This window comes from Capra hircus, chromosome 21 (assembly GCF_001704415.2).
Source record: "Capra hircus breed San Clemente chromosome 21, ASM170441v1, whole genome shotgun sequence".
NCBI lineage: Eukaryota > Metazoa > Chordata > Mammalia > Artiodactyla > Bovidae > Capra > Capra hircus.
Window position 1 is genome coordinate 25,556,233 of NC_030828.1, and position 71,898 is coordinate 25,628,130.

The 71,898-nt window shown below is 44.3% G+C and overlaps 2 protein-coding genes across 2 annotated transcripts; both read right to left on the reverse strand.

Moving 5' to 3' along the window:
• Positions 11,910 to 37,435, reverse strand: LOC102172393 (5-formyltetrahydrofolate cyclo-ligase). Its single transcript, XM_005695057.3, has 3 exons — positions 37,196 to 37,435; positions 21,011 to 21,272; positions 11,910 to 12,927 (listed from the first exon to the last, which is right to left on the reverse strand). Exons 1-3 carry the CDS (start codon positions 37,313 to 37,315, stop codon positions 12,704 to 12,706), a joined length of 606 nt encoding a protein of 201 aa, XP_005695114.3. The 5' UTR covers positions 37,316 to 37,435; the 3' UTR covers positions 11,910 to 12,703.
• BCL2A1 (BCL2 related protein A1) lies at positions 49,295 to 58,651 on the reverse strand. The gene is made up of 3 exons (XM_005695059.3): positions 58,068 to 58,651; positions 54,936 to 55,534; positions 49,295 to 49,618 (listed from the first exon to the last, which is right to left on the reverse strand). Exons 2-3 carry the CDS (start codon positions 55,446 to 55,448, stop codon positions 49,511 to 49,513), a joined length of 621 nt encoding a protein of 206 aa, XP_005695116.2. The 5' UTR covers positions 55,449 to 55,534; positions 58,068 to 58,651; the 3' UTR covers positions 49,295 to 49,510.

Here is a 71,898-nt window from a genome sequence, read left to right on the forward strand (position 1 = left end):
AATTATTTATTTGTTTAATTTTGACTGCACTGGGTCTTCACTGCCGAGCAAGTTTGTCTTTAGTTGCAGTGAGCAGGGTCTCTCTAGCTGCGGCGCGTGAGCTTCTCACCGTGGTGGCTTCTCTAGTGGCGCACAGGCTCTACGGCGCAATGCGCCTCAGTGCTTGTAGCTCCCAGGCCTCTAGATAGAGCACAGGCTCAGTAGTTGTAGTGGGAGCTTCGTTGCTCCTCAGCACATGGGACCTGCCCGAATCAGGGATCGAACCTGTGTCCCCGGTACTAGCAGGCTGATTCTTAACCACTGGCCCACCAGTGAAGCCCTGCGGTCCCTCCCTCCTGTGCTCATCAATTTTCTTCATCTAGCAAACAGGGGTAATGATACGTATCTCAGGATTCTGATGGGGATTAAATGCCTCTAAAGACCTATCACTGCTCAAAAAGGGAGCTCCGGGGTGAGGCAAATCTGAACATCTCATTCTCTGAAATCTCCCTTCTGGTGCCAGATGTTGAGGGGATTTTTTAAAAACTTTATCTAAATTTTAATAATAATTTTTTAAAAAAAAGGATGGATTTGACAGTAGAAATAAATCGCATTTACAGGCAAAAATAACACTGGCAGGACTAGTTCTGGGCTAAACTGTCAAGAGGATAAAATGAGGTGGGGGACCCCCTCCCCTCTCCTTCTGTCATGTTCTTGCTCACTCAGGGGGTGGGAGGGGCAGATACCCACCTTCATTCCCACAGCAGCTGCCCCAAGCCCAGCACCTTTCAGAGAGTTTCCATCATATTCAGGACTCCTTCATGAACCCTCAGGCCCCAGCAGAACATTCCTAGGGTACTGCTTTCTATTAGATAAAGGGAGAAGGGGTCTTGAACTGACTTTTGGACACAGAGGGAGAAGGGGAGGGACAAATTGAGAGAGTAGCATTGACATATATACACTCTGTGTGTGTGTGTGTGTGTGTGTGTGTGTGTGTGTTTGTGTGTGTGTATGAGATCAGTCATGCCCAACTCGTTGTGACCCCATGGACTGTAGCCTGCCAGGCTCCTCTATCCATGAGATTCTCCAAGCAAGAATACTGGAGCAGGTTGCCATTTCCTTCTCTAGGGATCTTCCCGACCCAGAGATTGAACCCGAGTCTCTGGCATCTCCTGCACTGACAGGCAGGTTCTTTACCAGTAGCAGCACCTAGAAAGCCCCGCAACCACCATGTGTGAAATAGACGGCTGGCAGGAAGCTGCTGGATAGCACAGGGAGCTCCGCTTGGTGCTCTGTGATGACCTAGAGGGTGGGATGGGGGTGGGAGGGCGGCTCCAGAAGGAGGGAATATATGTGTACATATAGTTGATTCATGTTGCTGTACAGCAGAAATTAACACAGCAGTGTAAAGCAATGACACTCTGTTTAAAATTTTTTTAATTAAAAAATAACATAGGGAGGTGCCTCATACTCATGTGACTGAGACCCCCTCCTTTGCAAATAGCCCTGTCCCTGTAGGATTCAAAGTGAGCTGCTTGGGGATGAAGAGAGAGGAAGAGAGAGACAGAGATGGGAGACAGATTTGGAGGGAGACAAAGGAAGAAGGAGAGAAAGAACGAAAGAGAGGGGGCAAAGAGGTGCAGGAGTCGGGGGAAGAAGAAAGAAGGAGAAGAAAGAGAAGGGGAAGGGATGCAGGTGTGTGATGGTTGGACCATATGTGGAAATTGAAAAGCAAAAAACATCATCACTCGGTGGTGACCGAAAGGCTGATAAGGAAATCAAGAGAAAACCCAGATTTGAGGAAAGTAGCCTGCGGAAGGGGCTTCCATGGTGGCGCTAGTGGTAAAGAATCTGCCTGTCAATGCCTGAGACACACGTTTGATCCCTGATCTGGGAAGATCCCACATGCTGCAGAGCAACTAAGCCCTGGGAGCTGCAACTACTGAGCCACGTGTCACAACTACTGGAGCCCGTGAGTCCTAGATCCTGTGCCCTGCAACAAGAGAAGCCACCACAATGAGAAGCCGGCACACTGCAACTGGAGTAGCCCCCACTGTCAGCAACTAGAGAAAGCCAGAGTGCAGAATCTCCAAAACAGCCAAAAAAATTTTTTTAAAGTTAATATAATTTTAAAAAAGGACCGGGCAAGGGGAGAAGTAGAACTGCAGTGCAGGCATGCACGGGCACACGGCCTCAGGCAGGCCCATGGCGGCTGCCCTGGGATGGTCCCTCACCAGTGGCCTGCCCTGAAGCAAACGGGCCAGACCTTCCCACCTCTTCAGTGACCAGATGCTAGTGTGGGCTGTCACCAAGAAGGGGCTCTAACCTTGGGAGAGATGCCTTTGTTTTTTGTTGTTGTTCAATCACTAAGTCGTGCCTGACTCTTTGCGACCCCATGGACTGCAGCACACCAGGCTTCCCTGTCTTCACCATCCCCCGGAGTTTGCTCAAACTCATGTCCATTGAGTCAGTGATGCCATTCAACCATCTCATCCTCTGTTGCCCCGTTCTCCTTCTGCCCTCAGTCTTTCCCAGCATCAGGCTCTTTGCATCAGGTGGCCAAAGTACTGGAGCTGCAGCATCAGGATCAATTGTTTAACCAGGAGCAATTCCAGGGGAGGGGCTCCGCTCTGGGCCACCAGCACCTGGAGGAAAGCATAGTTGAGACCTCAAGGAGGGGTCGGGCAGCTCGTCACAGCACCCACTGCTCCTTCCATCATCTTCTTCTCAGACTTAAGTTCAGTCTCTGCTTGAAGTAAAGGACTACAGCTGATTTATTCAGACAGAGAGATGTCAGACAGTAGACTTAAATTTACCTCCTGCCTTTGGAGAGCTCTCTTCAACAACTAACTCCGGCTTTGTCTGTCCACTGTGCATGGCCCCAGTTAAAAATGAGCACAAGAACATGAACTTCTATCAGCAGGAAAACTCTGCAGACTGCTAACCATCGTAGAGTTTTGCCTTGGCATAAGTCCTTGCCTGTCAACCTTCCAGGTCCAATTACCCTGTGAAAAGGGTTGTTACACGGGGTTTTTCCTTCTGCATGGAATTTCTGGAATCTCCAAGGCAGGGACAATGGGAGACAGGTATCTACATTTCGTTATTGTTGTTCTTGCTGCACTGGATCTTGTGTATGTGTCTGACTCTCTGTGACCCCCACCCTGGACTGTAGCCCTCCAGGCTCCTCTGCCATGGGGTGTCCCAGGCAAGAATACTGGAGTGGGATGCCATGTCCTTCTCCAAGGGATCTTCCTGACCCAGGGATTGAACCTGGGTCTCCTGCATTGCAGGCGGTATCCTTACCGTCTGAGCCATAGGGAAGTCCATATGCCGGGTCTTAGTTGCCACATATGGGTTCTAGTTTCCTGACCAGGAATCGAACCCAGACCCCCTGCTTTGCAAGTGCAGATTGCACATGGGACCACAAAACACAACTGGGGTTGGCCGCACACCTGCAGAACACTGCTGCCTTGAGGGGCTCACACCTCTTCCACCCTACACGACTGTGGTGTCAGAGGTGAGCCCCACCAGGTGAAACCTACTATACCTACAGACAACTGCATATACTATTCATGGCTGGCAAAAAGGGCATTCCAGTTTAAGCTGAGCTGCTCCATTACCTATCCCCGCATTTGGAGAAGAAAATGACATGGGATTTCTTGCCTGGGAAATGCCATGAACAGAGGAGCCTGGTGGGCTACAATCCATGGGATCGAAAAAGAGCCAGACATGACTGAGCAAGCTAACATTACATTTACCTCTAAACATCAGGCTCTAGTTCTCTATAAAAGCTTTCCCATGGCTTTAACATGCATAAGAACCCATAGGGGTGCTTGTTTATGATGCACATTTCTAGGCCGCTACCCCTAGAGATTCTGATTCAGTAGATGGCCTGTAGAAAACCATTGAAAAACAGCGCTCTAGGAAACAGTGCTGTCTAATAGAACTTCCTGCAGTGATGGCCATGTTTTCTCTCAACACTATTCAGTATAGTAGGCACCTAATAGGTGGCTAGTGTGATCAAGGGAGTGAATTTTAAGTTTTGTTCAGTTCTGAAAAGTGAAAGTGTAATCTCTCAGTCGTGTTTGACTCTTCCCAACCCCATGGACACGAAGGAGCCCAGCAGGCTCCTCTGTCCATGAAATTCTCCAGGCAAGAATACTGGAGTGAGTAGCCATTCAGTTTTAATCTATTTCAATTTAAATAGCTACATGTGACAAGGGTCACCGTCTTAAACAGCACAGCTTAGGACCTTGATGCCCAGAGTGCCCAGTAAACCAATAGCAGCTCCTGGGGGTTTGTTAGAAATGCAGAATTTCAGGTCCCACTCTAGACCTACTGAATCAGGATCTGCAGTCTAACAAGATGCCCAGGCAGGAGCTCCCTGGAGATTCAGTGGCTAAGACTCCAAGCTTCCACTGCAGCAAGGAGTGGGTTTGAGCCCTAGTCAGAGAACTATGATCTCACATGCCAAAAAATAATAATAATAAATAAAAATTTTAAAACGAACAAGATCCCCAGGAAAACCATAAGTCAATGAAGGTTGACACTCACTTTCAAGAACATTTTGGTGCCTGACTGAGATGCCCCATTTCTGAGCCACTTACCATCCGTTGACACCACTCTCTTGTTATAGACAAATTCTAATATCCAACTGTATTAACAGTCTAACCCAATTTTTACCCAGAATGCTGGATTCTGATGTAACTAGCATTATTGGTTTAGAAGAAATAAGAGGATGTGTGTGCGTGTTAATATAAAGAGGGAAAGAGAAAGATGAAGTGATGGTGTAGTCAAGTTAGAATGGGTCCTATATGCTAGCCAAGGGTTTCAGCAATAGAGAACATCAAAGATGTTAAGCAGGCAGATAAAATAAGTACGGTTGTTTTCTGACAATAAGGCTCCCAACTGTGGAGGATGGGGTAGAGGAGATGGCTGGTCACACAGGAATCTCCATTGTCCATTGGGTCTTATATGAAGTATACAGGGAAAAGCATTTGCTATCTAATCTTATTGCTAGATTTGAGGAACGGCAAATATTTAGGACTTACAAAACCTATCTATCCTCCAGCATCCATGTCCACAAGTATCTCAACCCAGATCTTCAGAATAATGTAGTACTCTCTTTTCTTGAGAGATAATAACAGACAATTTTTGTGTTTTTATCCCTAAGAGATAATTTCTCAGCAATAAACCAGACGTCCACCATTTCTAGTAGTGAACTATTTGGGATCTGATTCACCCCTGCAACAACTGTTTGCTTCAAAAGTATACTTTTTTAAAATTTTATTTATTTTGAATTGAAGGATAATTACTATACAATATTGGTTTCATTTCTGGCATACATCAACGTGAATTAGCCATAGGTATAAAGTACACTTTTTTACACTCCGTTGTACAGCAGAAACTAACACAACATTACAAACCAATTATACTCAAGCAAAAATAATGTAAATACACATTTAAAAAATAAAGTGTACTTTCTCCACATTTTAAGGCTAAAATACAAGGAGGATATTCATGGAACACACATAATCAAAACAATGGACTTTCTTTTAGATATCTTTCCCATTAGTATTCATGTGGTCTGTTGTCACAAACATGAAAATGAAAAATAGCTGCAACTGGGGGTGGACTGAGGGCTGACATGCAAGGAAGTGAAGGACTTAAAAAGTGTTCCTCATCTTTTATCTGGGCTCAGAAGTCCTTTGATGCACCCAAAGGGTGGAGATTGGTCAGCCAGGGTCTCTGAGAGGGAAAGAACCAAGAGATAGGAATCTGCTGATTTCTAGGCAATAGGGTTCTTTAGGCCATGCTGTTTTTCAAAGAATAACTTGGAGAAATGATTTCTCCCAGTACTCGAACACGATGGGCAAGAGAATAGCCCAGCAGAGCACTCAGAAGACATGTATTGACCCGATACATGCGGTCAATAAGAGGCAAGGGGTGGGACTTTCCTGTTAGTCCAGTGGTTAAGAATCCACCTGCTGTGGAAGGGGACACAGGTTCAATGCCTGGACTGGGAAGATCCTACGTGCTGTAGAGCAACTAAGCCCGTTCACCACAACTACTGAGCCTGTGCTCGAGAGCCCGTGCTCCAGAGCGCGTGCTCCACAAGAGAAGCCACTGCAATGAGAAGCCTGTGCACTGCAACTCGAGAGCAGCCCCCACTCACTGCAACGAGAGAAAGCCTGCAAGCAGCAATGAAGACCCAGCACAGCCAAAAATAATAAATCAATAAAAAAATTTTTTTAAAGAGGCAAGGAGAGAAGAGGTGGACGAAGTCAGTGCCCCAAAGCTCAGGCAAGTCTGTTAGTGGAAGGACCAGTGAACTGAAACCTCTATCAACCCCACTAGGAGGACAAGTCCTTGGAGCAGTGGTCTCCAAACAAAGTGACACGTCCCAGGGAGTGGGCAAGGTGAACCACTGGGGCTTCAGAAGAAGAAATTAGAATCTCTATTTGTACTTAAACTTTTTAACTTCAAAAGACAATGAATTGAGTTTTGCTAAAACTTAAACCACAGATTGGCATCTGCCCTGAACTCCACTGGCACATCAGAGGGCCTCATGTCCAGTTAGGATGCAAGCCAGAAAATAGTTGTTGGAAGTGTGAACAGAGGTGTTAGGTTCCTTTCAGCATATTGTGATGTATTGTGTTTTTTCAATATTCCCATACATGTGGATTTATGTATTATATTATGTAGTTTTTACTAAATCCATCCTCTTAAAATGGGTCTGTGTGTTTGTGTGCTCACTCAGTCATGTCAAACTCTTTGTGACCCCATGAACTGTATCTCACCAGGCCCCTCTATCCATGGGATTTTCCCAGGAAGAATACTGGAGTGGGCAGCCATTCCTGTCTCCAAGGGATCTTGACACTACAGTCATCGAAATAATATCACTTTCTGAACAAACTTATGGTTGCTGGGGGCACGGGATAGTTAGGTAGTTTGGGATGGACATGTCAGTTGAGTCACTCCGTCGTATCTGACTCATTGTGACCCTATGGACTGCAGCAAGCCAGGCCTCCCTATCCATCACCACTCCTGGAGCTTACTCAAACTAATGTCCATTGAGATGGTGATGCCATCCAACCATCTCATCCTCTGTTATCCTCTTCTCCTCCTACCTTCAATCTTCCCCAGCATCAGGGTCTTTTCAAATGAGTCAGTTCTTCACATCAGGTGGCCAAAGTATTGGAGTTTCAGCTTCAGCATCAGTCCTTACAATGAATATTCAGGGTTGATTTCCTTTAGAATTGACTGGTTTGACCTCTTTGCAGTCCAAGGGACTTCAAGAGTCTTCAACATTGATGTTGGAGCTGATGTTCAAAAGCATCAATTCATCAGCTCTCAGCTTTCTTTGTAGTCCAGCTCTCACATCCATACATGACTACTGGAAAACTCATAGCTTTGACTAGACGGACCTTCTTGACAATGCAATGTCGCTGTCTAGGTTGGTAATAACTTTTCTTCCAAGGAGCAAGCATCTTTTAATTTCATGGCTGAAATCACCATCTGCAGTCATTTTGGAGCCCCCCATAATGAAGTCTGTCACTGTCTCCATTGTTTCCCCATCTATTTGCAATGAAGTGAATGGGACCGGATGCCATGATCTTAAGTTCTCTGAATGTTGAGTCTTAAGCCAACTTTTTCACTCTACATATAAGTTAAATAAGTAGGGTGACAATATACAGCCTTGATGTACTCTTTTCCTGATTTGGAACCAGTCTGATTTTCTATGTCCGGTTCTAATTGTTGCTTCTTGACCAGCATACAAGTTTCCCAGGAGGCAGGTCAGGGGCTCTGGTATTCCCATCTCTTTCAGAATTTTCCACAGTTGGTTGTGATCCACACAGTCAATGGCTTTGGCGTAGTCAATAAAGCAGAAATAGATGTTTTTCTGGAACTCTCTTGCTTTTTCAATGATCCAACAGATGTTGGCAATTTGATCTCTGGTTCCTCTGCCTTTTCTAGATCCAGCTTGAACATCAGGAAGTTCACGACTCATGTACTGTTGAAGCCTGGCGTGGAGAATTTTGAGCATTACTTTGATAGCCTGTGAGATGAGTGCAATCGTGTGGTAGTTTGAACATTCTTTGGCATTGCTTTTCTTTGGGATTGGAATGAAAACTAACCTTTTCCAGTCCTGTGGCCACTGCTGAGTTTTCCAAATTTGCTGGCATATTGAGTGCAGCACTTTCACAGCATTGTCTTTCAGGATTTGAAATAGCTCAACTGGAATTCCATCACCTCCACTAGCTTTGTTCATAGTGATGCTTCCTAAGGCCCACTTCACTTCACATTCCAGGATGTCTGGCTCTAGGTCAGTGATCACATCGTCGTGATTATCTGGGTCGTGAAGATCTTTTTCGTGTGGTTCTTCTGTGTATTCTTGCCACCTCTTCTTAATATCTTCTGCTTTTGTTAGGTCCATACCATTTCTGTCCTTTATCGAGCCCATCTTTACATGAAATTTTCCCTTTGTATCTCTAATTTTCTTGAAGACGTCTCTAGTCTTTCCCATTCTATTGTTTTCCTCTATTTCTTTGCATTGATCACTGAGGAAGGCTTTCTTATCTCTCCTTGCTATTTTTTGGAACTCTGCATTCAAATGGGTATATCTTTCCTTTTCTCCTTTGCCTTTACCTTCTCTTCTTTTCTCAGCTATTTGTAAGGCCTCCCCAGACAGCCATTTTGCCTTTTTGCATTTCTTTTCCTTGGGTATGGTCTTGATCCCTGTCTCCTGTACAATGTCATGAACCTCTATCCATACTTCTTCAGGCACTCTGTCTATCAGATCTAATCCCTTGAATGTATTTGTAGCTTCCACTGTATAATCATAAGGGATTTGATTTAGGTCATACCTCAATGGTCTTGTGGTCTTCCCTACTTTCTTCAATTTAAGTCTGAATTTGGTAATAAGGAGTTCATGATCTGAGCCACAGTCAGCTCCTGATCTTATTTTTGTTGACTGTATAGAGCTTCTCCATCTTTGGCTGCAAAGAATATAAGCAATCTGATTTCAGTATTGACCACCTGGTGATGTCCATGTGTAGAGTCTTCTCTTGTGTTGTCGGAAGAGAATGTTTGTTATGACCAGTGCATTCTCTTGGCAAAACTTTGTTAGCCTTTGCCCTGCTTCATTCTGTACTCCAAGGCCAAATTTGTCTGTTACTCCAGGTATCTCTTGACTTCCTACTTTTGCATTCCAGTCCCCTATAATGAAAAGGACATCTTTTTTGGGTGTTAGTTCTAGGAGGTCTCGTAGATCTTCATAGAACCATTCAACTTCAGCTTCTTCAGCATTACTGGTCGGGGCATAGTTTTGGATTACTGTGATATTGAATGGTTTGCTTGGAAATGAACAGAGATCATTCTGTCATTTTTTGAGTTTGCACCCAAGTACTGCATTTCAGACTCTTTTGTTAACTACGAGGGCTACTCCATTTCTTCTAAGGGATTCCTGCCAGCAGTAGTAGATTTAATGGTCATCTGAGTTAAATTCACCCATTCCAGTCCATTTTAGTTCGCTGATTCCTAAAATGTTGATGTTCACATTTGCCATCTCCTGTTTGACCACTTCCAATTTACCTTGATTCATGGACCTAACATTCCAGGTTCCTATGCAATAGTGTTCTTTACAGCATCAGACTTTACTTCTATCACCAGTCACATCCACAACTGGGTGTTTTTGCTTGGGCTCTGTGTCTTCATTCTTTCTGGAGTTATTTCTCCACTGTTCTCCAGTAGCATATTGGGCACCTATCAACCTGAGGAGTTGATCTTTCAGTGTCCTGTCTTTCTGCCTGTTCATACTGTTCATGGGGTTCTCAGGGCAAGAATACTGAAGTGGTTTGCCATTCCCTTCTCCAGTGGACCGCATTTTGTCAGAACTCTCCACTATGACCCATCTGTCTTGGGTGGTCCTACACGGCACGACTCATGATTTCATTGAATTAGACAAGGCTATGTGTGGTCCATGTGATCAGTTTGATTAGTTTTCTGTGATTGTGGTTTTCATTCTGTCCAACCCTTTGATGGACAAGGATAAGAGGCAAATGGAAGTTTCCTGATGGGAGAGACTGACTGAGGGGGAAACTGGGTCTTTTTCTGATGGGCGGGGCCATGCTCAGTAAACTTTAATCCAATTTTCTATTGATGGGTGGGGCTGTGTTTCCTATTGTTTGACCTGAGGCCAAACTATGGTGGAGGTAATGAAGATAATGGCAACTTCCTTCAAAAGGTCCCATGCAGACACTGCCACACTCAGTGCCCCCGACCCTGCACCAGTCCACGGCCGACCATGCCTCTGCCAGGCTCCTGGTCACTCACAGACAAGTCTGGGTCAGTCTCTTGTGGGGTCACTGCTCCTTTCTCCTGGGTCCTGGTACACACAAGGTTTTGTTTATGCCCTCCAGGAGTCTGTTTCCCCCATCCTGTGTAAGTTCTGGCAGCTTTATGGTGGGGTTAATGGCAATGTACTATGATATGAGGAGAACAATGCCCAGGGCCACTTATGCAAGTGAAGGGACAGGGGAAGACTTCACAGAAGAGCAGGCAATGGAGCTAAGTCTTGAAGGATAAACAGGAGTCTCCCAGATGAACAGAAAAGGAAGAAGCACTGCAGCCAGAGAAAAAGCAGCCCAAGAGGCAGGAAGGGTGGAAGAAACTCGTGGTGTTTGAGGAGCTGTGTGGTTGTCCACACAACTGGGACGGGGAAGAGTGCAGGGAGAGCTGAGCCTGGAAGGAGACGAGTAGGGGTACTTCATGGTCAGGTTCATGTCTGATAAGATCACCTTGACTGCGATCTGAGAAATAAAGTGAAAAGAAGTAGACTGATGGCAGGAGCCAAGGATGGGGCTCTTGCTCAGTTTAGCTTAGACACTCAGAGTCTGGACAAAAGGGACAATAGGATGAGGAGAGGAAGGAACAGGTTAAGAGAGACTTCCCAGGTAGCTCAGTGGTTAAGGAATCTGCCTGAAATCCAGGAGACACAGGAGACATGGGTTTGATCCTGAGTTAGGAAGATCCCCTGGAGAAAGGCATGGCAACCCACTCTAGTATTCTTGCCTGGAGAATCCCATAAACAGAGGAGCCTGGTGGGCTACAGTCCATAGTGTCTCAAAGAGACTGAAGAGACTGAGCTCGTATGCATGCTCAGAGGCAGAATCAATGGGACCTGGGGACAGGTACAGTGTGGGATGTGAGTGAAAGAGCAGCACCCTGGAAGCCTCCTGGGTCTCTGGCTATAACCAGACTTCCCCCATGAGACTCCTGTTCCCTGGCTGTGATGCCATCTACCAACCATCAGCTCAAATCTCATCTCCTGAGCAGACACTACCAATCAACAGAAATAATGTCTAGCTTGCAGGACACCAGATCTTTTTTTTTTAATCTACTTATTTAATTGGAGGCTAATTACTTTATAATATTGTGGTGGTTTCTGCCATACATTGACATGAATCACCCATGGGTGTACATATGTCCCCCATCCTGAATCCCCCTCCCGCCTCCCTCCCATCCCATCCCTCAGTGCTGTTCCAGTGCACCGACTTCAAGTGCCCTGTTTCATGCATCGAACTTGGACTGGTCGTCTGTTTCACAGATTGTGATATACATGTTTCAATGCTATTCTCTCAAATCATTCCACCTCACCTTCTCTCAGAGTCCAGAAGTCTGTTCTTTATATCTGTGTCTCTTTTGCGGTCTCGCATATAGCGTCATCGTTACTATCTTTCTAAATTCCATCTATATGCGTTAATATACTCTATTGGTGTTTTTCTTTCTGACTTACTTCACTCTGTATAATAGGCTCTAGTTTCATCCATCTCATTAGAACTGATTCAAATGCGTCCTTTTAAGGCACCAGATCTTAAATTCATCAGTGACTGACACCCAGAACAGCAGAGATGGGAACACATTAGCCAGATTTAAATATTTAAATCATAAAAGGTTTTAGTCTGTTGTCCATCAAATGTTAGAAAGCGTCAGACATAATTTCCGGTTGAGTAAGTGAAGCCATGATAAAAGTGGAGAATATTCTTGGGGAACTTTGAATGCAAAGCAAACTCCAAATCATTTAGTAATTGCTGGGTCTCTGTGTGCCTGCCAGACTGACTCAGACCCCTGACAGGACTTCATGACAGTGTCCATTCCCCATAAGTTTCCTTTCCCCTCACACTCTGAGTTAGAGCACAGCGCCTCATGAATGTTCAACTTACACTTCAAAGCAGAACCAGGGATTCCCTAATGGCTCAAATGGTAAAAAAATCTGCCTGCAACGTGAGAGACCTGGGTTCAATCCCTGGGTCGAGAGGAGGTAATGGCAATCCACCCCAGTATTCTTGCCTGGAGAATCCCATAGACAGGGCAGCCTGGAAGGCTATAGTCCATGGGGTCACCAAGAGTCAGGCTCCACTGAGCAACTAAACCACCACCACCACAAAGCAGAGAGACCAACCTGGGACATTAAGGCCAGAAAGTTAATTTAAAATCACATGGTGATAGTCTCCGTTTTAATCAATGTCCTATTATACACACGGCTATTGATTTTAAAAACTGGTTTCATGTTAGGTGTATCTTACATTGAAAACAATATAGCCCATATTCACATTAGTGTGCAATTTCCACTAATTTCTGACAAAGAGAAAATACACATATTCGACTTTTTTCTGGCACAAAACCTTGATTATTCAGCTGCGGTCGTCAGAGCCAAAGGTGCTCAGGAGTCTTCGTAAAGCACTTCGTCTACCCTCACATCGTTCTCATCCACCGGGACCTGGAGGCAGATCTGCTCTTTGAAAGCCAAGGCCAGGGTGTAGGGTTTCACGTCCTGGGACTGCAGACAGCGCTTCAGGTAGGTGTCATAGTAGCCCTTGCCCCGTCCCAAACGGTTGCTCAGTTTGTCGAACCCGAGACCTGGCACGAAGATTAGGTCAAGTCCCCCTGTGGAAAAGAGGAGCAAATTTATAAGGAAGGTTAATATGGACCGGGACTAGGGCCACACCAGGTACCCACTGACTGGAGAGGGGGCAGCTACTGTATTTGTGATTGATGAGGCCACAGGCAATATCCATGTCACCAAGAGCCTGGGCCAGGAGAGGGAGGCGTGCTACTGGATCCAAGCCCTGGATCAGACTGCCAACTGACCCCTGGAGCCCCCATCAGAGTTCATTATCGAGGTGCAAGATGTCAGTGACAACCCACCCACCTTTCTCCTCGGGCCCTACCATGGCACAATGTCCAATGTGGGCAAGAAAAAACCGATCACTTCCCGATCTGGTTTTTGTTTTGCAACGACACCCTTTTTTTTTTTTTGGAGCACAGCTGCTTTACAATGTTGTGTTAGTTTCTGCTGTACAGCAAAGTAACATATGTCTGCTCCCACATGGATCTGCCACCCTCAGCCGTCTAGGTCATCAGAGAGCACTGAGCTGAGCTCCCTGTGCTATGCAGCAGCTTCCCACTAGCTCTCTATTTTACACATGGTGGTGTGTATAACGATTGATAAATGATGTCTATTTTTCCTATGATTTTTAATGAAATACACGATCCCTGTAGAAAATCTGAAAAAACTAAAAAGACAAAGAAAGAAATAAAAATTACTCAGCAACTAGTAAGCCCATCATCCATCCTCTGGCAGTTCTTTCAAGTATGCATGCTAAGTTGCTTCAGTCATGTCTGACTGCGACCTCACGGACTGTAGCCTGCCAGGCTCCTCTGTCCATGGGATTCTCCAGGCAAGAATACTGGCGTGGGTTGCCATGCCCTTCTCCATTTTTCATGTACACATGTACAAAAATGCCAGAATCCCAGGCCCTATCCACACCTAGTTAAAGAGAATCTCAAGACTTCCCTGGTGATCCAGTGGCTGAGAGGCTGCTACCCCTATACAGGTGCCCTGGATTCTATCTCTGGTCAGGGAACTAGATCCTACGAACCACAATTAAGAGTTCACATGGCTCAACTAAAGATTCCACGTGCCACAACTAAGACCTGGTACAACCAAATAAATAAAATAAAAATAAATGTTAAAGAAGATAAACAGAATCTCCAGGGATAGGGCCTAAGTCCTTTTTCTCTTAATTTCTTTCTCTAAGCATACAGATGACCCTACACACACTCCTGCCAAGTTTGGGAGTCAGTGTCCCAGGGCGCTGACAACTGGCAGAGTTGGAGAGGGTCAGAGGGAAGTCAGGAAGTACACAGCTCTTGTCAAAGTCGATTAGTAGCAGTAGGGTGAGCTGTTAGGAGGGCTAAGCTGACCCTTTAGGCCAAATTGTCCTGCTTTCCTGGATTCACATGAGTGCGACCTTTGACCTATTCAGGAACATTCCGAAGGTACCAGATGGGGTCCCATGGTTGGTCCTCTGGCTGGAACTCTCCCAGGGACACAAGGACCAGAACTGGCCACGGCCTTGTCAACACAGGGCTCAGAGAGGAAGGCAGGGTCTTCAAAGTTACAAAAAGCTGCCCACAGTTAGAGGTATGCAGAAGGCCACAAAGGTCGTGAGGAGCTCCGTGGACTCTGTGAGGTTCAGGGAGTGACCCTCCAGCCCCTGGCGGGGAGCTGGACACACCAGCACTGCTCGCACGCAGCAGCACACACCCAACCCAATCATCTACCAGGTGGCCATCCTGTACTGAGCCTCAGCCTTCTGAGGGCTGTCCTGGGGGGGTCCAAGTGACCTCCAGCTTAGCAAGGACTGACCACGCATGCAGCATTGCTGGCAAAGATGTACCAGCAAGGGCTGGGAGCCATGAATTCTTTGGAATGGGCTGTTCAGGGAAGAGGTGTTCAGATTGCCAGCCAGGCTGGGCCCCCACTATCAGCAGCTGTTCTGACTTCCTGCAGAACTGCGAGATGAACTCAGCTTCTCCTGGGCGCCCAGCACACCTGTCAACCCTTGCCTGCAAAACCTGGCTGAGCACACCTCCAATGACAGGCATGACCTTCTTGGGGAAGGTCATCTGGAAGGTCACCTTCTTGATGACCTGCTCATCAACACCTGCTCATCTACTCTAATCCCAACTTGCTATAGGGCTCTGGCCACTGATCGTCACCTTCCCTCCCTGTCCCTGCTCTGCTCATCTCTCTCTTGGGAATCGCAGCGACTTCTGGCTCACACTCCGCCCCTTCCAAGTCTTCCTCCTGAGCTTAAAGTTCAGCTCTGTCATCACACCCAGAACATACCTGCACACATCTTTTCCTCCGTTCCTTTGCAGACCCACATCACAGAACATAAGGAAAGAGTTTCCCATAGAAGGAAGTGGAAACAATGTCAGTAGCTGGCAAAAAGGACAGTAACGTGCAGACAGGACAGTATCGTCAGAGTCAGCAACAAGGGAATTGGCAGGCTAAGGTTAACTTTGGGAAATGGGGCAGACACTGAGCTGTAGAATTCATCGACACCCCCTGCCCCCTGGCAAAAAAATAAAAGCCCAGGAACTAGGCCCTGAAAGAAAATGAGGAAAGAGGATTCTCTAAAGGCCTTGATTTATTCTTGAGACTGAAAGTACACACTAGGCACTGAGGATTCAGTTAACCTTCACAAAACATCCTTTTTACCTCTGGCCAAGGAGGCGGCAGTTGGGGCACAGACACCTCTTAGGATGCTCTGAATTCAGACTGTCCCTCCTGGGTTTTGCAGGACAATATAATCAGCTTGGCCAGAGGACTCCCTTTAATACTAAAGAGAAAGCTGAAAACAGTAAGTGTGAGAGTCCGGCAGTTAAATGGAGCTTTCTAATACTCCTTTCAACATATCCTATGCACAACCTTCTCTCTCTTTCTCCTTGCTCTTCTTGCTAAGTTCAGTGTCCTGGCCACATCTCCCACAAAGTCCTCTGCAGGAACATGATAAACTTCTCCATGCCAGCTCTGCATACTGCCAGAAACCTCAGCTCAGCTTTTTGAAGATGGCATTTCTCCTGGAATTCCAACTGTCATCCCACCTCCAGGCCCTGCTGCTCCCAATCCATCCTTCACCATGACTCCCCATGCCCCAAAACTCCCCGTCAGTAACAATCTCCTAAAGGTAACATCCACATCCTTAACTGGGTGCACAGCCACGATACTCTCACCCCAATCACCTCACCCATAGCATCGCCCATTACACTTGGGCGATCCTAGATAAATGGATAGATTCCTTGTCCAACACACCTGCCCCACGATTTCCTGCTTTTGCTCTTGGGATGCTATTTTCCATGTCTGTAAATAATCTTTTTTTTTTTTACTTTTTATTTTGTTTTGGGGTATAGTCAATTAACAATGTTGTGATAGTTTCAGGTGAACAGAGAAGGGACTCAGCCATACATATACATGTATCCATTCTCCCCCAAACTCCCATCCCATCCAGGCTGCCACATAACATTCAGCAGAGTTGCCTGTGCTGTACAGTAGATCCTTGTTGGTTATCCATTTTAAATATAGCAGGGTGCATATGTCTAATCTTTTCATCAATTTGTCTAATTCTAACAGTCCTCACGAACCTCAGTGAAATGTCCATCCATCCATCCCTGCCCACGCAGTCTGGTGTGACCAGCTCGTATCCTACACTGCGAGGTGCCCGTGGTCCACTAAGCAGGTGGAATCCTTTCCCCTACCTCTGGGAACAGTTTTTGTGGTTCCCCGGAAAGACGCTGATCTCCGTTCTATTTACTATGAAGGGAAGAATGAGAGTGAAAGATAAAATAAGACATCCCTTGATCATATTTATCTAAGTTTCCTGACTATACTCAAGTAGCTACCTGTTCAGATCATCCTATGCAACATCTGACTCTTATCCAAAGTCCAGCTTCTAGAAGAGGAAAAGAAGCACAGAAGCTAACATTTGTGAAGTATCTACAATGTGGCAGGCACCAATCTATACCCCAGGGACAGAAGGATGAATCACATAAGCTGATCAGTTCATCTACCTGGTGAGGCAGGAGGGCAAGTATTACTACCATCCCCTGAAGAAAGAAACATAAACACAGTGCTCAGAGAGGTCTAACTGCTCCTTCAAGGCATTCAGCTCACAAGAAATGAAGCTGAGGGCTTGCAGTCCAGGTGGATTCCACAGCATACACTGCTCCTGCTGCTGAAAGGCACAGGTGACCTCAGTCTAATGGACAGAGAACAAGAGCAAGCACCTAAGAGGAGGGTGCAGGGTGCAAGATATGCTATTGTTGTTGTCTGGTCGCTCAGTCGCTCATGTTCAACTCTTTTGTGGCTCCATGGACGGTAGCCTGCCAGGCTCCTCTGTCCATGGCATTCTCCAGGCAAGAATACTGCAGTGGGTTGTCATTTCCTCCTCCAAAGGATATTCTTGACCAACCCAGGGATCCAATCCATGTCTCCTGTGGCTCCTGCATTGCAAGCAGATTCTTTACTGAGCCACCAGCAAAGCCCATCATGGATGGATATAATATCAAATATTATACTACAAAGAAAGCTAGAGGAGGTGATGGAATTCCAGTGGAGCTATTTTAAATCCTGAAAGATGATGCTGTGAAAGTGCTGCACTCAATATGCCAGCAAATTTGGAAAACTCAGCAGCGGCCACAGGACTGGAAAAGGTCAGTTTTCATTCCAGTCCCAAAGAAAGGCAATGCCAAAGAATGTTCAAACTACTGCACAATTGCACTCATCTCGCACGCTAGTAAAGTAATGCTCAAAATTCTCCAAGGAATTTGAACCGGGAACTTCCTGATGTTCAGGAATACATGAACCGTGAACTTCCTGATGTTCAGGAATACATGAACCGTGAAATTGCTGATGTTCAAGCTGGTTTTAGAAAAAGCAGAGGAACCAGAGATCAAATTGCCAACATCCGCTGGATCATGGAAAAAGCAAGAGAGTTCCAGAAAAACATCTATTTCTGCTTTCTTGACTATGCCAAAGCCTTTGACTGTGTGGATCACAATAAACTGTGGAAAATTCTGAAAGAGATGGGCATACCAGACCACCTGATCTGCCTCTTGAGAAATCTGTATGTAGGTCAGGAAGCAAGTTAGAACTGGACATGGAACAACAGACTGGTTCCAAATAGGAAAAGGAGTACGCCAAGGCTGTATATTGTCACCCTGCTTATTTAACTTATACGCAGAGTACATCATGAGAAATGCTGGACTGGAAGAAACACAAGCTGGAATTAAGATTGCTGGGAGAAGTATCAGTAACCTCAGATATGCAGATGACATCACCCTTATGGCACAAAGTGAAAAGGAACTAAAGAGCCTCTTGATGAAAGTAAAAGAGAGTGAAAAAGTTGGCTTAAAGCTCAACATTCAGAAAACTCAAATCATGGCATCCGGTCCCATCACTTCATGGGAAATAGATGGGGAAACAGTGGAAACAGTGTCAGACTTTATTTGGGGGGGGGCTCCAAAATCACTGCAGATGGTGACTGCAGCCATAAAATTAAAAAATGCTTACTCCTTGGAAGAAAAGTTATGATCAACCTAGATAGCATATTCAAAAGCAGAGACATTACTTTGCCGACTAGTCTAGTCAAGACTATGGTTTTTCCAGTAGTCATGTATGGATGTGAGAATTGGACTGTGAAGAAGACTGAGCGCCGAAGAATTGATGCTTTTGAACTGTGGTGTTGGAGAAGACTCTTGAGAGTCCCTTGGACTGCAAGGAGATCCAACCAGTCCATTCTGAAGGAGATCAACCCTGGGATTTCTTTGGAAGGAATGATGCTAAAGCTGAAACTCCAGTACTTTGGCCACCTCATGCAAAGAGTTGACTCATTGGAAAAAGACTTTGACGTTGGGAGTGATTGGGGGCAGGAGGAGAAGGGGACGACAGAGGATGAGATGGCTGGATGGCATCACTGACTCAATGAATGGGAGTCTGAGTGAACTCCAGGAGTTGGTGATGGACAGGGAGGCTTGGCGTGCTGTGATTCATGGGGTCGCAAAGAGTCGGATACGACTGAGCGACTAAACTGAACTGAACCAAACTGAACTGAACATATGTATGACTGAATCACTTTGCTACACACCTAAAACTAACACAATACTGTAAAGTAACTATATTTCAAATTTTTTAAAAATAGGGTTGGGAAACTGAAAGAGATTTAGAGTGGCTGGAATTCAGACGATAAAGTAAGGGAGTAGAAAGATGTACAAAAGGAAAGAATAGCAAGGCTCAATCAGGAAGAGTCTTGGATTTTTTGTTTCATTTTTAATTTTTTGGTCACACCTTGCAGCATGTGGGGCCTTAGTTCCCTCACCAGGGATCTAACCTGCACCCCTTACACTGGAAGGTGGCCTCTAAACCACTGGACCTTCAGGGAAGTCCAGGAAGAACCTTGTTAAGGAATGTTTACTTCAAAGTAAGGGCAGCAGAAAGTCACTGAAAGACTTTAAACTGGGGAGAGAAGAAGTTAACTTTGCATTTCAGAAATCTTGTTGCAATGACTATATAAATAATATGACTGAGAGGGAGGACAGAATACAAGGCGTGGAGAAGAAGAAGAGTTGGGAGGCTATTATAATACCCCAGACAAGGGGGTATGGTGGTTTGGACTGCAGTGGGATAAGAGAGAAGTGGACAGATTGAATAAGTATTAATCCTCAGGGGTTTCCCTGGTGGCACAGTAGTAAAGAACCTATCTGCCAATGCAGGAGACCTGGGTTCAATCCCTGGATCAGGAAGATCCCCAGGAAAAGGAAATGGAAACCCACTCCAGTATTCTTGCCTGGGAAATCTCATGAACAGAGAAGAATGTCGGGCTGCAGTCCATGGGGTCACAAAGAGTTAGAGACAACTTAGTGACTGAACAACAAGAAAAATCACCAGGAGTTGGCAATGGGCCACACATGGAACATGCGAGAAAGAGAAGAGTCAAGGGTGATCTTGAGACTTCTGACACGGTCAAGTGGGTGCATGATGGTACTAAACACTAAGAGAAACACAAGACAGGAGGCATGAGGGAGCACGATTCACTTTGGAACATGTTGTATGTGATATGACCCTGGGACGCCCTAGTAGCTGACAAGTCTGTGCTGGAGACACAAATGCTTATTGCATTAATCGTAATGTACTCATTACCAGACTTCCCTGGTGGCTCAGATGGTAAAACATCTGCCTACAATGTGGGAGACCTGGGTTCAATCCCTGGGTTGGGAAGATCTCCTGAAGAAGGAAATGGCAACCCACTCTAGTATTCTTGCCTGGAAAATCCCATGGACGGAGGAGCCTGCAGTCCATGGGGTCTCAAAGAGTCAGACACAACTGAACGACTTCACTCACTCACTCATTACCAGACAGACTGCAACTGAAACCATGGAAAATGCAGGGTTTTTTTTTTTTTTTTTTAATTTGGCTGCGCTGGGTCTTTGCTGCAACACAAGGGTTCTTCCTACAACCGGAGGGTTTAGTTGCCCTAAGCCATGTGGGATCTGTTTCCCAACCAGTGATTGAACCCGCATCCCCTGCATTGGAAGGCGGGTTCTTAAACACTGGACCTCCAGGAAGTCCTGGGAAACAGAGTATTATTTAGGAAAGATGTATTATCCAACCCAGAAGTTCAGGGCAAGAGTCTGTGGAAAGGAACAATACCTTCGTCCTGCTTAGTCACTCAGTCGTGTCTGACTCTTTGTGACCCCATGGACTGCAGTCCACCAGGCTCCTCTGTCTATGGGACTCTCCAGGCAAGAAAGGTGGAGTAGGTTGCCATTTCTTTTCCCAGGGGATCTTCCTGACCCAGGGAGCGAACCCAGGTCTCCTTGCACTGTAGATGGATTCTTTGCCAACTGAGCTACCAGGGAAGCCCCGAACAATACCTTGATACTTTACTATTACAGTTGACATGTCACAGCTTACAGAGGGCATCTCACCGTAAGTCAGGTTAGGTGGGTGGCTTGGAACTTAAGTGAAATACATCCCTGTAGAATACTTGGAATTTAAGTGAAATTCATCCCTGTAGAAAAAGTGACCCTCCCGACTCAACCACGACAAGCGGATCAGAGGTCTAACAAGCCTATGCAGCAGGACAGCATCCTAACATGGCAGTTCTAATACTGTAATGCTCACCTGTTGACAAGGCCTCCTCCAGAACCTCATCCTCACCGGGCTGCTGAATGTTCCAGGAAGTTCTGGGCAGTGAAGCGATTTCCTCTGGCGATGCTAACTTCACCATATCCATGTGACTGCTCTGCAGCTGGTACCGCGGGATAAAGCAGGTTTTGCCTTGTCGGAAAATGTCCTTGATGATCTCCTCTGTCTCAATTTCATCTGGCATGCTCAGAAAGATGGACACTCTTTTGGACTTTTGATATTCACTATGGGTAAACACCTAAGCAAGAAATGATACTTTTTAAAACAAGTGGCTCCCCTTAACAGTTTTAACACTTCCTCCCTTTTCTCTCAGCCTTCTCCAGACTTTTTAACCAAAAACAAACACACAAACAGTGGGGTGATACAATATGGCAAATAATATTGCATCCCGAAGCCTGACTTTTACTTCTGGACCCAACGCTTACTTCTCTGATCCCGTAACACCTCTCTGGCACATCTACTCTTTGTTGTTGTTATTGTTCAGTCTCTAAGTCGTGTCTGACTCTTTGGGACCCCATGAACTGCTGCACGCCAGACTCCCCTGCCCTCCACTATCTCCCAGAGTTTGCTCAGATTCATGTCAGCTGAGTTGGTGATGCTATATGACCATCTCATTCTCTGCTGGTCCATTCTCCTTTTGCCTTCAATCTTCCCAGATCTTTTCCTACTCTAGCAGATGCAAAATTTCATTAAAAGGTCACGGTGGGACACTGCTGTCTAAAAATATGGAAAATTCCAAACTTGACCCCCACCACTGGGAGGGAGGTGGGTAGTGCCAGTGGGTAGAATGGGTAGTGCCCATTCTAGCAGACTTGTGTGTCTTTCCCGAGAGTCTCTGCTTTAACTCTGAACCTTGGCTCTCACAAGCTTGTTTTCTTTTCCTCTGTGGCTGTTGTTGTCATTGTTTTAATATTTATTTATTTGACTGTACCAGATCTTAGTTGCAACATGTGGGATATTTAGTTGTAGCATGTGGGATCTATTTCCCTGACCAGGGATGGAACCCAGCCCCCTGCATTGGAAGCACATAGTCTTAGGCAATGGACCACCAGGGAAGCCACCCTCAAACTCCCAACCAGCACAAGTTTCTTTACTCCCTAGCCTCTCAGGCTTCTCTCCTCTCAAATTCCACCACTTAAGCCCAATTCAAGTCCTAACTTTTCCTGACTTCTGCGGAACCCTTACTATGTGAGTCACTATATAACCTAACAGCTATGTGCTATCATAAGTCAATTATTCATTGTTTTCTGTGCCTAAACATAGCATCCTAGCCAGTCTATAAACTCCCCGGGGTAGATGACATACTATACAATTTTGTTGGCACTACCCACCCCCTTCCCAATTGCTAAAGCTCTTCTATTCAAATGAATGTTAAAATGTTAACAAAGACAAGGACTTCTATGATGGTCCAGTGGTTAAGACTTCCACCACAGGGGGCAAGGGTTGATCCCTGGTCAGGCAACTAAGATCCCACATGCCACAGTTGTTGCTGTTCAGTCGCTCAGTCGTATCCAACTCTTTGCAACCCCATGGACTGCAGCACACGAGGCTTCCCTGTCCTTCATCATCTCCCAGAGTTTGATCAAACTTAGGTCCACTGAGTTAGTGATGCCATCCAACCATCTCATCCTCTGCTGTCCCCCTTCTCCTCCTGTCCTCAATATTTCCCAGCATCAGGGTCTTTTCCAGTGGGTCGGCTCTTCACATCAGGTGACCAAAGTATTGGAGCATCAGCTTGGGCATTATTCCTTCCAATGAATATTTAGGGTTAGTAGGTGCACCAAAAATAATTTTTTTTTAATAATATAAAAAATAAAAGTGTTCACAAAAATGGAAGGTGGGGGATCCTGGAGAAGCAGAGGCCCTCTAAAATGAGTGCCATGTTGTGTTAATAAGAAGGAGGACCTGGGTGAAAGCATTCTTTTACACTCAGTTTAACAAGAAGCAGAAGCAATGGGCTGAGCTTTGCTCACTATAGAAATGTTAATAATCCCAGAACATCCCTAGTCTCTGAAGTTAGCCCTCAGCTCCCTTTTTCTTCCTTTTCTGTTCTTCCCTGTTCTCCGAGCTAAGAAGGAAAAGTGACTGCAAAGGTGGCTTATAAATATGAGTGCCAGAAAGACACAGGCACAGAATACCCAGTTATTCCTAATAAAAAGGGACACAGAGTTAAGTAGACAAAAGCACACCAACCCAGTGCCAAGGAAGGAAGCTAACTCCATCTTTCTGAGCAGTTACAAAGCTATTATCAGGCCCGAAGTGGGCAAAGCAAGTGGAACTGTAAGACCTGGACACTGGGCAGACCTGAGGCTTTTGGCACCCAAGTACTTTCTGGGAAAGTTAAGTGTCTATCTTGGGCTCTTTAAAGCAGAACATAGAAAATCAAAACCTGAACAAGCAGTAACAAACATTAGTTAAAATTCACTGTGAGACTGTTAGGGGAAGCACACTGATTGAAACCGCCCACCCTGGCCAGGCACCATAGTAACCATTTGCATGAGTTGTTTTATGACAGGAGATCCTGATATGGAATATGGAACTAATAAGCCACCACCAACCGGAAGAGTTCGGGAAAGGTCTAAAGGAGACACAGCTTATCTGTCCAATTCCCAGAATCCCTCTCGCTAGCATCCATCTTGGCTGAGAGACGCGTGCGCCACCAGGAAAGACTCTGAATTAGAATGATTGGCCAAAGACCACCCAGAAATTAATCCCATCACCGTAAAACCCAAGACTGCGAGCCACGTGGCAAAGCTGTTCTCCTGGGTTCCCTTACCCTCTGCTCTCCACCCGGGTGCCCTTTCCCAATAAAACATCTTGCGCTTGGAGCTGGTGCATGGGGATGACCCAGAGAGATGTTATGGGGAGGGAGGTGGGAGGGGGTTCATGTTTGGGAACGCATGTAAGAATTAAAGATTTTAAAATTTAAAAAAAAAAATAAATAAAACATTTTAAATCTTAAAAAAAAAAAAAATCTTGCTTTGTCAGCACATGTGTCTCCTCAGACAATTCATTTCCGAGTGTTAGACAAGAGCCCGCTTTTGGGCCCTGGTAGGGGTCCCCTTCGGAGGAGGCAATGGCACCCTACTCCAGTACTCTAGCTGGGAAAATCCCATGGATGGAGGAGCCTGGTGGGCTGCAGTCCATGGGGTCGCTAAGAGTTGGACACGACTAAGCGACTTCCCTTTCACTTTTCACTTTCATGCATTGGAGAAGGAAATGGCAACCCACTCCAGTGTTCTTGCCTGGAGAATCCCAGGGACGGGGGAGCCTGGTGGGCTGCCGTCTATGGGGTCGCACAGAGTCGGACACGACTGAAGCGACTTAGCAGCAGCAGCAGTAGGGGTCCCCTTTGCTGCAACAAACGGCGACTCTGGTGGGGATTCTTCTTCACTGAGACTGACATCCTGACCACTCGGGGTACTCAGGGGCCAGCTTGCCTGCCCATGGACCAGACCCAGCGGCCACAACTGGGACCCTTTTGTCCCTGGTCTCTTCCTGACGTGGACAACTGGCCAGAGTGCCCCGACCGTTAAGGAAAAAGAGACTTTATTGACCTCTCTCCCCTTCCCTCTCTCTTTCCTCTCCTTAACCCTTCCTATCCTTCCCTGTTTTTCTAGTCCCCCGGTCCTGGATGCAGGAATCTGGTCGAAGGGCCTCAGCTTGAACTGAGGATTGGAGACTGATCACCTCCTCTTGGCAGAGAACTCGAATTCTGGTTCTGGTCTGGTCTGATTTCTGGTAGGGCCGAGTTCCCATCCTCCCTTCTCTGGAGGCCCAGGGTAAAGTCCCATAAGGCCTGGGTATCTGCAGGTGGCAGGAGACGTCTGTAAGGCCACCCCTTTTGCCTCCCCCCTCCCACCTCCTCCCTCTTCTTTCAACCTGGCTTCCTTTCCTCCCTTTGAAATCTTTGAAGACCCGAGATATTTTCTTTACTCTGTTAGTACTTGGATCTGAAGTTCTGTGTCTCTATAGGAGGTTTTCTGAGAGACTGTATTCTTGTATTTAAGGGAGTGTCTGACGAGGACTGCCAGGTTTATCTGTGTGTGTTTTAACTCTGTGTTCTGTGTTGTGATTTTTGATGGCCATTTTGCTTTGTCTGGCCACCATTTGGTTTAGACCTGCCGCCATTTTGTTAGAACTTGATTTTCTTTCCCTGTGCCTTGAGACCAGGGCTCTCAGGAACACTTATCTAGACCATCTTCAACTCCTGAGACTGAGGGGAAAAGGGGAAAAAAGACTTTACAATTTTTATTTATTTCAACTGTTTTTTTAATAAACTAGTAAATTTTATATTGTAATATCGAATTCATGACTAAACTAAGAAAATGAAGCTAGATCTTGTGTTGTGTCTGTCTAAATATGTCTTGGTATGTCTTTGTCTCTGGATAATATTTTCGAGGTTAATTTGTAAATGAGCTCTATTTAATTGGCTTAAAGAAAAGTAAGTGCTTACAAATCAAATAATTCTAAATTAAACAATAAATTCCAAGTTCATGTGAACTGGGAAATATTCAGTATTAAATACCTGATATTAATGTTTGTTTGTTGACCTATCTAATATAAACATGTCTTAGAGTAATTAACATTAAGTAGAATATTTTCATTGTACCTGGGTTTAATATAAATTAGTATTATCATATCTGTTACAAGTTTATCAACAAGGAAATTACCTCAAGTGAAGAAACTTCTAAAAAAATGTTAATGAGATATGAGCTTTTATATAAACTCTTAAGAATAATTATTCTTTAGAAATATCTGTCTAAAATAGTTGCTCCAGATTGGCGTAACTTAAATTTCTAAGGGTTGTGCCAAGTGTGCTAAGTGTTGGAAGTCTATTGAATAGTTAGGTCATTTCCAAATAAAATAAGGTTTTGAAACATTTACTACTAAACACTAATTTCCTTTAAAGAAAACTAAAGAGATTTGGGACTATAAATGAATAATGTTTGTTGCCATCCTAAAATGTTCTAAGAAAGCAAGGGTTTTAGAAATTATCACTGGTATTTATGCTCACCAATCTATACAATGCTAATATAAAAGTTAGTTCTTGTTTGCTAAAGGGAAGCAGGAAATATGTTTTCAGTAAAAAAAAAAAAAAAAAAAAAAGGTATAAAAAATACTAAAAAGGGTTATGCATGATCAGGATTTTCTAAAATTGGATAACAATTAGTTAGATAAATGGATTTTGTTAGAAATGACACAGCCATCAAAAAACTGGTTACAGTCAACTAGGTCCAAGATGGCGGAGCTGACTTTCACTAGACCTTGAGCCTTGCTATTTACCCCTATTTTGACATATCAACAAGCTAAATGATACACCCACCAACATTGACTAAATCTGACCAAATGTTCTAAACACTTTTAATTGATCTTTTTGATAAAACTTCCTAAATCGAATTCTTTTGAAGTTCTTTTGACCTCTAGCTAACTTTGGGGTGCTTCAGAGGGCCCCTGAAATATCCCAAGGAGAGATATTAAACTGTATTTATTTGGTTGGTTAAATTACATGGAAAAGATTATCAAATGAGTAATAAATCCACTCATGTTATAATGTATGGTAAAATTACTAATACAGATATCCTAGAAATTATATGGAGTTCTTAACATTCTGATATATCCTGGTATTCTAATGGAAAACCTGGTAACTACACAAAAGTTAGCAGAAGGTCTGAATGAACCAGCAAATATGCTTATAACTTTTATGGTCTCTATCTAAAAAATTACGGGTTTGAATCTTCTTATGTTTTCTGGGAATAGGGAAAACATTTCTCTCAAACTAATTATGACAATACTTTGGTAAAATTATATGTTACAAACAAAACAATTATATTTTCTCTCTATCTGACTCCTCCAGAAATTGGAAACTCTTAGGGTTTCCAGTAAGTTTATCAAATGAGTTAGGAAGGTTATCTCACTAACAGGTACAAAAATCTCAAGGAATTTTTGAGACCTTAAAAGGGGAAAAATTCACCTAGATTTGTTAGGCAAAATCTGTGATAAGCCTTTGGTGAAAGTTTCCCAGCCCTGTTTTATTTTAAAAATTCAGTCTGAGACTCTATAAATGTTTCAGCAAAATAAAAAGTCTGTGATCAATTATGGTTATATAAATCATCAGACCAAAATTAGTAAGAACAGACCTATTTTGCAAACAAACTAGCCTTAATTTGGTTATATTTTATAAAAAATGAGGGTAATTTTAGGGGGAAAAAAAGGACTTTTCAATAAATGTTAAATCCCAGTTTGTTAATGGAGGTCTGCATCTACTAAGACACATTTCTTGGATAGTTTTTTGCTGTTATGTGATATTAATGTAAAATTTAATTGAATTCTTAAAGGACACCCTAAGTTTGTTTCTGAAGCTTATCTCAGTAATCTATCTTTGGATGAAGATCAGATGCCTCATGACCTACAACCAGTACTGGAAAAAGACATAATTTTAGGGCCTATCTCCAACCTGGATGAAAGGACTTTTTTTATCAGGTACTCTTAACTAGCTCATGCATGAAACTGAAGAGAAATTAACTTTCAGATTAATTCCCACTTCCAAAGGCCACTACACTGGATTGGTCTATAGAGAAGGCAGCTGACTTGATCTCTCCTTAAAATGATGCTCAAACAGAGGAGAAACTACACTACACCAGGATGAGAAGATGACGACATCAGAGGTAGATAGCTTGTCCAAGATGCTGGACCTGATTTGTATGATCATTTATAATGTTTTCTTGACTTCTTAGACATTTGCATACAAATCAAATGCTCTTCTATCATAGACCTGATCCGATGCTAGTTTTAGAAATCAATCCAATTGTTGGGTTTGTGGCCAATTACCTGTGTCTAGTTCTGAGTTACCTTGTTGAATTTCTCTACTATAAGACTCTAACTGGTTGGCCCTGAGAAAATTTACTTTAAAAAATATATATATATATAGTCATATTCAGATCACTGTGATATTACTAGATGGGATCCCCTCACCAGGCCAATTAATAATGCCTGCTCTGACTCTGACCATAAATTTGAGTTTTCTTCTATTATTCAAGCTCAAACAGATCAACAAGCAAAGTTTCAGCAAAGGAGGAAAAAACATCTCCCACAATTATAGGATGGATTTATATAGGTAACACCAGACTATGGTAATTTAGGTTTAAAGGCTCCTCTATGCTGGAAACAATTAAATCATACTAAAGATGATCAGTCTAGTAACACCAGAAAACTGGGCTATGTGCCTTATAGACAGTGCCAATATATAATTTCCCTGGAAGATAAAGATTCGTACAGAGTAGGCTAAGTACAATGACCTGTGATATACTGAGCTACATCTAATGGAAGCTCTTAAGTCTTACTTGTGACTTTACTAATACTGCTGGCTATGTTATTTGTATTTCACCTGTTTTACAAAATTGCTGTTTCTTACACTGCCAAATGCGTGACTGAGGCCTGTGATACAATAATATATAGTTCCATATGAGATCGATGATAACAGTGTAACTCTAGATATGGGAAGAAGCAACAAGAGGGAATGTTTTCCTGGACCAAGAGGCTAGTAAGACAGGTGGTCCAGAGAATTCTGGATAGTATTTTATGGCCTAGTCCAGTAACAGCACATTGAGTGGCCTGTCAACAAAATCTTTGCCAAACCTGAAAATGGACATTCTCAGCACCATGGGATAAAATAGTCATGAAATGCTTCCCTCAAAATCATGGTCAAGTTTATAACCAAAAAGGGGCTCTGCCAACTGAAAACTGGTACTTGCCATCTACATCTACAAAGATTAAATCATGGCCACTGCAACTGCTGACTTTCAACTCCCCTGAAAGGAGTTCAGGGTGAAAATCAAGAATGAGGCACTCCATGCTCTGGGAAAAACTGGCGAAACAGGCCTTCAGGTAGTTAGATCTTTTCCAGAAAAGATTTTACGAGTTCCAATTCTTGCATCTTCTCATACATAGGAAAACACTGACGTCATTAACGGTGAAATCTGCTTTGGCTATTAAGAAAAAGTTTACAATTAAAAGTCAAAATAGAGTAGCTATGGTTCAAACATTCTGGGAAATAACTAGGTGATGCTATGGGTGTACTTTCAGATTAGACCTTGTATTGCTAAACACGAGTTTTTTGAGTCACGTCAGGCTTGGATGTCACCATTCTCAAAACAATGTCTGCTGGAGGCTAGTAACTTCTACCTCGCTGCTGCTGCTGCTAAGTCGCGTCAGTCGTGTCTGACTCTGTGCGACCCCGTCCCTGGGATTCTCCAGGCAAGAACATTGGAGTGGGTTGCCATTTCCTTTTCCATTGCATGAAAGTGAAAAGTGAAAGGGAAGTCGTTCAGTCATGTCTGACTCAGCGACCCCATGGACTGCAGCCTACCAGGCTCCTCCGTCCATGGGATTTTCCAGGCAAGAGTACTGGAGTAGGGTGCCATTGCCTTCTCTGAACTTCTACCTTACTTTTTATTTTTTATTTTTTTCTACCTTACTTTTTATAAAACTGGGCAACTGGCTACCTGGCTACAAGTCTCTCCGAAGTGCCAGGTCCAGACTGGGTTTCAGGCCTATTCTTCTAAAAAGAAGTGACATTTATTTTGTCTATTAAAATTCCAGTTATCCCTCCTCCAGCTACTTCTAATTGGGTCTGTTACAACAAAATGGCAGACCAAGAGTCAGATCTGGGACTGGGAACTCAGGAATACTTCCAATTCAGTGTCTATTCTCCAAGCTGGGGCAGTCCTATGCCGCATTTTGACAGGAAGTTGTCACAGTCATAGTTGCCCAGTTCCCTAAATACAAACTGAGCAGGACTCTGTGGGGCTCTGGAGTACAGATCTGTTGTGTGTTCTCCGTTTCTTATCTGTAAGATATAGGCTTCATTCAGCCTCCTTGACTTCCCCTGAGTTCCAAAGGGTGGATTCAAACAATTGCTAATCAGGGAGGGGAGGGGTTACAGAAACAGGAAAAACAATCAAATGGTGATACAGCCTTGAGATAGGGTCCTGGTTCCTACTCAAAGAAATATGCATAACAATGTCTTTGAGTTCTACAGAACTGTAACCCGTGTGTGTGTGTGTGTGCGCGCGTGCGTGTGCGCACGCACGCGCACATAAGTGCTCAGTCCTGCCTGATTCTTTCACAACCCCATAGACTGTAACCCAGCAGGCTCCTCTGTTCATGGGATTTCCCAGGTAAGAATACTGGAGTGGGTTGCCATTTCCTTCTCCAGGGGATCTTTCTGACCCAAGGATAGAACCTGCATCTTCTGCATTGTCAGGTGGGTTTACCACTGAGCCACCAGAAAAGCCCTGGATAGGACAATATTTACAGATAAGAGCAACAAATTACAACACTGGGAGAACAAGGATGTAGGTCAGACAAGAGTCCATTCTTACCACAGAATTCCAAAGTGGCTACTAAAAGCAAAGGAAATCCCCACTTTAGTGATCACACCTTCATTCATAAATATGTACAGACAATAAAGGTTCATCAAACATTTTAGAAAGCCAAACACTAACTAGAAGGATTTTTTTAAAGGGGAGGTGAGGAGAGTGATCCAGCAGGAAACATAATTATAATTCAGAGAACATGGATATTTTAAAAAAAATTCTAATTAGTCTTCTCAGACAAGTTCAAGAAGATAGATGCATCTATAGGGCAAAAAAAAGCTGCTTTGGAAAGAAAGCAGATAATTTTTTTTAATACTTGGAAATTAAAATTAAGATTACCAAAATTAAAACAATTCAGAAGTGGGACTTCCATGCTGGTCCAGTGGCTAAGACTCTGTGTTCCCAATGTCCTGGGTTCCATCCCTGGTCAGGGAACTAGATCCCACCTGCTGTAACTAAGTCCCTCCTGTGTGCTTAGTCACTCACTTGTGTCTGACTCTTTGCGACCCCATGGATTGTAGCCTACCAGGCTCCTCTGTCCATGGGGATTCTCCAGTCAAGAATATTGGAAGTGGGAGGGGGGTTCAGGTTGGGGAACATGTACACCCGTGGCGGATTCATGTTGATGTATGGCAAAACCAATACAATATTGTAAAGTAATTAGCCTCCAATTAAAATGAATAAATTTATATTAAAACAAACAAACAAACAGAAAAGAATATTGGAGTGAGTTGCCATGCCCTCCTCCAGGGGATCTTCCCAACCCAGGGATCCAACCCAGGGATCCAACCCAGGTCTCCCGCATTGCAGGCAGATTCTTTACCATCTGAGCCACCAGGGAAGCAGTCCCAGCACAGTTAACTAAATAAATACTTTTTAAAAAAGAAAGAAATTGGCACATAGGATATAAGACAAAATAAGTACTGGGCACTAATTTCCTCATCTTATTTGCTGAGGAGTCAAATTACAGCACAAAGTTTGATTTCTTTACTATATGTCATTTTCTGGTAAAATCCTAAATTATTTTTTTTTAGTTTCTCTGTCAACAAGAATATGCCTACTTTAAAATTACTGGAGAAAGACATCACTTAATACTTTTATTGTATTGTACACACATTATGGCAAATCACTGTTCTAGTCCGAGTACGTTGATATTTTGGGCCTTGATCCATGGTTGGTCATGAAACAACAGTGAGTTATAATCAGCAAATGAAACAGAAAATATTAGAGTTCATCATATACAGTAAGAGTTATGAAATCTTTGGTTATGAAGCAGATGTCTTACATGAGTACATCTGGGTATATGTGCTCAAGCATATTTATTACTGAGAGCTGTGGGTCTCTCCTCAGATGCCAGTGCTCAGCTGTCCAGTGTATTGTCTCTGTATCTATATATATATATACCAGTGGTCCTGTCTCTATATGGCTCCTATTCCCACCTGGAGTGTTTTGTTTCTAATGTACCATAAGACAAAGAAACCAAATTGAACTCATCTTTATTTTCCCCATGCCCCTCCAAAATCTACTCCAACACCTACATTCCTTGCACCTAGTAATGTTAAAAACCCTTTATCAGGACTTCCCTGGTGGTCCAGTATTTAAAAATCCACCTTGCAATCCAGGGAAAGCAGGTTCAATCCCTGGTTTGGGAGCTAAGATCCCACATGCTGGGGAGCAACTAAGCCCATGTACCTCAACTAAGACCCAACACAGCCAAATAAGTATTTAAAAATAAATAAACAAACATTTACCTCCAGCTCTAAATTCTGAAATCATAAGTGACTCCTCTTTCCCAGTACTTTCTAATGTCATCCAATTAATTGCCCAATCCTGGTGGGTCTCACTGCATAGTCTCCCATTCACCTGCCTTTTTCCCCTCAGCTTCACCATCCACACCCTTGTTTATAGCTTTATTATCTCTCATCCAAACTATCACAAGAGCCCCCTACTGCCCTCTATATATTTTTTCTTCATTCTTCCATCCCCAACCTATTTTCCAAAAGTGCTGCCAATATTCTCTTCCTTCAGGATTTATCAATACATCCCTTAGCCACTTCTTTAATCCTCACCATAGGTCTTGCAAGGATGGCATTATCCCTCTTACAGATGAGGAACCAGAGGCTCAGAATGATTAAGGGATTTGTCCAAGGCCCTAGGCAGCTGAAATGCAGTGTAGCCAGATTAAATCCAGATCTGCAGAGCTCCAAAATCCATGTTCAATTGTGCCTTTCCTTCTCTTGCCAAAATATTCCTGTACATGTTCACCCATCCCACGTTCCCTTCACCTGACAAAATTCATCTTGTACTACAAAAAACATCTCAAACATCTCCCTACAGAAGGAAAGCCTTCTGAGTCCCCCTCCCCTAAGTTATATTTCTACAATTGATGTTTACCAGATTATCTGAAAGCACTGGAATTCTTTATTCACATGTCTGTTTCTTCTTCCAGACTCTGCTCCTTTAGAGCAACAATCCTATCTTTTTCATCCTATAACTAAGTACATGGCAAAGTATGGGCCACAATAGGGTTCAATATGGGCTTCCCTGGTGGCTCAGAGGTAAAGCCTGATGGCTCCTTCAGTGCAGGAGACATGGGTTCAGTCCTTGGTCCGGGGAGATCCCTGGGAGAAGGAAACAGCAACCCACGCCAGTATTCTTGCTGGAAAAATTCCATGGACAGAGGAGTCTGGCGTGCTACAGTCCATGGGGTCACGAGTCAGACATGCCTTAGCAACTAAACAACAACAAAGGGTTCTGCCGGAGCATGAGGAGTCCCGCCTGTGGCAAAGGTCATGAGGTTAAGGGGCCCGACAGGCAAAGGCGAGTCAGGCCTTAAGGGAGCCTCACTGGATCTGCTCGTGCATCTGCCCCAAACACCAGAGTTTGCCTGCCTTGCTGCATTATGCCTTTCACCTACACTTCTGACATTATGGGGGGCTATTCTCCACCACCTCTCTCTGAAAAGGAGTTAACTTAGGACTCCAGTTATTAAATCTCCTGGGTGTGACAAGGGTGTTTCAGTCCAAAAACCTCTCTGCTGGCAGGCTAGCTTGTGTGACAGGCTTATCCACACTCTTGCTACTACCTACATGATTGTTTACAACCTCTCAACCATAAACAGCACAGAGAGTTTGGAGTATTTTGAAAGTCTTAGTTAGCATAGCATTTTTCTAAAGACAAAAATCATGTTGGTTTCATCAACATGAAAAAAATCAAGGATTTCATTGCTGAGTTAATGATTGCTGCCAGGCCTCCATATCCTTAGGCACCTGGGAGTATGTTAATCAATATAATTGGAATGTAGAAAAAGAAATATAGTAGTTTTGATGTTAGCAATACTAGACTTTTGAGTTAATGAATTTTCTCTTTTGTTATAGATCACTGTACTCCTCTTTCCTTGTTATAAATCATTGTGTCCTTGCTACGTAAAAATGTAACTTTATCACTATCTTAAGACTAAACAGATCTTAAGGGAAAACAAGTTTTCTGATCGATTAACCTTTATCGATAGAAAGAAAGGTGGGGCCATAAAATGTTAATCGGTCTCCAGACCAGAAGATTTTGTAAAACAAATGTAAGACCCTTGTAAGAACAAAGATCTGCTGAGAACACATTTATCTCTGTGTACAACTAAAAGTATAAAGGTGGACCTGAAAAATAAAGAAACGGATCAGTTCCTGGAAAGACTGGTTTCCCCTGTGTGGTCTTTTCTCATTTTCTTCTTTTCTGGCTGAATTCCGATCTGGAGCGTGGAGGCTCGCCATATCTACTTACTTGCCTTGGTTTCTAAGACCCACGTGAGAGGGAGCCCAAGGCGGGGCATCCTCCGCTATTCAAGCGGGAGCCGGTGGCCTACATAGGTGGTGCAAACTCCTTGTCTTGGAGTTTTATTGGTTTTCTGCATAAACCAAGTTATTCAGCCTCTTTTCTCCACTTATTTTCCTACTACACTATTTCTTTCTAATCTCCCTCCATATCTTTAATTAAGCAGTTAATTCCTCAGACGCCGACGCCGTCCCCGCTTCGAATTCCCTGGATCCACCTGGGCTGGACCCCGACAGGGTTCAGTATATGTGAATTAATTAGCTAAATTTTAAGCACCTAGAGTAAGGATAAGATGATATGCGTCTCCACACTCACTAAAGCAACCAATGCCTTCCTCATAATCGCTAAAAATACTGAGTTTGAATAAACCAACATCTGCATTGACATCATCTGCATAGACTCCCCCACCTCATGCACACCTATATACACAAAGAGTGGAATGAAATGCTTGTATTTGCTTTACTGTTTTAACCCACAGGAATTTTGAGAAACTAATGGATGGTATATTAGTGAAGGGTAATTAAGAAATTCTTATGGCACATCTAATTTCAAGGCACATCAAGGAAAAGAAGTTAATTCCAAATATAACATTGGTATATAACATCCTGATAACATCCAAATATAACATCCAGATGTTGAGGAAGACGGATCACTAGTTTGACACAGAATCACTAATATTTAGTTATTCATAGGACACTCATTTTTCCCCTCTCTGGTGTCCAACAAAAACCAGTCTCACAGACACCTTTGGCACATGCCTCTGGGACAGGATCTATCGCCTGTTTTACTGATAAGAGAAACTGGTATCATCACATGAACAAAGTATTAATACATAGCAAGTTAATCTGTGAAAGTAACAAACTGGAGGCATCATAACCAAGAGACAGGAAACCAGACTCAGTTCCCTCATCTCTCCTGCGTCCTATCTTCTTGAGCAGGCTGAGTATGAGAATCAGTTCTTTCTGTCATTAATTCAAAAATGTACTTAACGTTCACCTACTGCGTGACACAAGGATAGGCCCGAGGCCACAGAGACAGGGCCCAGCCCTCCACAGGTTCCGAAGGGCTTCCATCCTTGACCATCTCTGCACCCTATTTTGCAGGTGCTCCTCTGAAGTAATCGTATCTTTCTCTGGTCATTTTACTGCTATGGACTCTTTTTCATAATTTTTTTTTCCGGCCACATCACGAAGCATGAGGGATCTTAGTTCTCCAAGACCAGAGATCAAACCCTTGGCCTGCTTTGGGAGGCCGCAGTCCGAACTATCTGAAGTCCCTGTAATTCTTTAAGAGTGCGTAAGCTGGAATCAAGATTGCTGGGAGAAATATCAATAACCTCAGATATGCAGATGACACCACCCTTATGGCAGAAAGTGAAGAACTAAAAAGCCTCTTGATGAAAGTGAAAGAGGAGAGTGAAAAAGTTGGCTTATAGCTTAACATTCAGAAAACTAAGATCATGGCATCTGGTCCCATCACTTCATGGCAAATAGATGGGGAAACAGTGGAAATAGTGTCAGACTTATTTTGGGGGGCTCCAAAATCACTGCAGATGGTGGAATCAGCCATGAAATTAAAAGATGATTACTCCTTGGAAGGAAAGTTATGACCAACCTAAATAGCAAATTCAAAAGCAGAGACATTACCAACAAAGGTCCGTCTAGTCAAGGACATGGTTTTTCCATTGGTCATGGATGGATGTGAAAGTTGGACTGTGAAGAAAGCTGAGCGCTGAAGAATTGATGGTTTTGAACTGTGGTGTTAGAGAAGACTCTTGAGAGTCCCTTGGACTGCAAGGAGATCCAATCAGTCCATTCTAAAGATCAGTCCTGGGTGTTCTTTGGAAGTGTCACGTGAGTGTATGTGCCTCGATTCTTTGTCTCGTCACAACAAAGATTTGGAGTGACAGACATTAAAGCCCCCTCAGCATGTCACAGCTCTCAGGTCTTGGATAGACAGTGTTTTACCTCTCAAGTCTCAAATGGACCGTTACAGCTCTTAGAAAAGTCAGTGTTACAGCTCAATGTTACAGCTCTATTTTATTTAGAAGATAGCAGGAAAATCCATCTTTGAGGCGTGAGGGCACGTCGATCTAAAGACACGAGGAGAAGAGTGCCCCAGCGCGCGGGAGAGAGAGAGAGAGAGAAAGCTAGCTTTGGCTCCTCTATTTATGTTTATCTCTCCCTGGGCCAGTCCTATGTAAATTGGGCCAGCCTGGAGTGTTGTTTTACCTGAGGTCCTCACTCTGGTCCTGGGACCTTCTTTTGTTTCATTTTCACGGGCTCTTCCCTTCCTTATCTTGTAGGCACCGCCATTTTGGACTCCTTTTCCCTGTTCTACCTACCTATCAGAAGGACTGATGCTAAAGCTGAAACTCCAATACTTTGGCCACCTCATGCGAACATTTGACTCAATGGAAAAGACTCTGATGCTGGGAGGGATTGGGGGCAGGAGGATAAGGGGACCACAGAGAATGAGATGGCTGGATGGCATCACCAACTCGATGGACATGAGTTTGAGTGAACTCCGGGAGTTGGTGATGGATGGGGAGGCCTGGCATGCTGCAATTCATGGGGTCGCAAAGAGTCGGACACGACTGAGCGACTGAACTGAACTGAACTGAAGGTAACTTGGACCCAGGTGGTCCCGCCCTCCAGATCTTTCTGTTCTCACGCTGCTCTTGCCTCAGCACCCTGTCACCCACCTCCATCGTCTCCCTCACAAGGCCCATAACACTCCACGTAGAGCTAGTTCCCTCCACACTGTGCCCAACAATACCCCACAACCATCGTGGGACTTGCGCGCGCTCACGGGGACCAGGCATGAGCGCGCTCAGCGGACGTGCGCGCGGCGGGCGGACGTGCGCGCGCCCAGAGGGCCGCGCCTGCGCAGATCCGCAGGTCTGGCGTGGCTTGGCTGCAGCTCCGGCGCTGCGATGGCTGTCGTCGTGGTCTCTCACCTTCTGGGCCAAGAGGTGGGACTGGCGCAGCCGCTCCTCAGCGCTCAGCGCCCTCAGACGCTGCTTCAGCTCGGCCCGCAGGCTCCGCTTGGCGCTGCTCACGGCCACCGCTGCCGCCATCTCCTGGTGCGATCCGGCCCCTGTCCGCACTCCGCGAGGTCCGCGGGCCCAAGGGAGGGACCTGGCGCGCCCCCACCCCCTCCGCTTCCGGCCCCAGGCGCACCACGCCTCCCGCCCTTGCGACCCGGCATCTTGCAGCCTTCGCGATCGATGCGCGCCCCACCCCCAGCAGATGAAAGGCAAGGGCCTCCCTGCTGCTCGCTGGTTCTGCACCGGTGACAGGTGTGCACGCCTGACCTCTCGGCCTGGGGTACTGCTGAAAGGAGCACTGTAGGGCCCCCCTGTACACACACACACACACACACACACACACACACACACACACAGACACTCTCTCTCTCTCTCTCTCTCTCTCTCTCTCTGTCTCTCTCTCTCTCTCTCTCGATTCCCTGGGTGCCATGGCCCCTGCAAGTACTGGGGCCTGAAGAAGCAGAGGCAGGTAGAGTTGAGAAAGTCACATGACATGGCAGTCCTACTAGCTAAAGGGAAAATGACCATTTTTGTTTGTAATAACTCTGAAACTGTGTAACTCAGATCAGGACCGGAAACCATGATCTGTTAACTGAGATCTTAAACCTAGCCTCTGGTTTTAAAGAAGTTCAGGTTCTTGATGTCTCATTGTGGAAAGAATTAAGAGAGAGATGAAGTGAAATGTAAGAAGTGGATTTATTTGAAGACAGTCCACAGAGTGTGAGCCCGCTCAGAAAGCAAGAGTAGCCTCAGGGTTCAGGGGTTACCAGGTTGTCACTTTTTATAGGGGTGGGAAAGACTAATGAGTAGGAGGCCTATTCCAGCTATTGTGGTAAAGGGGTGGGGATTTCCAGAAAGTGGGCTACTGCCCACTTTTTGACCTTTGTGGTCAGCCTTGGAACTGTCTTGATGTTGGTGGGTGTGTTATCTACTTTCTGATGTGTTGTAATGAGCCTATACTGAGGCTCAAGATCTCTTGAGATATGCCATCTTGGATCTATTTGGTTCTAATCTAATCAGTTTATGTTTTGTCCTTGAGCTGTGTCATTCTGTTCAAGGTTATGCCCTGCTTCCTTTCCCTACTGTTTCAGTGCCTTCCTCTTCTTCTTTTCCTGAAGCTGGAAGGATGAGGTAGTTGGATGGCATCATTGACTCAACAGATTCTGTTGAGTGTGCTCAGTGGCTAAGTCGTATCTGATTCTGCGACCCCATGGATTGCAGCACACCAGGCTTCCCTGTCCTTCATTTTTTCCCAGACTTTGCTCAAACTCATGTCCGTTGAGTCAGAGATGCTCCTAACTGTCTCATCTTCTGCCTCCCCCTTGTCCTTTTGTCTTCAATCTTTCCCAACATCAGGGTTTTTTCCAGTGAGTCAGCTCTTTGCATCAGGTGGTCAAAGTTTTGGAGCTTTAGTTTCAGCATCAGTCCTTCCAATGAATATTCAGGATTGATTTCTTCTACAATTGACTGGTTTGATCTTGCTGTCCAAGAGACTCTGAAGATTCTTCTCCAGCACCACAATTCAAAAGTATCAGTTCTTTGGTGCTCAGCCTTCCTTATGGTCAAACTCTCACATCTGTGGCTACTGAAAAAACCATAGTGTATATATTTATTTATATATATATACACACATATCAAAAGATAATAGATACATTATTAAGTATATATAATAAAATATAAGGCCTGGCATTGCAAAGAGTCGGACACGACTGAGCAACTGAACTGAACTGAACTGAAAGCATATGTGTTTATATTCTATAGGATCAGCTTCTCTGAAGAAAGCTGATTAATATAGATTTCTATATGCTAGCAATGAGCAATCTGACATTTAAAAAACAATTTCATTTACTATAGCATCAAAAGGGGTTTCCATCGTAGCTCAGTTGGTAAAGAATCTGCCTGCAATGCAGGAGACTTATGTTTGATTCCTGGGTTGGGAAGATCCCCTGGAGAAGGAAATGGCCACCCACTCCAGTATTCTTGCCTGGAGAATCCCAGGGATAAAAGAGCCTGGCAGGCTACAGTCCATGGGGTCACAATAGTTGGACACGACTTAGCAACTAAACCACCACCACTACAACATTAAAAAAACAAGATACTTAGTAATAAATTTAACAGTGTTAAACTTCTGAAAGCCAAATGCATTGTTGAAAGAAAGACCTGTATAAGCAAAAGGACAGCCCATGTTTGTAGATTGGAAGACTTAGTATTTTTAAAATAGTAATACTCCACAAATTATAGAATTGATGCAATACCTATCAAACTTGGCCTTTTTGCAGAAACCAATAAGCCAGTCCTAAAATTCATATGTAAATGCAGGGAACCCGGAATAACCAAAGCAATCTTGAAGAACAAAGTTGAAAAACTCACTCTTTCCAACTTTAACAGTTATTTCAAGGCTGCAATGATCAAGACACTACAGTGTTTGATTAAAGGGAGATAGGAAAATGTCACAGAATTGAGAATCCAGAAATAAGCCTTTACATTTATAGTCAATTTTTTTTTTTTAAACAAGAGTACCAAGATAATTCTTTAGGGAAAGTATAGTCTTTTCTAACAAATGATACTGGGACAACTGAATGTCTACATACAAAAGTTAATTCAAAATATATTTTAAAAAGCCTAAATGTAAGAGCTCAAATAAAAGTCTTAGAAGAAAACATAGGCACAAGTTTTCATCACCTTGGATTAGGCAATGGTTTCTTAGTTATAACACCAAAACCACAAGCAAGAAAAGTACATTGGACTTCATCAAAATTTAAAACATTTGTGCATCAAAGGACACCATCAATAAAATGAAAAAACAGCCTTCAGAATGGGAGAGACTATTCACAAGTCATATATCTAAAAGGGACCTGTATCTAAAATATACAAAAACTCATAAAACTCAGCAATTTAAGAAAAAAAGATAATCCTATTTAAAAATGAGTAAAGGACTTGAATAGACATTTCTCCACATCAAATATCCAAATGACCAATAAGCACTTAAAAAGATCATAATTAGTCATTAGAGAAATTCAAATCAAAACCACAGAAATACCACTTCTCACTAGAGTGTCGACAGTCAAAAAAACAGGAGACAAATGTTGACAGGAGTTCGGAGAAATTGAAACTATTATAATGTTCTACATATATATATATGCAAGCCAAGTGTAGAGAGATGTCAAAATATTAGAATACACACAGGGACAAACAAACTGAATTGTAATGTAAATGATTAACATAACCACAATGAAGTGGGTAGAGAAGAAAAGAACTAAGTTAAAGTAACTTTGGAAAAGAGTATTTTGACTGTATACCATAAGGCCAAAGACAAAAAATAACTATAAAAATATTGCACTCTAGTTGGTACATTTGTTTTTCACAGGGGTATTAACAGTTGTGAAATGACTTTATTCTAGAATTGAACAATAATGAAAGATATTCTGGATAATGAGAGCCAGGTTTCTTCCTGTTGGAAAAACAAGTCACAAATAGAGAATTGGGGAATGAACCCTCTAGTTCTGGGTTGTAATTGTTGTTGCTGTTGTTCAGTCACTCAGTCGTGTTCGACTCTTTGTGACCTCATGGACTGCAGTATGCCAGGCTTCCCTGTCCTTCACCATCTCCAAGAGCTTGCTCAAATTCATGTCCACTGAGTTGGTGATGCCATCCAACCGTCTCGTCCTCTATCATCCCCTTCTCCTCCTGCCTTCAATCTTTCCCAGCATCAGGGTCTTTTCTAATGAGTCAGCTCTTCGCATCAGGTGGACAAAGTATTGGAACTTCAGTATCATTCCTTCCAATTAATATTCAGGATTGATTTCCTTTAGGATTGACTGGTTTGATCTCCTTGCTGTCCGAGGGACTCTCAAGAGTCTTCTCCAATACCACAATTCAAAAGCATCCATTCTTCGGTGCTCAGCCTTCTTTATGGTCCAACTCTCATATCCATATGTGACTACTGGAAAAACCATAGCTTTGACTATACGGACCTTTGTCAGCAAAGTGATGTCTGCTTTTTAATACACTGTCTAGGTTTGTCATAGCTTTTCTTCCAAGAAGCAAGAGTCTTTTAATTTCATGGCTTCAGTCACCATCTGCAGTGATTTTGGAGTCCAAGAAAATAAAGGGTTGTAATTAGAAGTCTTAGTACCAGGACTTCCCTGGCAGTCTAGTGGTTAAGGCTCTGCGCTTCCACTGCAGGGAGCACAGGTTCAATACCTGGTGGGGGTATTAAGAGCCCACATGCTGGGTGATATGGCCAAAAGAAAAAGAAGTATCAGTATTTAACACACAAAAATAGAAGTGTCAGTATGAACCCATGGTTTTAAATATAGTGGGAGTGGGCGGTTATTTGGCTGCATCGTCACACGGGCTCATTGATCTTTGTTGAGACATGCAGGACCTTTAGTTGTGGCATTCAGGATCTAGTTCCAGGCCCCCTGCACTGGGAACTCGGAGTCTTATCCCTGGACCACCAGGGAAATCCCAATTTACAATAAAAGTTTGAGAAATAAACTAGTGAAAGCATGGAATGGGAAAGCTCCTACTGTGAAATTTTAGTTGACCAAAGGTGTAAATCAACAAGTATTCACTAACCATCCATTCCAGCAGGCTCCTCACACATCTCCCAACCAGTAAGCTCTCCTGCAGTCAGAGCACACCACCACCACCAAACCCAGCTTCCTTACAAAGAAAACATTCTGTCCGTATCACTGTCTCTTTCAAAAATTACTTTCAAAACCAGCCTCACATCATGGGACACAAGGCTCCTCTCAGCCTGGACCCAGGTGAACTGAACAGCTCCATAACTCGCCACTTGGCCCACAGCGTGCAGTGCTCCTATAGACCTCTGGGCGTGGGTGATGTCACAGCTGTCACAATGTGCTGATATAGAGAAAGCTTCATTCACTTGGGTTAGAGGGTGAAAACCAGAGTACTGAAAAGATGGTCCCTAAACTGCTGTGCATAAGATGACTTTATATTGCTCCACAAAGGAAGAGAAGGAGGGTAGTGACTCAAATTGGAAAAAAAAAAAAGAAGAAGAAGAAGAAGGGGAGAGATTGTGGAGCTCATGAAGCTAGTTTCCACTGCGTTTGAGGGAAGAGAAGTGTGGAATCCTGCCCCAAGGCCACAGATGGGAGGCCTTGCGCCAAGGCCACAGACGGGGAGCCCAGAACCAAGGTCACCTCTACAACTGATGGAGCCCCTTTGTAACCATTGCCAAAAGCCTCCCGATCATCACCAACAGGCTTCCTGGCCCCAGATTAAGCAAAAACGCCCACCTCATAGCACCCTAACAAATCACCTAACACCAACATTCCAGCAGAAATTTTCTTTGACTTGAGGCTGTAAGAATTGGCTACTCGTTAAAAAAGAATGAAATGATGCGATTTGCAGCAACATGAATGGACCTAGAGAGTGTCATACTGAGTGAAATAAGTCAGAGAAGGAGAAATATTGTGTCACATCCCTTATATATGGAATCTAAAAATAAATGATACAAATGGAGTTACTTACAAAACAGAAAGATTCTCCCCGACTTAGAGAATGGACTTTTGGTTGCCGGGGGTGAGGGAAGGATGGGGGAAAGGATAGTTTGGAAGTTTGGAATGGACATGTCCACACTGCTATATTTAAAATGGATAACTAACAAGGTCCTACTGTATATAGCACATGGAACTCTGCTCAGTGTTATGTGGCAGCCTGGATGGGAGGGGAATTTGGAGGAGAATGGATGCATGTATATGTATGGATGAGTCCCTTCGCTATTCACCTGAAACTATCACGACATTGTTAATCAGCTATATGCCAATACAAAAGAAAAATTTTTTTAAAAACTTGGATATTAACCCATACTGAGTTAACTAGATATGGGGGGCGGGGAGGGAAGAATTGTGGAAATTCTCAGTGAAGTAAAAAGCTGAGTCAACAGGAATCAAATTGTGTCAAAATAATCATGTTGCAAGTGTTTCTAAAAAATGCTTCTCGTATAGATGTCCTCATGTCACAATCATCAACCTTTAATATGAACGTAGTTTCAGAGAATGTTGGTAATGGGTTTGACTCTCATGTGAATTGGTTGCATTTATGCTGTTCAGGCAATAAATCGTAGCCGTAGGTTCCTTAAGCTGTCTTAAAGTCCCACCTTTGGTCATCAGGCAGATGAATCGGAAAAACCCGCCAGCACTGTGGGGAAATGATTTAACCCCAATGCCCAATCCCTAACTGCATCTTCCAGCAGAAATGGCCGAACAGAGCAATGATTATAAGGAAACAATCTGTTTTATCTTTATGTTCTGTGAAATTATATTAATACAAAGCAACATTTCCCTGTCAGCAGCTTTGCAGCCTCTGAAAACAGTTTCAAGATGTAGGACTTTCCTGGAGACTCAGTGGTAAAGAATTGGCCTGCCAGTGCAGGAGACACAGGTTCCAGCCCTGGCCTAGGAAGATCCCACATGTGGGCGAACAACCAAGCCCGCGCACCACAGCTACTGAAGCCCTCTCTCCTGGAACGTATGCTTTGCAACAAGAGAAACCAGCAAGATGAGAAGCCCAAGCACCCCAACAGAAAGGAGCTCCAGCTCACCACAACTAGAGAAAGCACACACAACAATAAAGACCCAGTGCAGCCATTAATTAATTAATTTTTTTTTTTAAGTTTCCAGATCCAGAATCATAATGGCCAACTTGAATTGGGCTGATGCTCCAAGGAGGACGTGCATAGTGGAGTGAAGATGATGAGGGGAGAGGCCAAGGACACCCACGGGGTTGCTAAAGACGTGCAGTCAGCTGGGAGCCAGCTGGCCTTCACACACAACTCCAGCTTGTGAAAGAAAGGGCTAGAGAAGGAAGTGGAGGGTCTGGGCGGCACCAGGAGATGAGGAAGAAGTGCAGCAGAGAGAGGAAGCCCAGGGCAGTGAGCCCCAGTCTGGGGCACAGGGGCCAGTGTGACACACCCATGCAACTCCAGGACCTGGGGCGAGTTTCTCACTGCCTTTATGCCTGTTTCTCCAGTTAGTAAGATGGGAGTAGGCTGTTCTGGTGGCTCAGGTGGTAAAGAATCTGCCTTCAATGCAGGAGATCCCAGTTTGATCCTTGGGTTGGGAAGATCCCCCATAGAAGGAAATGGCTCACCATTCCAGTATTCTTGCCTGGAAAATTCCATGGACAAAGGAGTCTGGCAGGCTACAGTCTATGGGATCACAAAGAGTCGGACATGACTGAGTGACTAACACACACGCATACAAAATGGAGGTAATACCTTGTTCTTGATATTGTTGTTGAGTCTCTGGTCCTGTCTGACTCTTTGCAATCCCATGGACTGCAGCATTCCAGGCTTCCCCTGTCCTTCACCATCTCCTGGAGTTTGTTCAAACTCAGGTCCATTGGATCAATGATGCTATCCACCAATCATCTCTTTCTCTTTCATCCCTTTCTCCTCCTGCCCTTCAATCTTTCCTAACATCAGGGTCTTTTCCAATGAGTTGGGTCTTTGCATCACGTGGCCAAAGTATTGGAGCTTCAGCTTGAGCATCTGTCCTGCCAATGAATATTCAGGATTGATTTCTTTTAGGATTGACTTGTTTGAGCTACTTCAGGAAACTGCCATGAAAATAGAAAGAGATTGAATTCTGAAGCTCCTAGCACGTGGAAGACAACCAATAAACAGCCATCACTCCCTTCCACGCACAACACTCAGACCCACCGCAGCCTCGTGTGTGACCCATCCCCAAACCAGTTGACGTCCATTCTTTTTTTTTTTAAGATTTTTTTAAAATGTAGACCATTTTAAAAGTCTTTATTGAGCTTGTTACAATATTGCTTCTGTTTTACTTTTTTTTTCCTTTTGGCCTCAGGACATGTAGGATCTTAGCTTCCTGACCAGGGATGAGACTTGTACCCCTTGCATTGGAAGGCAGAGTCTTAACCACTGGACTGCCGGGGAAGTCCTCATTCATTTATTTTTGAAATACATGTTTATTGAATTTTCATTTGGCTCTGAACAGGACTCTGTAAGAGAATGGTGAGTACAGAGAGCCATGGATCCTGCCCTCCTGTTGAGGAAAGAGGTCTATAGATTCCAAACTCACACAAATATGAAACTGTAATTGAGATTGTGGTGTTTCCAGAGACTATAATAGGAGAGTCTAACCTAGTCAGGGGAGGCATCCCTAAGCAAATGACCTTTAAACTGAAATCCAAAGGGCAAGTAAACATGACCAGGTGCAGGGGGCAAAGATGTGTCCTGAGCAGAGGGAATAACAGATGAAAAGACCGTGGTCTCAAGGGTTATGAAAACAGACCAGCGAAGCTGCAGAAAAGACAAGCCACTGGGAGGAGGCATTGGAAACAAGAGGGATGAATGAAGGGAGGGCCAGACACTCACAGTGCCTAGTAGGGCATCAGTAAGTCTTTAATATCTGGCCAAGTCCTTTTGCATGACTAGGAGGTAAAAATCAAGTGCTACAGGATTTTATCTGAGTGTGAATAGCATTTCACTTCAAATTAGCATTGAGAGTGGTATTTATTTCTCTTCTTATGTATTTTTCCTTACTGTTTACATCATTTGTAATGAGTGTTTATCATTTTTTCCCCTCACACAAGAACTTTTTTCCTAAGTCAGCTTCATTGAGATATTATTTACCTACAATAAAAGGCACCTATTTTTAAGTGTGAACCTCTCTGAATTTTGGCAAATTTCTACCAGCTCAAGCAAGACAAAGAATGTTTTCCTCACTGCTTTCACCCACACACCAGTCCCAGGCCACTACTCAGCTGCTCTCTGTCACTATGTATTAGATTGTCTTTTCTAGAATTTCACTTAGATGATATAGTATGACATATACTGCTTTTGTGACCAGCTGCTCTGCTCAACATGCTTTTGACGTTTATCCGTTCCGTTGTGTGTATCAGTTCTTCATTCGCTTTTTTCCTGTGTAATATTCCATGATGTGGATATGCTACAATTTGCTGAACCACTCACCTGTCAAATAAACATTTGGGTTGTTTCCAGGCTTTTGGTTTTTTTTTTTTTTCTTTTGGCCATTGTGAATAGAATTGTGATGAATAGTACAGACATATATTTCTATTTCTTTTGAGTAAATACCTAGGAGTAGAAAGTCTGGGTCTTACAGTAAGTATACTTTTACTTTATGAGAAATTGCCAAGCTGTTTTCCAAAGCAATTGTGGTTTCCCATTACCACCAGAAGTGGACAAGACTTCCAGTTATTCCATATCTTCCCCAAGGATGGTATTATCAATCTTCTTCATTTTAGCCATCCTTGAGGGTGTGCAATGGTCTCGTTGTGGGTTTTTATTTTTGTTTTGAGATTTTTTATACTTTGGCTGCACTGGGGCTTAGTTGCAGCAAGTGGACTTCTGATTGCAGCGCATGGGCTCCTGTTGGTTGTGTCACACAGGCTTAGCTGCTCCACAGCACGTGGAATCTTCCCAGACCAGGGATCGAACCCATGTCTCCTGCATTGGCAGGCAGATTCTTAACCACGGGACCTTCAAGGAAGTCCTCTCATTGTGGTTTTAATTTGCATTTCCCTCATGATTAATGGTGTCCAGAATCTTTTTCATGTCTGTTGCCCATCTACATTTGCAAAGTGTGTGTTCAAAATTTTTCCAATTTTTAAATTAGGTCAGTGGTCATGTTTTCATCAAATTGTTAGAGTATTATATTTATTCTGGATACAAGTCCTTTGTCAGGTAGTTATGTGACATATATTATCTCCCATTCTGTGACTTGCTTTGAGTTATTTTTTAAACAGCTTTATTGAGATATAATTCACATACCCTCTCTGACTGCTCAACTGTGTCTTTTAAAAATAATTTTTAAAAGTTTGGTGATTTCTAAATTACCAATCTTTTCTTTTTTCAGTTCAGGTTTTTTGTGTTGTCACTAAGAAATCTACCTGTTCCAAGTCTGTGAAGGTTTTCTCCTGTGTGTTCTCCAGAAGCTTTATAGTTTCAACTTAACATACATGTTTGTGATCTGTTTCACTTTCATTTTTGTTTATGGCATCAGTTAGAAGTTGAGGTTCCTCAAAGCTTTTTTCTTTTAAGTAAGGTGCTAAACAAAGCACGTAGCAAGCTGTAGTTTGAAAGACCAGGTCACCAGCCAAGCCAGAAACGGTCAGTGATATCTCACCGTCACTTTGTTAAATAGATTATCGCAGAATATAAAAGCCAGGGTTTGTGGTTTCCTGTGCAAACCTATTCCAGGTAGCACTGCTCTGACACACATTTCCTGTTGACATCCATTCATGACTATTCATTCCCAGCATTAGTGCTGATTAATCCAAAAAGTGATTAATACTGAACACAGTTTGGTAGGGGGAGGGGAGGTGAAGGAGGAAAAGGAAAATGCTCTTCACCTGCTGCAGACACTGCCCAGGTGACCTAGGATTTGTTCAGTAGCCAGAGCTACTTTCATCAGAAATATTTCCCTGCTAACTCACCCCAGTGTCCTAATCCCCACTGTTAAGAATCACCTGTGGTCCAGTGCTTAAGACTCCAAGTTTCCAATGCAGTTTTTGCTATTAAGTCGCTAAATTGTATCCAACTCTTCTTCAGGGGGCACAGAAAGTGAAGGACAGGGAAGCCTGGCATGCTTCAGTCCATGGGATTGCAAAGAGACAGACTCTACAGCAACTGAACAACAACAGGGAGCTAGGATCCCACATGCTGCGTGGCACAACCAAAAAGAATCACCATGAGAGGTAAAACATTTAACTGAAATCCCCTGTGAACATGCCCATAGCCTGAAGGGCAATGGGGAAAGGAGGCTCTGGTTTCTTCACTGGATCCATCAACAACTTCAGAGGAAGGGTGAAACAGCCCCAGGGTGAGTAGAGATTGTGTTGTGGGAGGAGGGGAAGAAGGAGAAAGTCTAGAACAAGGTACAGTGCTCCCATATTGTAATCAGATGCGCTGACGTAAAAATCGGAACACAGGGGCTATTAAATGACATCATTTTCCACTTTGTGAAAATGTTTTTGTATTTGTTTTTGGCTGCATCCGATCTTAGGGTTAGGTTGTAGCGGCACACAGGCTCAGTAGCTGTAGATCACGGGCTTAGTTGCCCTGTGGCATGTGGGATCTTAGTTCACCAACCAAAGATTGAACCCATGTCCCCCGTATTGGAAGGCGGACCTTCCAATGGACCTTCCACTGGACCACAAGGGAGTCCCTACTTTGTGAAATTTCTTAAATGGAGAGTTTAACAGTGGCTCAACGTTGAGTCATTTACCTGACTATCCTCGTTCAGATTCTCCCAAGGTATCCTCCATTTCTCGCTGCCATATTCATAAATTTTAAAGGACACCTCTGAAGTGAGCTGAGAGGGCATCAGTGGAAAACCACACATAACCATTCAGGGGCCCTGGGGTCTTCAGAAAACTTGGATCCCAGAGGCATGTGGGCAGCAGACCTCATCCACTACCAGTCTAGACTGGTGTAGTGGTTTAGTCAGTAAGTTGTGTCTCACTCTTTGCGACTCCAAGGACTATAGCCTGCAAGGTTCCTTGGCCCATGGAATTTTCCAGGCAAGAATACTGGAGTGGGTTGCCATTTCCTCCTCCAGGGGCTCTCCCTGACCCAGGGGTCGAACCCAGGTTTCCTGCATCTCCTTCTTGGCAGTGGATTCTTTACCAACTGAGCCGCCTGGGAAGGGGCTTCCCTGCTGGCTCAGACAGTAAAGAATCTAGTCGTAATTCAACCCCTGGGTCAGAAGATCCCCTGGAGGAAGGCATGGCAACCCACTCCAGTATTTTTGCCTGGAGAATTCCCATGGACAGAGGAGTCTGGCGGGCTACAATCCATGGTGTTGCAAAGAATCGGGACACAACTGAGTGACTGAGCACAGCACCTGGGAAGCCCATCAATCTAGACTACTGACACTGGAAATGATTTGGGGGTAGTGGACATACCCTTGAGAAAATCTGCCAAAGACGCCACCTTCTGGGTCATCCGTCTCTTAGTTCAGCCCCTGTTCGCTTTATTGAGCTTTATCATTTTGTTGCTAGACTCCCAGACAGTACACATCACATATAGCTGCAAGTAATATATAAAATTTATTCACTAAAACGGGGACAAAATTCCCATAACTCCAGAATGTCAAGTTACATCATCAAAGTTCTCTGTTTAGAAGTAGAAGTAAGTGTTGACAGTACTTCTTGTATGAGTTTAAAAAATTAGACAGATTTCACAATGTGGAGTGTCCTTTTCAGTCAATAGTATTGCTTCAGACGACATAATGTTTCACAGATCTTTCCTGTAACTTCCAGAAAAGTCAGCCAGCCAGATTTGGTTTCAAACTTCTTTACAAACCCATTTTCCTACAAGAGAACAAAGTTAACATTTTAAAAATCAGTGGAGACTAAATTTGTTGGAATGAAAAGCAAATAAACTTTCATTTAATTAATAGTCGTCTCTATATTTTCACTGGTTTCATTCTTTTCAGCCTTGTTACCATTCTCTGTCTTCAATTCCAGACCACCCTAGAGCAGTGCTGTCCAACAGAAATACAGTGCAAGCTACATATGTAATCTTTTTGGCCACAGTTTTTTTTTTTTTTTTGCTGGATCTTTCTTATATCCTCAAGCAGGGATTGAATCTTCTCCTTTGGCATTGAAACCATGGAGTCCTAACAACTGGACTGCCAGGGAATTCCCAGTAGCCACATATTTAAAAGTAAAAAGAGGCAAAATTAATTTTTAAAATATAATAAATTTTTCTAAAAATATTATGATTTTGGGAATTCCCTGGTGGTTCAGTGGTTAAGACTTTGTGCTTCCAATGTGGGGGGCATGGGTTTGATGGCTGGTGGAAAACTAGGATCCCACATGCCTTGCTGCGCATGGCCAAAAATAAATAAATAGATAGGTAAGCAAACAAATAAATTATGATTTCAATATGTAAGCATGATGGAAATAAGATATTTTCTTTATTGGTACCATATCTTTACAATCCAATGTGTGTTTGAACTTACAGCATATCTCAATTCAGACCAGCCACATTGAAACTGTTCAGCAGTCACTGGTGACAAGTGGCTACTGTATTGGATGGCATAGCGCTAGAGGGTAGAGAGTCTATCTTTTCCCCCCTGACCCCCACCCCTCTTTTTCTTCTGAATGTTTGGGACTAAAAATGCATTTATTAAATAATCGTATTTATTGATTTGCTTTTGGCTGTGCTGTGTCTGTTGCTGCATGTGGGCTCTCTCTAGTTGTGGCAAATGAGGGGTAACTCTCTAGTTTCAGTGCTCAGGCTTCTCATTGCAGTGGCTTCTCTCGCTGCAGAGCAAGAGCTGTAGGTGCTTAGGCTTCATAGTTGTAATATGTGGGCTCAGTAGTCGTGGCTCTCTGGCTCTAGAGCACAGGCTCAATAGTTGTGGCATATGGGCTTAGTTGCTCCAAGGCGTGTGGGATCTTCATGGATAAGGACCCATGTCTCCTGCATTGGCAGGCGGATTCCTAACCATTAAGCCACTAGGGAAGCCCCTGAAATAAGCCTTTATTTGCAAACTCCGTTGTGCTGAGAGTCATGAGGATGCAACAGTAAAGCCAGATTACATTCATTCCTTTTTTAATCAGACTTTTTTTTTTTAAGAAGCATATAAACTGAACCCCCTGGAGTAGGAAATGGCAACCCAATCTGGTATTCTTGCCCAGAAAATTCCATGAACAGAGAAGCCTGGCAGGCTATAGTCCATGGGGTTGCAAAGAGCTGGACACAACTGAGCAACTGAGAATGCATGTACACATAAACTGGACACTGTATTTAATTAACTTTTGATATATTATTATAGAGCACCCTCACTGAAAAGCACCTCTGAGCTTATCCAGCCTAATGTCCTCTCTTATTTTGACTAATGAGGAAACAGATCCAGAAAAAAATGTTATGTAAGTAAGGTTACCTGATTTCTTAGTACCTGGACCAGTACTGAAATGCAAGCACTGCTCTTTTCAATCCATAAATTTTCAAACTACTCCCAGGAAGATTAGAAAATTGTTTAAAAAATTTGTTTTAGATGTTTACCTAGTAAAGTTCCATTTCTGGGGTTACAAATGTCTTCAAGTAGTTTGAAGTTCACAGTCTAGTGTGACTAACACAAAAGTGTAAACCAAACATATTTCTTTGACTGAGAACTCTGTAATGTTGTGGAACTGTCTTTTGGAGCATCACCGGCAGTGAAGACCAACACCATTCAGAGGAATTTTCCATTGAAAAGATTGCATAAGAAAGCCAACTGCCGCCTCTGTGTGAAGTGTGATGTCATGCCTGGAGACGCTTGCTGTCACACGCTCACAGAGGGGACAGGCTGCTCCTGCTTTTCTTCCTCTTTCTCCCGCCTTTACACACTCAGGCATTTCCCACCCGTCCCAGGTGTGGGATCCACGTCAGTGCTCCTCTTCTTAGAATTTCTATAAACCCTGTACTGTGGGGGCAACTCTACAATGATTTTTATTATTATCACAATGATCACCATTATGATCAGGCAGTTAATGGGTTAATATGTCACCCTCATATTTATTAAAGTTCTAAAGCAAGAACAAAGGGAAAAAACTGACAATTCAGCTATATGAAGATTCTTTTTTTTTTAAGTTATAAGAAACTAAAATAAGAACAACAGACCAGGGTACTATTTATTACACATTTGCCATGAAAGAGTTCATTCCAACATAAGAGAAAGTCATCAAGCCCTCAATAAGTTAAAAGGCAAAGGCTGTTGAGAAGATAAATATCAATCATGAGCAAGTACATGGGAAAAAACTCCACATTACCAGCTGTTAAATTCACATTTTAACCGAATCTTACTGTTTTTTAGACTTATTAACTTGACCTTATTACTAGAAGTCTATTAAACCCTCAAGATTATGTTTAATGGTTCCACCTAATGCTGATCAAGTTGTGAGCTTGCCCCATTGGTAGCAAAACTTTTGAAGGCAATGTGTATTCCAAAATGTATGAGTAGTATGATTATAGATGAACCAATCATTCTATTATAGATGAACCAATCATTCTATTGTGAGAAGGTGATCGTGAGGCAGCCTTCTTTGTTTGTTTTTGAGGCAAGGAATAAGACTTTATTTGGAAATCCAGCTGACTAAGAAGATGGCAGACTTTAGTCTCAAAGTAACCATCCGTTGGGCCCTGGATACCAAGTTCTTTTCTAGTGTCAGAGAGAGAAGCAGTGAGAACCTAAAGTCAAAAGGCAGAATGGAGAGGGAGGGGCAGTGAAAGGCAGTCTTCTTTTATGGGGGGGGCGGGTGGTGGTTGGAAAACCATCTCCATGTTTAGTATTGAAGCGTTATCTCTAAGGAAAAAACAGAAAACAATCCAAATGTCTAGCTGTTGGAAACTGCTTAAGTAAATTATGATGCATAAAAATGATAGGATAGTCTATAAACATTGGAAGTGTTAACATGGAATATGTAAGGTGAGTTATTTTAAAAATTCCTCTGATGGCTCTGATCACTCTGCTATGTGGGGAACAGAGCATCACAGGGCAAACTTGGAAGCAGAGAAGCTGGGAGGAGCCTATTGACACAGTTAAGTGAGAGAAGACAGTTGCTCCAATGTGCTGGGTGTGCAGAATCAGAATTTGCTGATGCGTCAAATGCAGGGTATGCACAGAGGAGTCACAGAGGACTCCCAAGGGGAGAGAGCTGAGCTGGTCAAGTGGAAAGGATACTCCAACAGATACTCCCTGAAGGAGCCTTCAGGGAGACCTGAACCACATCTAACCTTATTCTTTATTAAATGATTTTTAAATCTCAAGTTAAAATTCAAAAAGATATACAAGAAGAATCTGGCCCCCAAATCTATTTTATATATCAAAGGATATGTACAAAATTTTGAGCTTGTATTACATCATTTTGGAAATGCCTTTGCCAGGCTGAACACTTGGTTAATCCTCTACATGCCTGTGTAGGTCCTTTGATTTGCCCTCAAATTCACCAGACCATTATTGAGAGCAAGATGATCATAACAAAGTAAAACCTACTTTGCATAACACTTATGACTCAGACTTCAACATGCTGGTTACATGGAAAGCACCAGTTCTGATTGTACATTCCTATTTTCAAAAGGGGCTTTCTTTTGGTATTAGAGTAGTTTTAAGAAATTGCATATTTAAACTTTTTGGAATTTCCCATGTAACCTTCACAGTTGTATTGTATCTGACAGTTTACTCTTACAGAAAGGTTCTTACACTCTTACAGAGAAGTTCTTTCAGAATAAGTACCAAGAACTCTTTACGCCAACAATTTCTGAAAGGCTACCCATTCCGGTATTTTGGCCTGGAGAATTCCATGGACTGTATAGTTGATGGGGTCACAAAGAGTTGGACACAACTGAGCAACTTTCACTTCAAATATTAGTATTAGTATTGTTAAATATTATTTAACAACTTTTAATTTTTTTTACAAAGAAGCGCTGTGTATATTTTCTATGGATATATCCAACAAGCATTTTTTTAATTAACAGGGATGCTTTGCATGTAAAATAACTGATAACAGTGGACAGCTTTGAGAAGAGGGGAGGCCAGGGATTGTGGGTTGAAGAGGGGATCTATGGGAAATCAGTGCTGTAAGAAAAGTGAGCAGTAAGTTTATTGGAATATCAGGAAAAGTATGTACATTCAGCTGGGACAGGCCCCTTATCAATGAGTTGTGTGGGGTCTCCCTGGTGGCTCAGACAGTAAAGAATCTGCTTGCAATGCAAGACACCCGGGTTCGGTCCCTGGGTCAGGAAGAGCCCCCTGGAGGAGAGCATGGTAACCTATTCCGGTATTCTTGCATGGAGAATCCCATGGACAGGGGAGCCTGGCAAGCTATAGTCCATGGGGCTGCAAAAAATCAGATACGACTAAGCATGCTACAATTTGAGTTGTAATCTAGGACCCCTGCATGGTCTCAGTTTTTGAGGCATTGATAATAAAGTGAATTTTTATTTGGAAAATCTTGAATAGATTCTAGCTGGTGATATAGTACATTATTTTTTTTTTCAGTCGCCAAGCTTTACTGGCCAGAATTTGGTATATTAGAAAACTGGGCGGGGCAGGGAGAGGGGGCAGGAAGCAACAAACTCACAAAAATTTACACCTGTCTTTTGCAACATTATAAATACCTAAATATAACATTTTAATACAACTCATTCTGTACTAATTCTGCATTGTCATGAGAACCCTGGCAAGAGCTCAGTCCTGTGGACTGGACTCTGAAGAAGCATTAGGGAGGCGCTTTATTAATCCCCCAAACTCACTTCTCCAATTTACACTGTAGGAATAAAAACTGAAACCTCAAGTGTTTCCCAGCTATAAAGTTTTAAGATTCACTGGAAATCAGCTGGAAATGTCTTTTTTTATTATTTTAATTGATTTGGCCATGCTGGGTCTTAGTTGCACCATGTGGCATCTAGTTCCCTGACCAGGGATTCAAATCCGGGCCCCCTGAGTTAGAAGACAGAGTGTTAGCCACTAGACAACCAGGGAAATTCCCCTTTAAAATTTTAAAAAAATTTTTAAAACAAACTACTCAAAGAAAATATAATCCTTTAGGTAGATTTCTTTTTTTAATTAGCAAAGAAACTTGCTATTTCAATTCCTATCTGAAAGTAAAGAACAAAGAAGAATACTTCCATCACACATACCCAGCCTCCGTTTTGCCTTATCCACTCTCCTGTGTTTTCGGTGATAAACTCCGCCACGAAATAAGAAATGTCCTTGCACATGTCCATGTCTGAGGCAATACGCTTGCTCAGAAGTTTCTTGGTAAGAATACCTTCAAAGGCGAATATGGTTACAATCCTGCCCCAGTTAACAATGCCATCTTCAAATTCCTTTTCCATCACTTGGTTGAATATTGTTCTGGCAGTGTCTACAGACACCACATCAAACTTATCCAAGCACTGCTTCAAAGTCCTTTCCACTTCGTCCTGGACAGAGGAAGCCACGTCTTGTAACACCCTGGATGTTTTGCTTGGCTTGGATCCAGGTTGCTGTATCTGCAACACATATTTCAGATAGTCCTCAGCCAGCTTGTGAACGTAGTCAAACTCAGTGTCAGTCATGTTCTCCTTGCTGGGGAGTAGCGTCTTGAGCCTGCTCACCTGCAAGTGACCAAGACAGTCTGAAGCACAAGCTTGTGGAGCCTGGCGAAACATGACACATGATAGTATCTGGAGGCCGGTGGAATTTCTGTTTGCATCATCTAAAGCTACCCTTCCTCCTGGTCGCTTTCAGGCGTGGGCTGCATGTGAAAGAGAAAGTATAAGATGTCAAAGAGGAAAATGTCTCTAAGGCAGGCCACTTCCTCATCCTGTAAGTGATTAATGTAGTTTTTGAAGCCTTAAATTCAAGGAAGTGGAGGAATCAGAACCCTCCTGCATTGCTGGTAGGAATGTAAAACAGTTTTCCCAAACTTTTACTGTGAAAGTTTGGCAGTTCCTCAAAAACTTAAATATAGAGACTTTCCTGGGGGCCAGTGTTTAATTTCCACTTCTAACGCAGGGGGCGCAGGTTTTATCCCTGGTGAAGGAACTAAGATTCTACATGCCGAGTAGTGTGACCAAAAACAAATTTTTAAAAAGTTAAATATAAAACTTCCATATGACCCAGCAATTCCAGTTATAAGTATATGCCCAAAAGAAATGAAAATAGGGACTCACCCAAGTCCTGACACACGAATGTTCACAGCAACATCACTTACAATAGCCAAAAGGTGGAGACAAACCAAATGTTCATCCACAGACAAAGGGATAAATGAACTGTTGAACGTTCTTAAGCCACAGAAAGAAATGAAGTGCCCATACACTTTACAACATGGACAAACCTCAAAAACAGGACGCCCAACGGTAGAAGCCAAATGTAAGAGCTCTCCTACTGTATGATCCCATTATGTGAAATAGCCAGAATAAGTAAATCCACAGAGACAGAAAGCAAGTTGATGATTGCTGGGGGCTGAGGGGAGAAGGGAGTAACTGCTGAGTAGGTACAGGTTTCTATCTTGTGATGAAAAAGGTTTGGAACTACATCGAGGTGGTGGCTGGCTGTGAAACATTGAGAAGATGCTAAACGTCACTAAATTGTACACTTTAAAATGGGTCATTTGGGGACTTCTCTGGTGGTCCAGTGGGTAAGACTCCGAGCTCCCAATGCAGGGGGCCCAGGTTCGATCCCTGGTTAGGGAACTAGATCTCACATGCCACAATGAAGATCCTGCATGCCACAACTAAAACCCAGCACAGTGAAATAAATAAATTAAATATAAAAAGTAAAGGGAATAAAATAAGATGGATCATTTTTACATTATGTGAATTTAACCTCCAAAAGAAAAAAAGTTCAATATAGCCCAGTGGCTAAGCTGAATTAATGAAAATTTGGAATACAGATTAGCAAACAGCCAGTAAACAGGGCCTCTCAAGCACCATTGAGGCAACACGGAGCTTGACACTTTGGTGCTCAGATAGGATGACATGGGAGGGAAGAAAAACGTATCTGCTTCATTCCTCACATCCCATTTACCCTAGAACTTTGGTTTTTTTAAGGCAAATATCTGTTGCATAACTACCAGATGAACACAAATTTTTTAAAAGTACAATCAAGAATGAAAAATATGTTACCCAAGAGCATTAAGCAACGGGTTAGGTGTTAAACACATACAAATCTAAAGACTGCAAAACGAGATATTTCCAGACAAAACTAAAGGGGTTTGGGACTTCCCTGGTGGTCCAGTAGCTAAGACTCTGGGCTCCCAATGTAGGGGGCCTGGGTTGATGCCTCAGTGGCTAAGGAGGCCACCTGCCAGTGCAGGGGCACAGGAGATGTGGGTTCGACCCCTGGGTTGGGAAGATGTCCTGGAGAAGGGAATGGCTACTCACTCCAGTATTCTTGCCTGGAAAATGCCATGAACAGAGGAGCCTGGTGGACTACAGTCCATGGGGACGCAAAGAGTCAGACATGGCTGAGCGACAGAGCACACACACAGGGAACTAGATCCCACATGCCCCAACTAAGACCCAGCACAGCAAAATAAACAAATAATTTAAAAAAAAAAGACAAAATCCTGCTATAAGCCAATACCTCTATTTCCTCTTATTTAAGTCAGCCAAATTGTCCAACGTGAGGATAGAATTTAGGGGCCAGAAGGAACACTAACCCTGGAGTCAGAGGACCCAAGCCTCATTCCCACCCAAATCTCTGTTCCCTTACTCAGTGTGTGCCCAGAGTTTGTAAAATGTAGCCATACACAATGAACTCCCAGGGGTGAGGTATGCAACTGATGACCCGTGTAGCACCTGTGACCACAGCTGGCACAATGTGGGGCCTTCATCAGCCCTAATTCTCCATCAATCTTTTACAGACTAATGAGAAATTCAGCTTCCCAATAAGGACATAACTTCCTAAACGCTTAGGTTCAAATGAACTGCAAACCTGTCATGCATTTAGCTTTGGCACCAGTTCTGGGAAGCGGTTGGTGGAAATGGTGGAAGTGTTGGCTAAGAAGAGCCCTGGGGAACAGAGCAAGTGGCAATGAAGGCAGTCAGGGCACTGTATCCCCGTCTGCTGGCCGCATCTTTCTGTCGGCCGAGGAGCCAGGGTTGCTACTAGGCAGGAGTAGAGAGTGGGAGAAAGAGTAAACAGTGCAGGGTCCCTTGAGAGACGGGATTCACTATTTTTGTTGTTGTTGTTGTTCTGTCTACATATGGAGTAACTTTAATTCTTCGCCTCCGTGTCTCTGAAGAGTGGCAAACAGGAAAAAAAAAAAAAAAAACCCCACGTACCTTGTATTTCTGAATTATCTCCAAGGGGTTAAGGAGGACGGGAGAGCTGCTGCTCAGTGCGCTGGCTGAGAGGGACTTGTGGGGGCCGCGAAAATGCACCCCTGGGACTTCGTTGGTGGTCCAGTGGTTTTAAGGCTCAGCCTCCCAATGCAGAGGGTGCAGGTCAGATCCCTGGTCAGGGAACTAAGACCCTATATGCCACAGGGTGTGGCCAAAAGTTTTAAAATGAATTAATTAATGACTTAAATTAAAAAATAAAAAGAAGAAAGAAAACAACAATGCACTGTGAACCTCGTGCCATGGTGGCATAATTGGTGTGACTGACCAAGGGCCCCACAGCTGGGCCCTTAATCTATCGCCCCCATGACTTGGCACGGAGGTTGTGCTGCCTGCAGGCTGTCCCTGTCAATGACTGGTCAAGGCAGGAGTAGGAAGAGCCATCCCTGTAGGTCAGCCTCCTTTGAAAGGTGGCTCGACGACTCCTTATCAGCTTTGTGAAGAATGGCTGAGACTTTGCTCCAACTGAGACTCTTCCTCCTGGGTCCTCCTTCCTCCTGGTTCTTCTTCAGCCAGGCCGGCCCACACTGTGGTCTGATAGCTCCCTCCCCGTTCTCCCTCACAGGCATTACCCCCACTAAATCTCTGACACATCTAATCCTCTCTGGGCATTTTCCGCCTAGAGTTATAGAACAAAGGAGCGCACAGACCTGTGGGATTTCCCCTGGGGAGGTTCCTCCTCCCCTCCTCCCACCACCCAGGACAATGCCTTTTGGCCCACAGGAGCAGGAAGCCAAGTACAGCCAGCTTTTTCTCCTCAAATCATCCTCAAGCACCAAAAGAATCATGGCAATGATGGGAAAATTTATTATATCCTGCCAACCCCCACCCCGGCCCAATTACATTCCCGTGGTGATGAGCATTTCTGGAAAAATGGTATGAGCAGGTGGTTTAGGAGTTATTGTACAGGGGACTTCCTTGGTGGTCCACTGGTTAAGATTTTGCCTTTCAATGCAGGGAGTGCAGGTTCGAACCCTGGTCTGGGAGTTAAGATTCCATAAGCCTCTGGGCCAAAAAACCAAGACATAAAATAGAAGCAGTGTTATAACAAATTCAATAAAGACTTAAAAAAAAAAAAAGTCTGACTTTAAAGAGTTGCAATTCAGTCTCCTAAGGTCAGGGTCTACCTTTTCCCCCCTCTCTTGCCAGTGTTCAAGCCTGGACCTAGGGAAGCCAGGGACAGATCTTTGTTGAATAAATAAAACATGACCAGTGTCACACCTGGAGCCAACTACATTTAGGGCTCTGGGTTCCTTATCTAGAACTGAAAAGAAATTGTTGTAAAAAGTCTTAAACATTGTAGTCTGCTTTAGTTTATTTTGCAGCATTTCCAAATAATCACTTTTCCAGGATAGGTGGAGGGAAGACAAAGTCTTTTCCAGAAAGAATTATTTGTATATAAAGTATGAAAAGACTGGAATGGGATGTGTAGGCTTAAGAAACAATCACAACCTAAAAGTTGAGTTGTTTTATTCAGTGGGAATTTTCAGGACTTCAGGCTAGGAAGTAGCATCTTAAGTAACCCTGAGAGAACTCCTCCAAGGAGGTGAGGTGGGAGCCAGTTTATAGACGTTTTGCAACAAAGGGAAGGTCAAAATGTTGTTGTTTGTTAAAGGAAAACCAGACATCTGAAGATAGTGCTTTTCTTCATATAGGAAGACGCAAGAGTCTGGGCTCACTGAAATCATTCCTTTGATGTGCATCCCAGGTATCTGGGACCCATGTCCTGTGTTCTCTCATCCTGAGTTTCCTCAGGGCTTACCGTAGGGCATGGCTGCTAGATAGCAGGTGTTCTTTCCTTCTTAAGCTCCTTCAGGCTCCCTGACTCTGGAAGGTGGCACCTGCTCATGACTGTGAAATTCTTATTTACTGATAGGGCAGGAAATGTTCCATTTCTCAGGTGTGTTGGGAGGGAGGGCCATGTGGGACAGAGACAAGCAGCTGATCATGAAGCAGGTATAGAGACAGAAGGACGTATCCTTTGTTAATGCCGCTGTGACCTGGCTTTGCATTCACCAGGCTCCAGGGCTTCCCTGGTAGCCCAGACAGTAAAGTGTCTGCCTGCAGTGTTGGATCCCTGGGTCGGGAAGATCCCCTGGAGAAGGGAATGGCAACCACACCAGTATTCTTACCTGGAAAATCCCATGCACAGAGGAGCCTGGTGGGCTACAGTCCATGAGGTCACAAAGAGTCAGACATGACTGAGCAACTAAACACACACACACACACACACACACGGACTACACCTTCATGTCTATATGTGGTGTTTATGAAAATTGCCACATCTGTACACATATGTTATCTATTGCTTTCTAACTGCTTCCTCACAAAGGAGTTCTCCAAATTCAGTGGCTTCAAACGCTAATCACGCATTTTGCTCATGAAATGAACCTTGGGCAGGGCTCAGATGGATGACTGGTCTCTCCTCCATGGTGTCTGGGGTTTAGCTGGAGTGTTTCAGATAGTGGCAGCTGGAACAGCTGGGGTTGGCTGGGCGTCTCTCTTCATGTAGTCACAGAATTTTTCCGTGTGGTCTGTCCAGCATGGCAATCTCAGATTGGTCATACTTCTCATGTGGTGGCTAAAGGTGCCAAGAGCAAGCATGCCAGTGACCAATATAGGAGTTGAATAGCTTCTTATAATCCAGGTTAGAATTCACGGAGTATTGGAACTTCTCTGGTGGTCCAGTGGTTAAGAATCCTTGCTTCCACTGCAGGAGACACAGGTTCAAATCCCTGGTCTGGTCAGAAAACTAAGATCCTACATGCTGTACAACCAAAAAAAAAAAAAAAAAAAAAGAACTCACACGGTATCATTTTTATACTAACCTAGTTGTGCAAGTTATTACATGACTGCTCAAATTCAAGGAAAGGAAACATAGATATTTTTATTGATAAGAAGAGTGTCAAGAATTGGTAGCCATGTTTTAAAACTGCCACAGCATGCAACTCACATGCAAGGTCACTTATAGGCACAATCATGTACAATGTAACCAGTGTCACTCTCCTACACTGATGCTGGGAAAGATTGAAGGCAGGAGGAGAAGGGGACAACAGAGGACAAGACGGTTGGATAGCATCACCGATTCAATGTACATGAATTTGAGCAAGCTCCGGGAGATGGTGAAGGACAGGGAAGCCTGGTGTGCCGCAGTCCATGGGGTCCCAAAGAGTCGGACCCAACTTAGTGACTGAACAACAACAATACCCTCCTGCCATCCTTTGGACTTGGAAAGCAGGGAGGCAGTTCAAATCTTTGAGTGATCCAGGAGGTCCTTCAAAGCCACCTTGCTCACCTCTATAACCATCAAGTTACTAGAGGTCTGAGAATCCTCTGAAGTAGATTCTCCGAAGACAGAGGTATTCTAAGTGGCCTGAAGCACGACTGCCTGAAGATTTCATTTCATCTCCCTCCTGACCTCGGAGATCTTATTAGGTCACGAGCCCACCTCCTGCTATGGCAACGACTGACAGAGGTGGAGTTTTGATGAGGAATCTGAGGGGAGAACCCTGAAGCCACCCTGGCTGACAAGTGGCCAGAGGAACCAAAACTCTGGGACGAGGGGCCCGTGTGTGGGACTTCAGGGAGGGGCTGCTGAGGTCAAGCTCTCTTTTCTCCAAATGCAGACATTGGGAGGAAACTTGCTGCGCTTTCGGCTGCTTCAGAGGAGGTGGCCCTGGGAAACTCCCAGCCTAGCTCACTCTTCAGGTCCTCTGAGCTTATCATGACAACTTCCTTTTTCCACGCCTCTGACCAAGGCCAAGAAGAGAACAATGGTCTTCAGTGGGAATGCTGTCGTAACACAAAAGGGAGGGAGGAATAGAAGTCACCTGGGTGCCCCCCATCCCGGCATCATCTCCCTGGGTCTGGTGGGGCCAAGCCTTGATCATCAGAAAGCACAATGGAAGCTTGTCCACACTGTGTCAGGAAAAACGAGTTGCTCAGTAGGACAGGGCTCCTGGAGGAAGCTTGGTTCCTATCCGGGTGATCAATATCCAGGAAATCCTATGAGCAAAATAAGCAGGTGGGGACTTTTCCCAGTTCCCCTGTCGAATTTGGAGACAAGGCTGAAAGTGGGCCCTGAAGAGAACAACCAGTTGTGAACCAAGGAAGCTGAGAAACAGAGAGGGAAGACGGCAGGTGTCATAAATGCGGCTTGTGGGGGTGGGTTTTTGACTAACATTGTAGAGGCTACAAAGGAGATGGAGGTGAAAAGAGGAGAGGGGAAAGCCAAGGAGAGGTTAATTTTTTTTTTCTTGGTCTAGTTTTTGGCTGTGCTCACACTGAATATTCATTGGAAGGACTGATGCTGAAGCTGAAGCCCCTATACTTTGGCCACCTGATGCAGAGTCGACTCATTGAAAAAAGACCCTGATGCTGGGTAAGATTGAGGGTGAGAGAAGGGAACGACAGAGGATGAGATGGTTGGATGGCATCACCGGCTCAATGGAGGTGAGTTTGAGCAAACTCTGGGAGATAGTTGAAGGAAAGGGGAGCTTGGTGTGCTGCATTCCATGGGGTCACAAAGAATTGGACAGGACTTAGCAACTGAACAACAACCAGGAATCAAACAGTTCACGTCTCCTGTGCAGTGAAAGTGCAGAATCTTAACTACTGGACCACCAGGAAAGTCCCAGCAGAGGTTAAAATTATAGAAAGCAGACTGTCTGAGTGCAACATGTCCTGATGTATTGATTTGTGATACATCCCTTTTGTACACCTGTGTGGACAGACCCATTTTTTCCCTTTACCCTCTCTGAATCTCACTGGAACACCCATTGCTCATTCTGCTCCCCAAATGAAGGGCTTCGTGTTGACTATGAAGAGGAGCCCAAAGCCTGGAAGGGTCTTGGTACTCTGATTCGACCTCCTCTCACCGCAATTCTGCCCCCTAACCTGACTCTGTGATGTGTTCTCTTGTCTCTAGGAACTTGTTCTTCCAGCTATCTCCAATGGCAGTGGCTTTTCTCTTTCATGCACGTGTCTTCAAACCTCCTCCATCTTCCACGTCCAGTGAAAATAAGCCTTTCCCACTCACCTGAGCCGGGAGAAATCTCAGCATGTGTTCCCATGGGACCCTGTGCCTGTGCACATCTCCTGGTACATCTTATACTGAAGCCGTGGTGCTGTCTCGTGCCCTTGGCTGGTGGCTCCCCAAGGAAGAGAGCTGTCTATTTATCTTTGACATGCAAGACACACATGGACTGGATTCTACTATCATCATTGCCAGTAACACCGAATATTCGACCAATTGCCCGCTTCACAATCAGACTGATCCTGGGGCTGAAGCTTTGTTACTATGTCTGTGAAGTTTTACTTGGCAAACCGAAAGTAAAATTATCTTTTCTTTCCTCAAATGTTACCTTGGGAGAAGTACAAGAGAAAAGCCTATTTGAATAAGACCTTCAAGTGATCTAGGCAGAAGGACTCAGATTTTCTTTTTTTTAGAAAAATCAGTTGATCAGTTGTGCCAACTCTGCAACAACACGGATTCTAGCCCACCAGGCTCCTCTGTCCATGGAATTCTCCAGGCAAGATTACTGGAATGATTGCCATTCCCTTCTCCAGGGGATCTTCCTGATCCAGAGATCGAACCCAGGTCTGCTGCATGGCAGGCAGAATCTTTACCGTCTGAGCCATGAGGAGCTGAAGCTGTATTACTATGTCTGTGAAGTTTTACTTGGCAAAGCAAAAGTAAAATTATCTTTTCTTTCCCCAAATGTCATTTCAGGGGAAGTACAAGACAGAAGCCTATTTGAATAGGACCTTCAAGTGATCTCAGTAGAGGGCCTCGGACTTTCCACTCCCTAAATGGAATGGCCATAAGACACAAAGCAAATGCAGGAAGTGTGCTTGGTGAGAGCAAGTGAAACTGGGCCCCTTAAGGGCAAGTCTCTGTTGGAAAGGCCAGAACTCAGATTTCCCCAAAGAGTGAAGCGCAGACAGCCCACAGCCACTCACTAGGTTTATTGCTTAACAAATTTTACAAAGCGCCTACCAAGCACAGGCCCTGCCCTGGAGCTGGGGATGGGTATGCAAGGAGTTTGTTTCATTAACACAGGTGTAAGGGGATTTCACATAAAACCACTGGAAAATTCAAATGCAGAATAAGTGCCTTGAGACTCTGAGACGTGAAAGTTCAGCCTGAAAGAGAAAGTAAGCACTTCCCAGAGAAGGCTGGGATGTGGCCATACTTCCTGCTTTGGGAAGGAAGTTGGTAAAAGTGAATGAAGTCCATGTGCAGAAAGGAGGGCGGCTGCCAGATGGTGAGAGGGTCCCCGTGGCCTTCCAATCCTTTGTTCCAGTTGTTTCATCCCTGTTCAGGTATCTGAGACATCTCAGGGTGCTTCCTCTAAATTCTTTTTTTTTTAAATATTATTGGCTGCTCTGGGTCTTTGTTGCTACATGCAGGCTTTCTCTAGTAGCAGCAAGAGGGGGCTACTCTCTAGTTGGGTGGGGTATGTGGGCTTCTCAATGCGGTGGCTTCTCTTGTTGTGGAGCACGGACTATAGAACATGCAGGCTTTAGTGGCTGAGGTACATGGGCTCAGTAGTTGTGGCTCACAGGCTTAGCCCCAAGGCATGTGGGATGTTCCTGGACCAGGGATTAACCTGGTGTCCCCTGTGTTGCAAGGTGGATTCTTAACCATTAGACCACCTGGGAAGCCCAATAAATTCTTCTTCTTGTCAAAGTTAGAGTTGTTTCATGGAAGGGCTTCAGACAAATGTATTTCCCCAACACAGTGCCAGCAGAAGAGTAGGCTTTGTCTCTGTTAAGAACGTTCCTGAAAAAATGGTCCAGATTAAAGTGTCCTAAGAAACACAGTTCATCATCGAGGGAGATGAACAGTGGCTGCCATGAGCTGGATGCATTGTGAGTGTCAGGTCCGGTGCTTCTCCCTTTCCAGTGTGGAATGGTGGTCTCATGACCTCCATTGTTGTTATTTTTTTTTTTGTTCCATCGGATCTTGATTGCTACGTGTGGGATCTTCTATCCTTATTGCAGCAGCATACGGTCAGCCTTGAGTTGTGGCATGCGGGATCTGGATTGCCCTAACCAGGGACGGAACCCAGGCCCCCTGCATTGGGAGCACAGGGTCTTAGCCTCTCCCCTGCCTTTCAGGATACCTCCCAGTGGGCAGTGAGGGAGAAGACTCACTCCAGAAAAAGCCTGTGTTCCTTCATACCCAAAGGTTTCTGGGATGCTCTTTTGCTCCGCTGCACCAGGAAGCAGGAAGATGCTCTCTTGCTTGGGGGGGAACCCCCTGCACCCTGGCCTTAGTCAGAAGTCATTGTGGCATCAGCCATGAGCAGATCTCTCAAAGGAGAACAGATTCCCTCCCCCGACAAAGCCACTGACTCTGTGGGTTTTCTTCTTCAAGGTAAGGCTATAATTAGTCCTTGGAGGCCCAAGGCTCTTGGAGTTCAGAGAACAGGGACCCATTAGTAAAGCCCCACCCCCACCTTCTAGCAGAGACACAGCCCAGATGAGAGAATGGCCCTGGGGCCAGGAAAGATGTTCTCAGATCTGGGTGCTAGTCCTGGCTCTGCCACTCACTTAAACCCCCTTACCTTCCAGAAGCTTCTATGGCTTTTAGTGGACACAGGGGAGGAAGGGGTGGGCAGGATGAATTGGGAGATTAGCACTGACATATATACACAGTGTGTGCTCAGTCGTGTCTGACTCTTTGTGACCCCGTGAACCCCTCTGTCCATGGGATTCTCTAGGCAAGAATACTGGAGTGGGTAGCCATTCCCTTCTGCAGGGGATCTTCTTGACTCAGGGATCAAACCCAAGTCTCCTGTGTCTCCTGCATTGGCAGGTGGATTCTTTACCACTAGCGCCACCTGGGAAGCGCCTAGAATGATTACACCTACCGTTATAGATGTGGGGATCAAACTCCATAACCAAATTCCATAACCAGCAGTTCCATGTCAGTGTGAGCTGCTTCTTTGTGCTCTCAGGACTCTGGGATTTGAGTGCCCCTAACATTTTCCCTCCTTCACAGTAGATTTTGCTGCAGGGGTCAGTGGCCTTTCATTGCCTGGAACCAGGAGAGTCCATGACACTGGGAGTGCCCAGGCCTGGTTTCTTGGCCCATGTTCCTTATTGGGCCTCAGTTTTTGCACCTGAAACCTAAGAAAGGCTTCCCTGGTGGCTCAGTGGTAAAGAACCACCTGCTAAGGCAGGAGACATGGATTCGATCCCTGGGTCAGGAAGATCCCCTGGAGAAGGAAATGGGAGCCAGTATTCTTGCCTGGAGAATCCCCATGGACAGAGGAGGCTGGTGGGCTATAGTCCATGTGGTCGCAAAGAACAGGACACAACTGAAAGACTAAACAACGACCTAAGAATGTTGGACCAGAACATTTTCGGATTTCCTTCTACCTCCACAAATTATTCAATCCTTATCTCAAATCCTTATAAGGCCTTATTAGCCTCCTAAAATAAGTCAAGTAGTGGCTACTCTAACAAAAAAGATGGCGGCAGGAAGAAGTCGGGAGAGGAATGAAACAAGCTAGGCAAAAGGCTGGAAATATGTGAAGCTGGTTGAGGAGCACTTGGGAGTTCTCTATTCTCTTTACCTTGTGTATGTTATTAATACCATTTTTCTATGCTAGGGTTTCTCATGTGACTCAGTGGTGAAGCATTTGCCTACCAATGCAGGAGACATGGGTTCGATCCCTGATCCAGGAAGATCCCACATGCCTTGGAAGAACTAAATCCATGCACGACAAATATTGAGCCTGTCCTCCAGAGCCTGGGAGCCGAAACCGCTGAGCTCATGTGCTGCAACTACTGTAGCCTGTGCGCCTAGTGCCTGTGCATTGCAACAAGAAAAGTCACCAAGACAAGAAGCCTATGTATCACGGCTAGAGAGTGGCCCCTCTCACTCAAACTAGAGGAAGCTCACATGCAGCAGTGAAGACCCAGCACAGAAATAAATACAAATTTTTAAAAATTCTATGCTAAAAAATGTTTTTTTGTCCTTTTTTTTTTTTTAAATGAAAGTTCCATTGAATCTGAGTATCTCTATGATCTTTATTTTCTGGCACCCTCGAGAAGTAAGCATCCTAATAACAGGTACCTTCCAAAGGAAAGCCCCTCTCTTTGTCGCCCTTGGCATCCACATCTCCATCCCTGGGACAGATAACTTCAGCTGCTATGCTGCTCCAGTGTTAGAAAAGCTTGGGGACTTTCCAGAATCTTCAATTCCCACTTCCCATTTCTCAAGAGATGAACTATCACATTTCTAAAGAAAAAAGTCACAAGCAAGGGCAAACACAAATCCAGGGTCAGCCAAGTTAGGGGCTTTAAGGAAGCCTCCCAGGGGAGCTGCTCACTGGTGAACTGGTTGCAGTTTAGGGTGAGCTGCTCAGCTCTTCCCTCAGCCTGAGAGGACTTGAGGTCACTCCCCATTGCCAACCTGGCTGGGCTGGCAAACCCAAGGGCACGTGCTGCTTTCCCCAGGCCTAGGAAAGGGCTCCCAGGGAGATGCCTGAACCTCTTCCCTCGGGATAAAAGGGTTTTCAGGATTGCTGTTGATTAGTCGCTAAGTCATGTCCAATTCTTTGCAACCCCTTGGACTGTAGCCCACTGGGCTCTTCTGTCCCTGCGATTTCCTAGGCAAGAATACTGGAGTGGGTTTTCATTTCCTCCTCTAGGGGATCTTCCCGACCCAGGGATTGAACCTGCATCTCATACATTGGCAGAAGGGTTCTTTACCACTGAGCCGCCTGCTGGCAGAATTACTGAAACTGAAACAGAACCCCAGGACTTGATCCCATGGGCTACAACTTAGACCTGATGCAGTCAAATAAATATTTAAAAAAGAAAAAAACAGAACCCTAAACAGAAGGAGGGCAACCACAGCCCACCCACCCTCCCTTGCTCTGTGCTCTCCCTGCCCAGAAAGCCAGGGTTGTAAGGGCCACCTACTGGCTTCTGTCCACAAAAGTGAGTTTGCATATACCTTGAGGAGTTGTGCACCTCTGCACAGCCCAGAAGGGCGGCCTTTCCAACCACGGGATTGCAGGCAGGCTGCAGATGGTGCCTGCAGCCAAACAAGCCTCCGGGGTTGCTGGCAGCATAAGTATCAGTTCAGATTTTACCGGATTTTCCCCTTTGTGTGTTTAATGCAAAAAAATAGCCACGAACCTAGACCTGAATAGCTTAGGTTTTTATCTGGCCCAGGAAGAGGACTCTGGTGCCAGAGGAGGATTATGAGGAGAGGGAGGGGAAAAGAGTGCTGTGTTTAGTTAATATCATTTCATGGAATATTTACCAAATATCCACTATGTACCTGGTTCTGAGCTGCTTGGTGAAGTTAGAGAAAGGTCAGACAAACCCTGCCCTCAAGGAGTTCCCAGATTAGAATAAGTAGCAACAAGATAGATGATGTTCTTGTTGAGTGGCTAAGTCGTGTCTGACTCTTTATGACCCCATGGACTGTAGCCCGCCAGGCTCCTCTGTCCATGGGATTTCCCAGGCAAGAATACTGGAGTGTGTTGCCGTTTCCTTCTCCTGGGGATCTTTCTGGTCCAGGGATCGAACCCACTGTCTCCTGTTTAGCAGGCAGATTCTTTACCAATGAGCCACCTGGGGAGCCCGAGACAGATATAGAAGCTATTAAAAAAGAAAATAGATGGAGAAGGAAATGGCAACCCACTCCTGTATTCTTGCTTGGAAAAATCCATGGACAGAGGAGCCTGGAGGGTTACAGTCTATAGGGTTACATAACTGAGCACGCGTGCACAAGGGCGGAAAAGGCAAAGGCACCCCACTCCAGTACTCTTGCCTGGAAAATCTGATGGACGAAGAAGCCTGGTGGGCTGCAGTCCATGGGGTCGCTAAGAGTCTGACACAACTGAGCAACTTCCTTTTCACTTTTCGCTTTCATGCATTGGAGAAGGAAATGGCAACCCACTCCAGTGTTCTTGCCTGGAGAATCCCAGGGACGGGGGAGCCTGGTGGGCTGCTGTCTATGGGGTTGCACAGAGTCGGACACGACTGAAGCAACTTAGCAGCAGCAGCAGCAGTGCATGAGGGTGGAGGGAAATAGGTTGGTAGCAATAAACTGGTAGAACTAAAGAAAAGAAAAGAAAATAGAAAGCGTCAAGGAGGCATAGATGGTGATACAAAAATGCTTAAAAGGAAAATGAATATTTTTTGAACATCTAGCATGTGCCAGAAAGGATGCCAGAAATCTTGAAAACTTCATTTCATTCAAAGCTCATAGAAGTATCAACTCTATTACACCGGGACGTAATCTGACCCCTAGAACCTGACCGGTCACACAGCTAGAAGCAGCAGAACCAGGAGTGAAACCGGCATAGTCTGAATCCAAAATACATAGTTAAAATGCTGCTTGTAAGTTTTTCTTACATTCACATACACACATAAATGAAGAGATGCAAACGTCTGTTAGCTCTATACATCATGACAAACACGTGAAGTGTCAGTTTTGTTCCGGATCATCAGGGCTCCCTTGTTGCTGAACTAGGCAAGCTCCTAGCCCAGAACCTACCTCCACTGGCCTCCGTAGATCGCCACCTCGTGTTTCCAGGTGGGACTGCAGTGGAGGAGCAGAAGCCTTTGTCTAGGTTTAATATCCAGAGAGGGGGTTCCCTGGTGACTCAGATGGTAAAGAATCTGCTTGCCAATGCAGGAGTTAAACCAGTCAACCCTAAAGGAGATCAACCTTGAATATTCACTGGAAGGACTGATCCTGAATCTGAAGCTCCAGTACTTTGGCAACTCTTTGGAGAAGACCCTGATGCTGGGAAAGATTGAAGGCAGGAGAAGGGGATGACAGAGGATGAGATGGTTAGATAGCATCACTGACTCAATGGACATGAGTTTGAGCAAACTCCGGGAGGTAGTGAAAGACAAGAAAACCTGGTGTGCTGCAGGCCATGGGGTTGAAAAGAGTTGGACACGACCGAGCAACTGAACAACACCAACAATATCGTGTGGAAAGGGCTGCAGTGCCCATTACCAAAGATTTGGCTTCAGTTGGAAAAATCCAAGCCTCTGGCAAGGGCAATAGCAACCCTTCTTAGGGAAGCACCTGCAAATCTAAGTGGCTATCTCTTTTGTTCACAATAAAGTCCTTTGTATTTTAAGAAATCCCTTGTCTGTCACAGCTGTTTGGGAGGCACCAGAGATTTGGGAGGGAAGAGGTTGTCCTTTGAGTTGTTCACAGTCTAGAAAGGAGATGGCCAAGTGCATGAGCATTGTAATCCCACGTGCCAAGTGCTCTGATAGAAGGGAACACAGGGCAGGTTGGAGAGCCTCCCCACGAGATTACCAGGGAACTGGCACTCTAGCATGTGTAGGAGTTTATCAGGCTGAGAAGGAGGCACGGAGAGATAGGGTGGGAAAGAGAATAGACGTCAAGGGCAAGCTCAGCATCATCCTACAAAGGTGCCCTGCAAACGGACAGTCAAAAACCAAGGGAAGAAAGAGGAGCAGTGGTCAGGGGCCCAGGTCATAGAATCTTAAGCCATGCTAACAAGAGAAGTACTTATCTTGTGGATAGTGGGGCTTGAAGTAAGGCACTGACAAGGTCAAATTTGCATTTGAGAAAAAACATTTCAGGAACAGAGGAGACTCTGGATGGGAGAGGACTGGGAAGGATAAAGGCCGGGTAGGATGCTTTGGGTTTTTTCTTTTCAATATTCATTTTTAATTATTTGGCTGCAACAGGTCTATATGGAGTCATGTGGGATCTAGTTCCATGCTCAAGGATAAAACCCAGGGGACCTGCATTGGGAGTGTGGAGTCTTAGCCACTGAACCACTAGGGAAGACCTAGGATTCTTTCATGATTTTGTAATGCTTGTGTGGTCTTCCTAGGTGGCGCTAATGGTAAAAAACCCGCCCACCAATGTAGGAGACAGAAGAGACACCCTGGAGCAAGACATGGCAACCCACTCCAGTATTCTTGCCTGGAGAATCCCATGGGCAGAGGAGCCTGGCGACCTACAGTCCATAGGGTAACAAAGAGTCAGACACGACTGAGCATGCACACACACAATGCTTGTGTAGCTAGGAGAGAGATACTTGGGACCCAAATAAAAGCAGAGCTCCTGAGGATGCAGAGGAAAAGATGGGGGAGAGGCATTTGTGAAGCAGACCAGCAATGACTAGCGACAGGGGGATGAGGAGGCTGGCGGAGCGCAGGAGGTAAAGGACACACTCTCAGACACCCAAGGGGGAGGGCGTGTCTGGTGGAAAGGAGGAGAGCTGCCCAGGACATGCTGCAGGAGTAGCCAAGGGAGGCAGTCCAAGGGGTCTGCAGCCTAGGAGAGATGTGCTAGGAGCTGTGTATAAGAGAGTGCTCATAGCAACTTATTCATGATAGTGAAAAACGGAAACAACTCAGATATCCCCCAACAGAGAAGAGATAAACAGATTTAGAATAGTAGTTCTCTTAGGAAGGAGGCTAAGTGATTTGAAAAGACACTGGAAGTCTTTCATTTTGCTGTAAGTTTCTGTCTTGATCTGAGTGGTGATTACATGGGTTTATACTCTAAAAATTCCTTGAGCTGTATACTTAAGCTCTCAGAGGATCATGCATGTTAAGTCACTTCAGTCACATCCAACTCTTTGTGATCCTATGGACTGTAGCTGACCAACCTCCTCTGTCCAGGGAATTCTCCAAGCAAGAATACTGGAGTGTTGTCATGCCCTCCTCCAGATATATATACATACATGTATAAAAATATGTACATTTACATACACATGTGTATATATTATATGGAGATATACAC

What these genes read in the sequence shown, in the direction of transcription:
- BCL2A1 (XM_005695059.3), bottom strand. Translation starts at nt 55,448, where the DNA reads ATGTTTCGCCAGGCTCCACAAGCTTGTGCTTCAGACTGTCTTGGTCAC. An exon ending in TAAGGCAAAACGGAGGCTGG is followed by an intron (nt 49,619 to 54,935) that starts GTATGTGTGATG and finishes GTTCTCTTGTAG; the next exon opens with GAAAATGGGTTTGTAAAGAA.
- LOC102172393 (XM_005695057.3), bottom strand. Translation starts at nt 37,315, where the DNA reads ATGGCGGCAGCGGTGGCCGTGAGCAGCGCCAAGCGGAGCCTGCGGGCC. An exon ending in CCCACCTCTTGGCCCAGAAG is followed by an intron (nt 21,273 to 37,195) that starts GTGAGAGACCAC and finishes TTTCTTGCTTAG; the next exon opens with GTGTTTACCCATAGTGAATA. An exon ending in GGAGGAGGCCTTGTCAACAG is followed by an intron (nt 12,928 to 21,010) that starts GTGAGCATTACA and finishes TCTTTTCCACAG; the next exon opens with GGGGACTTGACCTAATCTTC.